The sequence below is a fragment of the Ostrinia furnacalis genome, unplaced genomic scaffold, assembly GCF_004193835.3.
Source record: "Ostrinia furnacalis isolate ACB-3 unplaced genomic scaffold, ASM419383v2 OfSCF3022, whole genome shotgun sequence".
Classification (NCBI taxonomy): Eukaryota; Metazoa; Arthropoda; class Insecta; order Lepidoptera; family Crambidae; genus Ostrinia; species Ostrinia furnacalis.
Window position 1 is genome coordinate 269,115 of NW_021133261.1, and position 72,089 is coordinate 341,203.

The following is a 72,089-nucleotide window of genomic DNA, read 5'->3' on the forward strand; positions in this document are numbered from 1 at the left end:
CAATCACAGAGCTCTATTCAACGCTGTGCGTTCGACTTGCTGCTTCACTTAAGCAAGCATCGTTTATGAATACGGGCGCAATTTTCTTTGTTAAAAAAACGTAGAGCTCGAGTATCATGACGTGTTCTATTATAATTTTGCTTTTTGTATTTTATCTGATTAAGATCTAAACACAGTCAGGAAGTGACTCTTTCACTTCCTGACAGCTAGACGAAGCTCGAAACTGCTGCAATAATGAATTAAGAAACGACATACTTAAGCCCCGAGCACAATCTAAAAATAGATTTGCGTAAGTTGGCTATACTATGTCTGGCACCTACTAATCTATGCTTATATTTAATCTGAAAGTAGCTCTATCTTTTTGTTACGTTTTCGTATTGGACAAAATATCTTGTGAAGAATTCTCAAAGATAATTAAATAACTAATAGTGACATATTGGTATCGCTCTAGTACTGGTATTTTCACGGTTTTGTATGATAGTATGTTGTATTAAATAAATAAAATATCCGACACCTTAGCATTAGCTATTGAACCTAGACCAACGAGATTGGCTCTCGTTAGCTTCAAAATAATATGAGAAAGAGGCGTACAGAGACCAAATTCCTGGACGGCAAGTCTCTAAACACTGATAGCCCTTTTTTAATCGTAATCCAAATCTCATAATAACCCCTGTAACTACATCGTGCTATGTAAGTTCATACCAATCATTTGTACACAAATAGCAATCAAAAGGCAAACGATGACGCATTTACTAATTTTTTTATGAGAAAAGATACTGTTCTGGTTAAACCATGCTTTTATTGACACTTATCAGTAAGCACTACCCTACAGACACTACCTACGCGTAAAATATGGAATCAAGTCAATCAATATCCAGTGAACTTGTTTTTTTCTTAAATTTACTCTACAAGACTCACCTGTACTCACAAACGATGCGTGCTTAAGTGAAGCAGCAAATCGAACGCACAGCGTTGAATATAGCTCTGTGGTTGGTTCATATGTGCGCACTGAGACCTCATAGTAATGTTTGTGAATACGGGCGTGATAAACCTACAAAAGTTGCAAAAAAGCTACAACTCATTCAGAGCTATGAAAAATATCTTAGAGAATAGTTACATCAAAATAAATTTTTAGTATTGCTGTCGTAAACATAACATACGATAGGTAAGTAAGTGCGAAATCCGTGCTGGCGGGCGGGTCACACGTAAACCGTTCTTGGAAACCGCGTGCTGAGTGCGCGAGCGCTCCCAGCAAAACACTGTCACGCCGTGCTACACTGCCACCCACAAAATGGAAACATTGCACGTACAACACCAATTGTGCTGGGTGTGATTAATGAAGAAAATCGTATGCAAAGCACTTTATTGCTTAGGTCTTAAGAGTGTTGGAAAAGATTATGTGGAGTTTGAGAAAACGATGTCACAAATAACTGAAAGGCTACACTACATTTATGTGTTCTGTTTTTGTGTCCTTGTTTACGTGTCTTACGGCATTTATGATTGTCTTCATTCATGATCATGCAAAATTTTTCTTAAAGTTTTTCCATAGCAAAGATAACTTTTTATGTGAAGATTAAAAAGAAGGCTACGAGCTTTCTAAACTGATCATAAGATATCTACAAAAGGTTAATTCGTGATATTAACTATATTTTATTCTATATTATTCGCCTTCCAAAAACACGACGTCAAAGTACCTACTTACTGAGGCGTAAACATGCGTTTAAATTTTTTTTACCAACGTATTGTATCACAAATCTACGAATTATGCACACGACACTGCTGTTGTTTAAAATGTAACATTCTATTTGTACAACATTTTTCCAGCAAGCAAATTTTGGATTCGTAGAAAATTACAACAGTCCCCCGGTGTTCAATTTCTCGATTCACTAGGTAAGTAAAATCGTTAACCATGTTATTTAACTTGTACTTACTCCGTCAACTTAGACATTATTTAATGTAAAACTATCTTTTGTAACTTGCTTTCCCTGCGTCGATTTCGGGAGGTTACACAAAATGTGCTCATTAACCCTACAATGAAAAGAATCTTTTGCTAGCCAAAAACTCAGCTATGCATTTTAGTCATACATTTCAAGTTATACACGTGGGTTCATAATTCAAACCCTTGTTTCACACACCAAACTTTGATTTCCCTTTCACCCCTTAATTTTTTTTTGTAATAATAGCTACCTAAATTGTGATCAGCAGTAGGTCAACCAGGATAGGTAGATATAAAATGTAGGTTGCCAGACACGGTCTTATTGAATCCTATTAAGTATTCCGTGTCGCAAGTCAAAAATCGGTTGCCTCAGACACTCAGACAGGTACATTATTCTCAGATCATTTGAACATTAATTTTGCAGAGATATATTTTTTATATTTATTTCACAAAGAAAGCCCATTTCCGATTGTCTGATGCCTGACGTAGAGGTTTGTGTACGTACCGAGCTGCCAGCTGTTTTGGGGTAGCATATCCTAGGGGACAAATTATGAGGGTGATAAGCACGGGTTTCATACACGGAGATTTCGTTTCAAATGAAGGCAGAAATTCCTGAAAACATGGGAAGGCGTAAGGTGAAGCTTAGCTGATCCAAGATCACGAGGTCTTAGTGGGTATTCCACTCGGTTACGAGGTTCTGCAAAAGCCATAAAAGCATACGCGTAGATAATTTGCGTGAAAGCACCACAACAAGAATGCCTTTTAAGTACATTCCGCAACGCATCGTGTGGTATGTCTCTTAGGAAGCCCTAGCCTCGTGGGCATATCGAAGACTCCTGTGTACACTTAAAACTACTAAAAAGCAGGTGTGAAATAAGTAAAACGAATTTCCACAACGACCTTAAAAAATATACCTCTACTTCAAAGTAAAGCTACGAGAAACTTCTCATTCCATGTTTTTTTGCTTAAGGTAGGTAGGTATATATATTTTTGAAAAATATTTGCGTCACATGAAAACTCAGGTATCCGCCACAACAACCATTACATTGAAATACTCGTAATGAGCGTAAAAAATACAATACTGTAAAACTGTGCTGAAATACAGTGACCTTCGAATAGATTTCAGCGCATTGTCTAACGTGAGCGTAACATGGTAACGCATATCACGTAATGTATCATTTAATGAGGAAATATAGCCATTCATAGAAGCCACCACAAATGCTCTCTGAAAGAATTTAAATATTAGATGTTAAAAGTATGAGAATTTTACAAAAGTGCATTTTTCCATGAAAGATGGAAATTCACGTGGGTGAAGCAGAGAGCAAGAGACGTATTTCAATAATGCTGATCTTGTTATTAGCCTATACCTTAGTTTTTTCCTGCCCTGTTTGTTTTTAAGTGCCATTCTCTTGTTAAATCAATTGCCACCGAATCCAGTCCCGTAATAGTCATGGATGGCTTTGCGTGAAAAATTCGTTTTACACAATCGTTTTTCTTCGTTGTTGTTAGTGTATTGACACTTTATTTCCGGATAAAAAGTAATCTAAATCACCAGTATAAGCGAATTTGACCCATAGGATATGGGTCAAAAATTCAAAAAAATTCAGGACAAATAAATCTCTTGAGTAGTCATAATTTCCAGTTTGGTTGGATTTCACTATCTAAAAAGAAATACACGCTTTTCGAGAATAATATAAGAATAATTTGCATGAAAATGCATTTTGTATACTTAACACTCCTTACAATATATTATTCTTACAATATTAGTCTAAGAGTTAAAATTTCGGAAAATTCAATAAGACAAACGTATTTTCTACCGGAGTAGGTACCCTGGCGTTAGAGTTCAAGGTTCCTATTTACACACAACGCTCAAAATTATAAGTTACTAGCTTTCCGCCCGCATGGAATTTTTCGGTTTTTTATATAACCTATGACACAGCAATAATGTGGTTTTTTATTGGTGACAGAATTTTTAAAATCGGTTCAGTAGATCCCGAGATCAAACCTTACAATTTAACAAATATACAAACACAAACTTTACCTCTTTATAATATTAGTATAGATATCGTGTGGTTGGACTAAATAGTGAAATTAAATCAATGAGGCTCAATCATGATTATTAATGTTTTTTTTTTCTGTTTTTTTTGTAACATAGATCTTAGAACAACCATAATTATGTCTAACTTAACTCGTTCAGATCGACATCTTCTGAAGCCCAACATCATGGTGTCTTTAAGATAACTCAGTAAAATATGTACCTATATCGTTGGATGTCGTAGTGTAGGAATGAACCACTAAAACATTTTTAACATTTCCTATGTCAAAATGTTAAAACTATCTAGAAGAAACAGAATATCAAATTGTATGTATTACTTACAATTCTAACGGAGGTGTAAAAAAAGATAAACCATAATGATACTTGTATTATGCGTCAAATTGTTTCCGGACTATCTGAATAAGTGATTCTTTTACTAGATCAAACTACTTTCGATACTGAGAAGCTATTTTGGGATTAGTCCGCTTTTAGACTGGTTTCCAACTGGTTTAAGTAACGTATGCTTCCTGTATTATGTATGTAATCTTATCCAAATTAACGATTGACTGGCATAGACGTTAACTATGATAAAACCCAAAAGATACGGTCATTTTATGTCATTAAGGATGAGTTACACCATCTTACCTTAACAAACATCGAAAATCTGTCAATCTCCATACAAAAACACCGGTTATCGTTATAGTTACGGTTAAAGTTAGGTGGTACAACTCAGCCTAAGTGTCAGTTTTTAGTGGAAATTAAATAAATATGATATTGTGCCTCTACATTCGTCAAAATAATATGAACTTAACTAAGGGCACTTTCAAATCAGGCGTTTTGAAACAGACGTTTGTCGTGCGTTTGAAAGTCTTCATAGGTTAAAAGAAAACAGAAGAAACGTAACTTCTATACTAACAGCCACTAATAAATTTTAATAAAAACGAAATACATCGAAACAAATGAATGAGTTTGTTTGAGGTGTTGATAGTTGATTGCATAAAGATCATTAGACTGAAAAACGGGAATTAACACGATCATGCTTTACTTTGCCTGACCATTTCGATGGGTGCCTGGAATAAAGCCGCAATAGCCATAGCAGCAGTTTTCCGATTAAGCGATTTTCGTAATCTGGGGGTCCCTATACACCTTGTGATTTTTTTTCAGAATTTTATCTTTGAAACTGGCTGAATTACCAAAAGCACTATGGATATTGAATCGTTATTCCCGGAAATTTGTTTACCAGAATAATCGTGGCATGTTCAATGTTAAAAGTTTTATTTCAAACTTCTACAAGTAACGGCCATTGCGGCTTTGTTCCCCGAAACAAACTATGTGTACCAAGTCACAATAAACATTACCTACTTGTAAAATTTCTTTAAACTTTCTCAAGTAATAATACTTCATGGTGTTCTTTTATGCAATAAAAATATGTTGATTGGATTTACATTAAGCAATGCTGTGTACCTACCTGACAACTGCTGGACTGGAACACAGTAATGCTGTCAACATTATTGTTATGGCGACAGACTTAGGAAGATAAAGGGGACTTAGGAAGAGAAGAAGGAGGGATATTTGGTTTATGTTCATTAAAGCTTATTTATAATAACAATATGTTTCGGCATTGGAGGTAGGAAGCCATAGTTTCTCTGTAGTTGAAGTTTCCTTCTACCTTGAGCCTGATCACAGTTTCCACCAGGTGTGATAAAGGGCAAAAGCTTCCTTGCTGAGAATAAAAACATGTTCTGTTCAGTTATTGTCTCTAAATCTGTTCTACGTAATGTAAACTTAGAAGATTGCCCATATTAATTCACTTTAAGAAAGTCAAAAACATTTAGCGACTTACCACTTTAGTGGAGCGATTACAAAAATAGTGGCCTATTAAGTACATGTTTTTTTTGTATTATTATGAATGTCCAGAAAACTGCGCAGTTTTTAAAATTATTTTAGACCTATGAAAGTTCTCATTTTTTATTATTTAAACATTTAAGTTGAAATTTTGAGAATGTTCTGCTAAAAGCATTTTTTTTATGTTTCTAGCAAAAATTTTGAATCTTGCATCAAAGATAGGAAGGTGAATATTTTTTTCAAACATTTGCAATTAATAGCGATATTGTCAAAATAAAGAAATCTGAGATAAGTCAACCCGAAATAAAGATAAGTTTTTTTAAAGCCTACTAGGTCATGAAATTGAAAAAAAGTTACAAAATTATTGATAACTTCTAAACTACGAAAAAGCCGCGGGCAAAAGCGTGTAATATTATAATATTATCATTATGTACTAATGAATTCCACTACTTTATATAAAGATATTAACGAAACACTCTAGATATTCAACTTTGTACTCATTTCGATACGGACCATATGAACATATAATGTACACAGCATTCACCAGTACATTTTCCAAGTCGATCATTAAATTCAAGCAAACCGCTATTACTGTATTCGCCATACATCCTTCAGATCAGCGCACAACGCTGCAATGCACTATTGCTGTATGATTACTTTTGCACTTTTTACCGGAATAAAACCACAATGGACTCTTACGGAACCGACTTTCAAAGTATGAAGCGGCAATATGTATTTCTACCATTTTTAAGGTATATTCTAAGTACGATAACCTTATGCACATTATATATTACTCCAGAAAAAATAACGCATCGTTTGATATACAAACCATTTGGATACGCCTCGTAGTTTAGTTATTATTCAAAAATTTCACTAAATCTCTTCTCCTGTAAAATTGTGTTTTGTCGATTGCGGCTTTATTCCAGGCACCCATCGATTTACATTTAATAATCATCACGTCACGCAACGCGAAAGTTAAAAATAAATTACACAAATTATTTAGTTAAATATTTTACTAAGGGTTCGTGAAATGTTAGCAGGAATTCGATTCTTGAATTACTAGTTTCAGATACATTGGAATTGCGAAAACACAAAAAATAGTTTTAAAATAAAAACTTTCTAAAAATGAAAAATCACAACAACGCAAGCGTTAAATCTTGACTCAATCGAGCTGGCCCACGCAACTAGGTAGCCTTAGTCCAGACGGTGAATGACTTAATGCACTGGCAAAAACCTGGCGATAGATCTAGTTTGACTAGAAATAGTTTATATAATTGTATTATAATAGAAGCTACTGTAAATCCTTGCCTTAATTTATCATGATGACAGATTTATTTTGTATAGTTTATATCGACATGATCCTTTTTGTCGCGTCCAATTATTCTATGATCCCCTCTTAAGTTACTCACCATTTTCATTAAGTTATTGCAAAGTTACAATTCAAACATTGGCACGAAAATAATTCTAGGCTCAGTTTAATGAATAATCCTGCCAACCACTGTATTTTTTGTAGAGTATCAAATTAGCTTCATTAAGAAAAAGGTCTAAGAATTAATTGGAAGTATTACTTAGTCAAGTCATCGATAACTCTTCTAGTGCCGACAGTATGCGGTATTGCGGTGGTGATAGCTTTCCAGGTCATATTCCCGTTCCAAAATCATGTAAAAAAAGTTACACGTGCAGGTACTTTTTCAGAGGCTGCGTTTATATGAAAAAGTTACACGCGTCAATATTATTTCATTGCTATAGCACAGTTCCACAGTTTCGTTGTAAAATAACATCTATCACAACTACATTAAATGCTAAATTGATGGCTTGATGTAGCTGTGGAGGTAGCGCGTGAAATATTTGGACGCATCTAATGCTGTGCAACACATTTTTAGTATTTGTAAGTCGCCTAATTGCCGACTGAAAAGTTCCAATGCTTTGTTTGATCAGTTTTGCATAATACCACTTCAACTACATTTATTATTTTGAAGATTGTCAAGACTAATGTTTCTGAAGTTTATTATGTAAGTTACGCGTACTTATTTTTTTACAGAAATCAATACGTCATATTGACAAGGTGAAGTAAGTTTTTTAACCTAATCTACACATAATATCTACCTACAGCTATACGCTACGGTTAATATACATTACTACGAATTATTTAATATAATATTTTTCTCTCCTTGTCTCGTATTTTTAAATAAGGGGGCGTCCATAAATTACGTGAGACAATTTTGGCCATTTTTCAACCCCCCCGCCCCCCTTGGTAAGATTTGGTGAGATTTTGCCTGACCCCCTCCCCCACCCCCCTAATCTCACGTGATATTTAATAAATGCCTATTTTGCAACGTCTATGCTTCGATTCTATTAGATTTATATGAAAAAATCAGTAACCCAGTGTCGTGCCACGCGCAGTGCAGGGTTCCGTAGCTTCCCGTCNTGCCTGACCCCCTCCCCCACCCCCCTAATCTCACGTGATATTTAATAAATGCCTATTTTGCAACGTCTATGCTTCGATTCTATTAGATTTATATGAAAAAATCAGTAACCCAGTGTCGTGCCACGCGCAGTGCAGGGTTCCGTAGCTTCCCGTCGTTTAGTAAGACAAGCAATTGTTTCAACCTAGGACCAGTTTTTTGATTCATAGTTAAAATAACTTTTGCTACTAATGGTTAAATATTAATAAAATGTAAACTAATAAGTAGTTAAAAAATGTACTAATTAAAAGTCAAGTTATCAATGTTTAACTAAAAAAAAAAAAACATTTTTTTCTGTTATTTAACCACTTGTCATTTGACATCTGTCAAATTTGTCTATTGGTTACTATAACTACGAATACATAATATTTTCATACGTATGTAATGTCATTTTTTAGGGTTCCGTAGTCCTGACAAGGAACACTTATAGTTTCGATATGTCTGTCTGTCTGTCCGAGGTTTCGCTTGGAAACTATTGGCACTGGGGAGCTGTAATTTTGTGAAGGTATGTTTATTAATCACGCCGACAAAACGGTAAAATAAAATTTTGAAAAAAAAAAATTTTTTTCTGGGGTAGCTCCCCTGCATGTAAAGTGGGGATGAATTTTTTCAAGGAAAACTACAATGGTTAAGATACATTACTTAGTTTAAGAGTAATTAATAGTCATTTGACTCATGTATTATACAATTTCTTAACCAGTAAAAATTCCTTAGAAGAAAATATGAAAAGTGACTTTAGATGAAGTAATTGCTTGCTTCTGAAATATATTGTGGTAACGACAGACAACTACGGAACCCCACACTGTGCGTGCCACGACACGCACTTGGCCAATTTTTTACGCAATAGCGATGCCGATGACGTTTTTTTTTAATTTCGTATTTTCTTAATTTCGACATTTATTCTGCATCTTTAGTGTTCACAAATGCGGATTAGACGGTTTGGAATAAATTGTCATTATCATCATTCAATAACCCAGTTTTCTGGCAATTTTACTCTATTTCTTGCGGGTAAAATTACGTGATATTTTCCGAGACCCCCCCTCTCCCCCACGTGAGATTTAGTGAGGTTTTCGTTGACCCCCTCCCCCCCCTAAAAGTCTCACGTAATTTATGGACGCCCCCTAATTGATAGAAAAATATGACAGCCTATAAGTTTGAGGTAGTTACCTTTTTCTTTAAAAACTTTTTGTTTCACCAAAATTGTCTGGCCGAAATGCTTTTTCCAAACTAAATACAATCAGCACGTAGTTACGCTTTCGAAAGTACTAAAAATTTATCTATTGTAAGTATTTAGCATGGTCGGATTTTCCCGGTTCTTTGTGCCAACTTTCGCTAAGCGATTTATTAAGAATAAGACTTGCTAGGGCCTCTGATTTTCGTAGTCGTTTGGTGGCGCTCGCGCATCCAAGACACTTAATATCAGGAAGTATCAATTTTATTGTTTTTTATTTAGAAAAGCAGTCATTGGAGAGATTGGTTTTTGAACGCGGTGTCAGGCCGAGACTGATTGGTGACAAATGATTAGTCACTGTGCAAGACGTGGTTAATTAGTCCAAGAGTTTGGTCTCGGATTTCTCATCAGCTATATTACTTAATTTGCATTGGCTTCCAGTAGATCATGCCATTTTTTTTAAAATAAATATACATTGAATCATTCCAATCATAGGAATAATGATTTAAGATAATTATAGTTGATGCCTTCAAATTTGGCATTATAAAAACCGGTAACCAGACGCCTATCTATGTAATTCTAGGTCATAGACGTCTAGACATGAGTGCACGCAACTAAATTAGTGGTGTTTGTGCAACAAAGTACGAGCAAAATTCGGTGTTAAGCGGACGAACGACGAGGAGTGAAAGGCGTGCGCTTGACCGTCTCGGCGCGAGCGGGCAGCGCGAGGACGCAAGGGCGCCGTGCGTCTTGCCGAAATTATTCGGGGCCCGCTGCACAATCGATTTTTCCCGCCCGATGCGGAAAATTCTTCGGGGCGGGGCGGGTGCGCGGCGTGAGGAGGGGGTCGCGAGGGGGCACGCGGCGGGGGGCAGGCGGAGTGCAGCGGGGCGGTGCAACGCGCGCCGCCGTCCCGGCCGCGGGCAGACAGTAGGACGGCGACGGCACTGAGAGTCGGTGAACACGGCGCGAAGAGCGCGCTCGCCGCACCGTGACATGTAGCGCGGCCGACGCGCCGCAGCCCTGCGAGACCACCGCCGGTGGCGGCGCGCCGATGCGCCTGCCGTCCGGCCCGACGCCCGCGCCGCGATATCTCGACCGATACGCACCACAACCTCACGATCACCAGTGTCGCTTTCACTGTTTCACCTGAAGCGAGCCCTTCAGCCCGTCTGTATTGACGACCGTCGGATGGAACCCGGAGTGCGCCGATTCGCATCAAGGTTAGACGAATATTTGAATGTGAGTGTTTGTGCGCCGCCCGCCGCCGCCAGCGCGCCATAGCGCACCCCTGCACTTCAGCTGTACGCGCACGCTACACGTCGTAACACCACAGGTAGGTCCGAAACACGTGAAAGGGTACGTCAGCGTTAACCAGTGACTCACGCAAATTTCCATATCAGACTTACGCATGACCGAAAGTTTTCTTTGCTAACAACACAAAGTTCGTTGTTTTGCAATTTTAAGGATACAAAAGAAAAGTTTGAAAAGTTTTGTAACGAAAACTGATCTGAACGTATTGTTGATAGAGTCGGTTTTCATTGTCTTGTTTGTTTTCTAATAATTTTGTTATGTTCTATGCAAAACACTTTTAACTGATACTAGTTGCATATCCATAGGCATAATAACTATTGCATAGCGACGCGACGCTCTAATCGGCTAATCCGATATTGCACTGAAACTTCACATTTCGGTCACGACGCTAATCAATGCAATTTATCAGAGAGATAAGCGCGTACCCTTTTACCGGCAAAATTGCATTGCTTTTGTATAATTTGTTTTGTATTCTACAGCCCCTAGTATTATTTTGCATTTGTAGTGTTTGAACGTGTGCAACATAAGTTAGTGAGATTATTTTTAGTTTTTCAACTTTCATCTTATCTAGTAAATAATAAAAAAAGAATTCTAATTACACTTACATAGTCTGTCTGGTAGAACATTGTTGTCAAACTGCATCCGTCGCTTTTCTTTTTCCATATAAAGGCATGTTACATAAATTGTTAGATGCACCTTCCAAATCTCCTTCCTTATCTGTTACTCTGTTATCTTGATACGTTGAATATGAATTTAAATACAAAGTAGACGAGTATACCTACGTCATAGTTTCCAAACTGTTATATTTGTGAAGTTTTATTCTTAGATTGCATAATTTGTTCTTAGTTTATTACGTTATATTTTAGTGAAAATTCTTAAGGGTAGTTTGTTACTAGTAGTAGTTTCTTTGTAATGAACTGTATTCTACTGTAGTACTAGTAATAATTTTAGGCTTTAATAAAATATTAAAATGCATGTAGGTATTCGACACTTTTACAGAAGTCTACTTTGTCAAAAAACAAATTAGTATTAATTTATTTTGTTCGTCTTCTTTTACTTATAATTTAGGAAGCTTAAAAAATTACTGCTCAAATACATAATAATTCTACTTATTTATGTAAAGAAACGTAGCAGTATAGACATATTGTACTCTTAATACTTTAACGTTTTTCTCACTAGAGAAGTTATAGTTATATGTCGAAAAATTACTGTAACTACGGTATTACACGGGTTATTCCATAATGATCGCATCGTGGTCATTATTTCATTACCTGTAAGTATTCTGTATGAAAATCTAATAGTTTGGCGATGTAGAACATTATTTTTAATAATTTTATTTTATTTGAAAGATTTAAATGTTTTTAAAACAAATACATTTAAAGCTTACATATTTTTACAAACATGTGAATAGCTTTTGGCGAGCTTTTACTACAATAAATAATGAATTAACATTAAATGATATATGTATGTTAACAACACAATTTATGGACATGTTGCCTTATTAGAGTTATCTAGTTGAGATATAGGCATGCTGTTTTTAATAATTTGAGTAGCTATTTTTTATCATCCCTTATCGATAGTGCACTCTCTTCACCTGTCTCTAGCACTCTTATTTTATTCTTGCATTCAACTAGCTACTCCTTAAACTGCAACAATTACTTTCTTATTCCATAACTTAGGCTGGGTTGCACCATCTTACTTTAACTGTGACAAACGTCAAAAATCTGTCAAACTCCATACAAAAAGCACCGGTTATCGTTATAGCTACGGTTAAAGTTAGGTGATGCAACTCAGCCTTAATAAAGGGACCTTTTATAGCTAAACTAGAGGATTAGAAGCAAAGTATTTTGTGCATTAAACAGCAAGTCAGTCAAAAGCTTACAGTACAGTTTCAAGAGGCTTAAAGCTCGCAATATTTTGTAACTTTTAAATTGTAATAGACCTGAAGAGATCTCGTTTAAAAGATACTTAGTAACCGTGTTTATTTCAGACAATTTCAATATTTATCTATAACATAGACTATTTTGAGTCTATAAAGTCTCTATATTATTAGTCTCTACATTTTGTAATATTTGATTAAAATTTGCAGTTTTCTGAAGGTAAGAGTAAACTTTTTGGTCAGTTATTGGTATACGAGACATTGTTTTGTATTCAATTATTATAAATTGAATTATTTTAACTTACAAAGCATAAGACGATAGTTAGTTCCGATGGTTCACTAGCCGAAATACAAAACCAACCGCGGTGATGGGTTCAGTTCCGCTAAGGAAAAATAATAGTGTTATGTGTTAGTCTTGGTTACACCATCTTACTTTAACTTTGATAAACGTCAAAGGTCTGTCAAACCCCATACAAAAAACACCGGTTATAGTTATAGTTATAGTTACTGTTTAAGTTAGGTTGTGCAGCTCAGCCTTAGAGCTCTATATCCTAGAGATGTAGAGTTAATGTAAGTAACTAACTAGCTGAACCTTATTGGAGATCTGCTTAGTTTAGATTTAGGTAATTGGTGATAGTAATAGTAACATGTAACTAGCGGCCCGCCCCAGCTTCGCACGGTTTGATATAGGTATAAAATGTGCCTATATTATGTTACTCAGAAAAAAAAAAGATTCTAACAGTAAAATATTTTTTCAAATCAGTTCAGTAGTTTCGAAGCCTATTCAATACAAACATACATAGATATAGAAGATTTTTTTTTTAAATGAAAACAAGGCAAAGCTGTATATTCGATTCAATTGATACTCAAATTCAGAAAAACTGAACGTCCTTTTTCAAGGATTTGAGCCGTTTATTAAATATGATGAAAGATTACTCAGATTATAGTCTAAAATCTCTATTTACTACTTATCTCACTACGGTTTTGCTTCAATTCCAGATGAAATTGAAGTACTTATGTATGAACATATCATACTCGTACATCACTCCATCACTCACTTGTATGTTTGTCACAGGCAATTTTCTCAGAAACCACTTGATGAATAGACTTGCAATTTAGTATAGAGATGATGCTAGGTCACTGAAAGAGCTATAGCAATAAATGCCTCAACATTGTCACTATCTTTTGTCGATGTGCTACGATGTGGTTTTTCAAACTCAAAGCATGTGTTTTTAACTTTATTTCTCGTTGACTGCAATTTATTTTTCAAAATAGGACTTGTGGCAGAAAAGATTAGAATTAAACATAAAATAGGTATATTTTTTATATAAAAAAATGAACGAAAGTTGCATGTTGCATTACAGCCAAGGAAAGGAAAAAAATGCACAATTGCAAAATTAAGGTAAAAATGTAAACAATATTGGCAAAAAAACATGCTTACTAACATTTTACACGTGCCTCTTTTTGAAATTCAGTCAGTTGTCGTGATAGTCAATAACACAATCAAACAAACCAATGTTTTAACGATAATTGCTACGGATTAAAATTTAGTGAGATACTAAGCAGATTACATCAAATTCGAATAGAGCGTAGTATTTTAAAATGATTTAATGTTTTTATTAAATAGTGCACTTCAATATCTCTAAAATGGGTAAGGATTATGGGAATGTCCTATGTCTCTATAACAGTTTTAGCACTTACTGTCTTATTCCGAAAAACTAAATTATTCTGCTTTTATAAGATCTTGTAAGTCAAACTTTAGAATTTGAAAGACATTCTTTCAGAGCATTTTCATGGAAAATTATCAACGATCAAAACATCAATCCATATTTTTTAAAGTCATCCATTAACATTATCAATCACAAGTAATTTTTAATGAAATTTCATGGCCATCGTTTCGTAAGAAAAAGAAAATTATTGTAGCGGATTTAAATAATAATTTCATGCACTTTCCTTTGTTATGTTACGCAATAAAACATATCGTGTCCTTCAGAGAAGATATAATGGCCTATCTGATAACAACATTGTTCGGTTAAGGTTATCAGCCATTGCAGTCTTACTAGCTTTCGAGTATGGAGCCATACGTAATCAGTGTTACCATGCATTTCCTCATATTAATTATCAAACATAACTATTTTTTACTTTCAGAATGACCATAAGGTTAACTGGAGGAAAATGCCGAATGGCATTAAGTTCCCTTATGTACCGCGTTTTATGTGCATATAAATTTTAAATTTTATTTATTTATTTTATTTTATTTATTTATTTTTGGGAAACATACAGTGTGTGAAATGTTAAACTTATGATATAATAATTATAATTCGCGCACAAAACTTTCAAAAATATGAATAGGGCTCGTATTATACCCATTTCAATGGAGATCAACAACTTAACTCTTGCAACTTGCGTGAATTATTTGCAATATTCCTTTATGGCATAAATTAACAAAGCAAAGTAGGTAAGTAATAAAAAAATATGAAACTTTAAGGCTGGGTCAAAAGTCTGTCAAACTCCATACAAAAAAACGCCGGTTATCGTTATAGTTACGGTCAAAGTAAGGTGGTGCAACTCATAAATTCATGAAAAGCAGATTTGTATTAAAAAGCGTATAATATTAACGACTAAGTAGGTACTTTTGCAGTTGTTTAAGAATTAAGAAGTAAAATATTTCCAATATTCGTAATATGTATGCAATAGTATTAATCGTGGGACAGGAAAGGTGCGAACGAAAACAAACGACGCACTACGTCCGCTAATAGAAATCCCATAGTTTGTATAGTTTACAGTCGACAGCATACCAGACTATACAGTTCCTTTACAAAATAGCATCTACTCCAGTTTTATAAGATACTGCACTGTTTAATGGGGTCCGTGGCCGAGTCCCCCAGTTTTCGACGCACCCGTGGTCGACGCCCCCGGTCAGTTAAATTCGATTTGAAGCAATTTTTAATCAAATGTACAGTCAGGCACAAAATTGTTTATAAACTAATAAATATTTATTAGGCCAGTAGAATTAAACGCAAAAATGAATCTAATGAAATGAAAATAATTCCTACAAAAGTTTTTTGTTTCTTACTACTGCTGGTTTTGGGTTAAAATTTTGCTCCCAGATTGCATAAATACCGTCAAACATGCATAGTTTAGTATAATAATTAGCTTGTGAAACTTTTTTCGTTGACTGTACTTAGTGCAAAAGCCGAAAAAAATGTGATATGAAATTTATTGAAATCGGGGGCGCCCACCACGGGTGCGTCAAATACTGGGGGACTCGGCCACGGACCCGTTTAATGTACCTACACTGTACATAGAGCATAGGGTTGTAGCGGCTATTGTTTTATAGGCATATCCATGATGGTATAAACTTCAGTAGTTGTTACACAAGTATCAAGTAATACTAATCCACTGAACCCATTACATTTAAAAAAAATCGCTTTTTAAAAGAACCCAAGTTTTAACTATTTTAATTTTGGAAGCCAGGAACACATCTTATTTGTTGTATACTATGTAGTGAAGTGGTGGTTAAAGGATTAAATGGTAGTATCTACCAAACTTATTTCATTTGTTACATTTATTAAAAATAGATAAAAAAATAATAATTACCTTTTTAAAAAAATAAAACCGACTTCAAATGCGTAAACACAAAAAAAAACTAAAAATTAAAAATATTGCGTATAAAAAACTTCATCCCCAATTTTCCACCCTTAGGGGTGAAATATTTTCTTCAAATTCGCATGAAACCACCCTTTTGATAATACCTATTCAACAAAAAAATAATCGTTCAAATTGATTTATAATCGGCGGAGATATTGCGTATAAAAAAGTTCATCCCCAATTTTCCACCCTTGGGGGTTGTTTTTTCTATTATTAAATTTAAATGGGACCACCCTTGAGGTATTACCTATACGCCGAAAAAAAATTTGTTCAAATCGGTTCATAATTGGCGGAGTTATCGCGTAACAAACATAGAAAAAAAAAACATACGGGTCGAATTGAGAACCTCCTCCTTTTTTGAAGTCGGTTGAAAATACACCAAACTCTCACTCAGAGAACGTACATTTATAACAACAGCCCGAAACAACAAGTGTAAGCCCGCATCTTTTGCGTTTTGAGATAGCACCATCACCAGTGGCCTAGCATTGTAGAAGGCTCTGTAGTATCCATCATTGGTATGCAGATCTTTGTCATGAAAAAATCACATCACTATCACTACATAGCATAAAACAAAGTCGCTTTTGCTATCTGTCCTTATATACTTAAATCTTTAAAACTACGCAACGGATTTGAAAGAAAGAAAGTAAGAAAATATTTTATTTGGCCCAACATATTAAATTATTACAGTAAACAGTTTACAATACTTGCACATTTGTGAACCAAAATTGCATTGATGCGGTTTTCTTTAATCAATAGAGTGACTCAAGAGGAAAACATGCATTACAGAAGAGAAAAGCCGAGAAAATCCATTGCACCCGTGCGAAGCCGGGGCGGGCCGCTGGTATATTATAAACATGCAAAATGTACGTAGTCCTAAAGGAACGTTTGCTTGTAAGCTCGACCAATTTATACGCACTTTGAGATAACGTTCTTTGAGATTTGAGAGAGATTGCAAAAAATCTTGGATGAGGTGAAATAATCGAAGATANTACACCAAACTCTCACTCAGAGAACGTACATTTATAACAACAGCCCGAAACAACAAGTGTAAGCCCGCATCTTTTGCGTTTTGAGATAGCACCATCACCAGTGGCCTAGCATTGTAGAAGGCTCTGTAGTATCCATCATTGGTATGCAGATCTTTGTCATGAAAAAATCACATCACTATCACTACATAGCATAAAACAAAGTCGCTTTTGCTATCTGTCCTTATATACTTAAATCTTTAAAACTACGCAACGGATTTGAAAGAAAGAAAGTAAGAAAATATTTTATTTGGCCCAACATATTAAATTATTACAGTAAACAGTTTACAATACTTGCACATTTGTGAACCAAAATTGCATTGATGCGGTTTTCTTTAATCAATAGAGTGACTCAAGAGGAAAACATGCATTACAGAAGAGAAAAGCCGAGAAAATCCATTGCACCCGTGCGAAGCCGGGGCGGGCCGCTGGTATATTATAAACATGCAAAATGTACGTAGTCCTAAAGGAACGTTTGCTTGTAAGCTCGACCAATTTATACGCACTTTGAGATAACGTTCTTTGAGATTTGAGAGAGATTGCAAAAAATCTTGGATGAGGTGAAATAATCGAAGATAAAAATGTATCAGGAGTCCAATGTCTCTAGCTAGCTGAATTAATATTAAAAGTAATGAACACGTAAAAAGAGTTTCAAGACATTAGACTACGTCCATGTTTATGATCGTAAGATAAGGGCTTTCTGTGACATACAAATATCAGTAAATTCGAAGTCTATTTAAATCTGCCATTTGTACCATTCTTCTAAACTAATGTAACCATTCTGAACAAGAATTGCCTAATTGAATGGCCATCGTCATATTTGTGTAAAAAGTGAGCCGTCTAGACGCCGCCGTCCCAGACGAATGTCATAATGCGTACCAATTAGCATCGGCGATATCCATCCGCGTAATATTTCGGGCGTAACAACCAATTTGCAGTACAGTTAAAAGCGAAACATCAATGCAACTCTAACACTTATGTCGTCGGCATAAACGTAAAAATCGGTTCATATTTTCAATCCTGACTGTATAAAAAGTCAGATGCCCGCCGCTGCTGCACACACGCACAAATGCCTAAGTGTGCGTTAGGCCTAGACCGCGAACCGAAATTTGCTCTCGGATGTATTTTAGATTTCAAGACCGCCATGCTATGATAAACTTGATAAGCTGCTATAAGGATAATGTATGATTTAATAATCATAAATTCAGGTTTTAGTATCGACTTTCGCTATAAACGACACAAGTAATAATTTGGTAATTTAAAAAAATAATCTGGTTACAGCCATTTAGGTCAAACATATTAAGATGTTATTACAGAATTATGTCTTTATCAAAAAGCTATTTAGTTATTTGTTGTTTTCCTCTTCTTCACTTGGGAAACATTTTGGGAAAACATTAAAATAAGTTGAGTAGGTATACAATTATCTCAAAGAATTAATGACAAAGTATAAAATGGTTAACTCTACCTAAAAAATGTATGACGTACAATGTCAAATGGTTGACGCTATTGAAGCAGCGTAAGTCTGTTTTGTATTTGTGTTCTAACTTCCCCTAATTAAAATGACTGGTCCCAAATAAAAAAAAAGATTTTATGTTCGCCAGCTCTGGGTCAAATACACTATTACAGTACTCATCCACACATAGACACAGTGTCTCTGTGTGCCCGGACGTAGACTTTGCCCTTGAGCGCCTGCGCAGCGCTAGATAAAACCGAGCGAATTGGTGCATTGATAAAAATATGATAACCTAATTAATCTGGCAGGCTTTTGGTAGGAATAAAAATGGTAGGTAGGTACGAGTAGTATCGTTAACATTCTTCTCATTAATTGAATTATTTTTTCTTTGTTTGTTGTACCTGACTGTTATATGATTTAGGCATTTACCTAATAGTGCCTTTAATGTGATGTTAACCACTGCTGTCATTAATAATAATATATATATTTTTTATAAATGAAACAAAATACCTACATTACATTTTCAAATGTGCTTTGACATCAAAGTTTAAAACTTTGCATATATTTTGGAATACCTGCACAAATAGGTACACATCCTGAAAATTGTTCCAAATAAAAATATCAGGAAATTAATGTCTGTATTTAACAAATACTCATATCATTTTTGTAGCTATAGCTATGAACAGGTAGATGCTTTATACAAATTACGATATGGGTGGTAACTGAAAAATTCTTAGGTAGCTACACCATTTCCGCGTTTTACATAACCCATCTTACTTTTAAATCATTGTCGTCAATTCTTACAAGCATTGTCTAAAATGATGAAACGATCTGTCAGCTCATTATACGTTAAATTATTTACATTTAGCATACGAATAAAAAACGAAAAAAAAAAAATAAACAAGCAATAATATTGAACACCAGCTGTGCCCCGCGACTTCATACGCGTGAAAATAGCTAAAATATTTTTTCCCGTTTTTGCAACATTTTATTGATGCTCCACTCCTGTTGGTCGTATCGCCTAGCCTTCTTCGGATAATGGTGCATCTGTCGCTCGGTTTTCCATTTAAATTTTACTCCTATCCTAGTGACGTCATCTGACCATCTTGATTTCAGCTTTTTAAGGCAGCCCTACTACGCCGCCCTGTCCTTTACAGTAATTTTGACTCTATCAGTAAACTCTCTCTAACATTCTTTATCTATCTTTTAGTGACGTTACCTGTCAAACTTTTTAATTTATCACGAATACGCTTTTGACAGCATTGATTTACTAAAGATATAAGTTATTTAGACAGATGTATCTGGACTTCTCAATATTTGCAAAAAGGTTGTAAAGTGTACATTATGTACACTGTGAATAAACATTCTAATTACTTTACAAAAGATACACGAGTATAGTGATTATTAATTTTAAAAAATCGAAAAATTGTTTTTCTGTTAGCCCTGAATACGAGTAATTTATTAGATAAGTAAAGAAAAAGATCAGCTTTTTACTGTAGCAATATAAATAAAATTGCAGCCTCAATCAATCAATTAATGTCTATTGCAGGTTTCTTATGTTGCCACCTACTTGGCTATAAATAAAATAGCTTCTCTAAGCCCCACTATGGGGGTGAAAATAGGCCTGAACTACCTACCATCTAAAGCTTTTTTCCCAGTGTGGATTACTGCAGGAGTACAGAGGTTAACGACCTTACTGTCAGATGTTATCAAACCACCTTAAGGTTCTAACATAAATAAATAATACTAATATAAGTTTCTAACACCAATAAATAAAATATTAGCCGGAACCACGATTTAACCATATTCAGAACCGTCTACAATAAAGTCACAAAACTCACAAACCATAATTATGGTTAATTCATGATTTTTCTTTTTTGCAGGAAAATTATTACTTTATAGTCTCTACCAAAGTTTAAAAAAAGAAGTTTTTCTTTAGCATGTGCTAGAGTTTGTATGTCCACAAACCTACTGAAGTAGGTTTTTTTTTTATGTTCAAGGCAGGTATTTGATCGCAATCGCACCTGGCGTTAAGTGAATGATTTCCAGAAAATAGTATCTCCTATAAGAGAGAGCTTAACTCCTATTCCCCCTCATCATCATCATTTCAGCCATAGGACACAATGGCCGGTTGGTGGAGGCCTGCATCCAGCGCCTTCCCGGCTTCCCGCTACCTTTATGAGGTCATCGGTCCACCTTGTGGGTGTCCACCCACGTCGACCCCGGACGTCCGTCCTGCGCTGTGCTTTCCTATTGACATTCATATTGACCTTAAATAATGTTTTATACTATGTCAATAATTTATTTTTCAGTAATATTTTACTTTTCCATTTACATTTTCCCATTGTCCTTTTTATACTGAAACTGAATTATCTAAATTAATATTTATTTTAAGTTTTAATATAATTATTATTATTCTTTATTTATTTATTCTGTAATGCAGCATTTTTTATGAAATTTAGACAAAAAAATGAAATGAACTTAAGTCCTACGTCTGACGTGATTGTTTCAACATTTTGACATGTTTTTTCACCGACTTCAAAAAAGGAGGTTCTATGTTCGAGTGAAAAATATAGTCTCAATATAGGTACTGTCCACCTCCAGTGGCAACAACAAGGACTAATCCACTATTTTATATTAAAAAATAATTTTAATAGGAAAATTAAAACCGACTCCAAAAAAGTGCACTAAACAGCAGAACAATATCATTTATTAGGATACATTATGACAAGGAATCCTTGTCTGTGTGTCTTGATGTCTGTCTGTCCGTCCGAGGTTTTGCTTGGAAACTATTGGCACTAGAAAGTTGTAATTTTGTGGATGTATGTAATATGTATATTAATCACAATCATAAAATACCTAATAAATACCTAATCTGAAATTATAGTGCTTTTTATGAACTTTCCAAGAAAACTATAACGGTTAAGATAGATCAGTAAATTTAAGAGTAATAGTCGCTTAACTCATCTATGACTTTGTTTGTTATATCGTATTGTACTAAGTAATATTATAAAGAGGAAAACTTTGTTTGTTTGTTTGTTTGGTTGTAATGAATAGGCTCAAAAACTACTGGACCGTTTTTAAATAATCTTTCAAAAAAGCTATCTAATATAAAATTTCGTACCTAATCAAAATTCCTCAAAAGAAAATTTTAAAGTGACTTTAGAAAGTAATTGCTTGCAGCTTCTGAAATATATTGTAGTAACGACGGACAACTACGGAACCCTATACTGCGCGTGGTACGACACGCACTTGGCTATTTTTTTAAACGTTAGGACAGGCTTATGGGCTGGCTTTTTACTTTTGAGTGCATTTTTTTGGAGTTGGGTTTTTATTAATAATTACAGAAAATAAAGTTAAAATTGCCGAAATTAACTCCTTAATAGAAGGGGTAAAATTACGATTCCAGGGAAAAAAGCATCAATTTGACATTTACACAAGCAAAGCCGCGGGGGTGGGCTAGTGCATATTTTTTACACGTGCCGTTATTATTGTTTTTTCATAGAGTACTCGTCTCAAGGATGTCTGTATCGGACAGTCATTGCGAAACCTTACTCTAAGTTTATCCATGCCGTCTTGTGTTTATTCATACTAATTAACATTTTGGGAGTGTAAAAGAACTGGTTATGCACGATTTTTTGAGGTCATAATTTACTTACACGTGGAGAATTTGGCATTGCCCTCTTCGTACGATCCGCAAGACCTTCGGCGAGTTTCATGAAATTTGCAGCATGTGTATCTAAACGAAGGTTATGCCATGCAAAAACAAAATGGGACACAGCGTACTTAGTTGGACTGTAAAGTTAGTGCACAAAAGACACCTGAGTCAATGCGTGTTGTGACTTCGAAAATATTCGTTTGAAAAAAATTTAGCATAACATTAAAACCCTAGTGAAGTTTTAAGTCGTGAATTTGGCATCTTTTTTTTTTGGAAAAAATTATAATGATCAATTACAAAATGTTTTGTCTACGAGTTATGGTAAGTGATCTATAATTTCATTAATAAAATGTATTGTTGAGAATTTTAGCCAAATAATAAATCAGTAAAAAGTAAAAACAAATAATAATGCGCAGTAAAATCGCATTTATTTTTTTTAGTCCATGAATTTAATTATTTCGATTAATTTATTTCGCATATGCAAATTCAAAAAACAAATTCAGTTCAATTACAAAGGTAAGTAGTTGATGTCAGCTGTAATCTTTTAGAACAAATTTTAAATCATAAATTAATTATAATAATACACGAAATAGTACATGATATTATTTTAATAAAAAAGAATCCGTTATTAAAATGCATACCTACCTACTACAAACAGTCCAAACCCTCCATAATGGATTAGCCCACACAAAAAATATTTCATCAATTAAAATTTACATTACTTATTTACGAGTATAATAACGCCCGTATTCACAAACATTACTATGAAGTCTCACAGTGCGCGTGGACGCACAGGGTGACACACGAACCAATCACAGAGCTCTATTCAACGCTGTGCATTCGATTTGCTGCTTCACTTATGCAAGCATCGTTTGTGAATACGGGCGTAAATAGCTTGTTGTACGGGCTTGTTCTCACCAACCATGTCATTACCATCACACTTTGTATGTAAGTGCATCTTTGGATGCAACAAATGTTCTTAGTTACATAGACCACTGAATAGTAACCGGGTACTTCCCCTCTTACTTCGATTGTTATGCTCTACACAAGAAAAAAAGATATGGACGTTTTGTCTCCGCCCACTTACTATAAAAACTAGTTTGAGACTTATGAGAGTCGTTGACATAGAAAAAATGATTTTATTACAAGCAGGCATTCATTTTGGCCTAAAAGTCAAAATGCCAGCAAAAAAATACAATGTTGTTAAGAGAGGCCAGTTTCAAAAAACAATTAAAAAACATTTATTTTTTAAATGTTTGCTCTTAATCCAAAAAAGTCCTAGTGTGGCGATGATTAATATTTTTGGTGTAATTTTTATAAAATTTAATATAATGACCTACCACTTACTGCGTTAAAGTGCGTTACTGCGTTACAACCAAGATATTAAGCGCGTCGACCTTTCATTTCGTGATCACCATTTTTTGTGAAGATTAGTATGGAAAACCCCACTGTGGTTATGACTTATAGCAGGAGCCAACGATTCGAATCTACTAGAACACTTTTTTCGAAACTACCATAGTAATGTTCATCCAGTTAAAGGTTCTGCAGTTAGATTAGATCGAATCGCTTATTTTTACTGATAAATGGTTCCGACTATCACATGAAATAGTCCGATCGCAAAATATCAACGGTGACTAGATAATGGATAAACATACATAATCACATAGGTATAGTAGTACAATATTTATGAAACTGCGACTAATGCGGTTTTATAATTATATCCCTTCCCTTCAGACAGTAACATTTGCCCTAATTAATTGTACCGTTGTAGGTTCTCTTACGTCTCATTATTGAATCATTCCAACCTCCAAATCGCACGACATTTTTTCCTATCAGTGCAATTTCTTATACTAATTTAAATAAGAATGCTTCTATACGTCAGCAGGTCAGGTGACTATGTTCTTGCTAATGTTTTTCCCGCAAAATATTCGCATAAATTCTAGTTTTGTGCGTTTGTATCACGTATTGTACAGTTCGTCTCGAATTGTATAAATTTTTTCTAACGAAGCTCTTATTAAAATCCAATCTACTGTTGCAAAAATTAAACAAGACTTAATAGAAATAAATATTGAAAAAATATCTATTAAATAATTGTATTATCAATTTTACCACTAAAATATAAAAATAATACTGGTAAGTAAGTACAATATTTTCAATGCATCATGCAAAATGTTCTTAAAAACCATTTAATGATCAAAATTGATCAATTTCAAAAGATTTATAACCCACATTAATTTGCAAGGTTTCAAATAATTCGGAAGTGTCAATTAATTTTACCAGTTAATAAAAAGATACAAATTATTAATAATGAAGATTTATTAGTAGACATTTTTAGTTCGTCCGTGTTTGAACAGATAAATAAGCACGTTGAAATAAATTTTAATTTTAATTGAAAACGCTCGATTAAATTCGACTAAAAACTGTTTACATCCAATATCAGACTATCAGAGACAATCAGAGTATATTCTCATACAAAAAGCGGGCGTCTAATATTTTTTGGATCTCATGATTTTTTAAATTAAATTCTTATAGATCCTACTACCTACTGATCATAAGGCACCTTTTGCTACTTTAGCTACACGATTACATTATAATAACTGAAACTCTTTTTATAAATTAGAAAAGCACGTTACTTCAAAAATACACTCGACAGCAAATAAATCGCACCACCCGCGACGCGAACTTTAAAGATTTTCTTTTGACACAATAATGGTGCCCCAACAATATTGGTGTTATTTGAAAGCCCAATAAATATCCTTAAAGAAAATCACATTTAATTTCTTAATAAATGATTAACATATACCATAAATGTGACTTGAAAAAAGACCTCACTTTGGGCTCACCTCTGGGATCAATTAGACCAAATTTTATGGTTATAAAACCAAATAATGATCACACGTGTCCTCTTTAACAGATGGATAGCGATTAATCCCAACTTAACAGTTCTACAGCCATAAAAGTTGGCTCAAGCGTAACTATCTATTTTTTGAAGAAGTGACTCTGGGTCCTTCTAAAGAAACATTTTTGGGGTAAAAACCTTTCCTATAATGAAATGAAGTTTAGAACTAGGCTTTTGAATGGTACCAATATTGGTGTGAAGTGGGGATGCATACGTTTGAAAGTGCTTGTCGCGGGTGGTGCGATTTATTTGCTGTCGAGTGTAATTTGGCTAGAAAAATCTAACAGGTTTTACAATTCCTAATAAGAATGAAAACGGCTACATTTTTCATGAAAAAATTAGCGTACCTACATACTTAAGTTGTTTCATGGGAATTTCATAAGAAGATGGTATTTTTTTATGAATAAGCTGTTCAAAAACGTTTTTAACCTACATAAAGTAATTATTCTTTTTAAGTATATTTCTACATATTTTATAGTCTCTATCGGTTGCTCTAAACGTCTAACTATAATAAAAACATTAATTAAAAACTTGACTCTATAACACACGATCTAGATACGTAATCAACGCAACATCTACTAAAATTCGAAGCCTTCACCTTAATTGCTGTTTCTTTTATTCGTTATCTTGCATTATTCTAATTTAAAATAACGGGCTGAGCTATCGTTAGACTAACGCACCCGGGTTGTCTAGACTGGTTTGACGTGCCAGACTAAAAACAAAAAAAAACTCTACTAAAATGTCTGTGGGTTGTGGGTATATATTTAGAGGCGTTTTTGCTAGATGTGCATCGCGATACGCTTATTTCTATTGCGAGGTTACGAGAGGCCATCTAGTTTTTATACACGTCGTCTACATAATGATTCAAAAATATTATTTCTCTAGTCTATTTTTAGAACTCACTTGCAATGGACATACTTTTGACACGAATGTTGCGTTATGATGATTGCTTTCTGTTATTTTGGCCATGTGAGCCACTTGTGGAGTAGAACACACAAACAATGGCGTGAGTGGATGAATCAGTGGCAAAATGGTAATCAATTATGTTGTTGTTAAAATTTTCTCTAATAAAGACTTATTAGGAGAATGATATCATTAACCATGTGTTATTAATTTGAATAATTAACATTAGTTTTCTCATAACAAATTGTTTGATCAATTTATAAATATGAATGTAAGTAAATACAGATGACATTTTTTTCCGTTTTCCTTTTTCTGGAAAACTTCATCTACCGGTGTCCTTTTTACTTTCACTTTCCAATAATAATACCAATCATTAGATTTCAAAGTACAGCCTACATTGCCATCATCGTAGTAAGTATTTAATTTGCATTTGTCTGCTGAACGTAGGCCTCCAAATAATGTTCATGAAAAATTAAAATAATTATCGTCACATTATAAAACTCAGAGCGCGCATTAATTTAGTGAGCGGCCAATCCTCGACGAGGCGATGCGAAAATCTAAAATTTTTATTACTTGTTAATCTGTCTGCAACAGAAACCTCCTAGTGAATGCAGACATTCGGTGAACTTTCTAAGTCTAGGTTTTGATACTCGTTTAGAAAATAATTTGTTAAAGAGTCAATGCTAAACAAAGTTCTGAATTAGAATTTACTATCTTAACATAATATCATATTGAATGTCGCAATCAATACCATATCACACATTTATTTTTAGGCTATAGGTAAACAGGTACAGGGTTATTTTCAGAGGTCGTTATTAAATATTGAGAAAGGTGGTAGAGACAGCCGACTAGCCTGTTTGGCAGTTAGAATACGAGTTATTACGATTCGATTGGTTTTATGATAAAGTTTGTCATTCCCAAAACTATAAAAAATCGAATGACAAGACATTACAAACTCTTGAAAAACATAACTTTCTCTCAGTCACCGCGCATACCGCTTTGATAACTAGGAAAAATCCTGATTACTACGATAGTGGCTATAGAGTTATTATAGGTTTATAATAAAAATAATGATTCTTCATACACTAAATTTTTAATGAATTCAACATTAGTCGAAAATATACGAGTTACAAAGAAAGTTTTAACTGAACTCATTTCATTAAGAGAAACTGTAATAAATTATTACGAATTAAATGTTCGGGTTAGACTTGTTTAGATATATTGACCAAATTAGTAATAATTAGGATACATAATATTTATTAAATTGATAGGAGATTACCTACACAGTGTGCACAATGGGTTAATACATTGCTAATAATATTATCAACTGGTCAATTCGCTTTGCCTTTAGGAAATCTGGGGGCACGGCAGTGCCCCCGCCAAGTCGAGGGCGAAGCAAACACTGCCGTACCATCCTTTACTGGAACCATTTCGCCGCATTTTCAGGCCCCTATTTGAGAACCTCTGGATAAGACCAGAACGCAGAAATTTTCGTCATCTAGTAAGCTATTATCACATACTTTAAATCCAAAATTTCAAGTCTGTAGGTCATTTAGTTCCGAAGTTAAGCGAAAGCAAAGTTTCGCATTTAGGACACTCACTCACTGATGATCATCAAAATAGAACTAGTACTTCCCATTAACTCAGAGGGCTGAAATTTGGTACAGAGTTAGGGTTTAATGGCCACATAAAGGGAAAACTATAAAAACTAGGAAAATCGAAGATCTGGAGTAACCACATTCATAATCAATACTACTCCGGCCCCGTGGTGTTCGCCTGTATCGCTCACCGCTAGATGGCGCTAGCACTAGCAAGCGGTGTCCAGATTTTTTTCCTTTCTAGAGAAAGTCGTCGATTAAGTTGAATGTTGTGTAATTTGCATTTCGTTGATTTCGTTTATTATACTGTAAGGTTCGCTTAGGTTATGTTATAATTAAAAACAATCTGATTCGTTGTCCATTTTAAAGGTCGTTGAGTTTATTTGTGTTTAATATCGTAAAAAAATGTTGATAAACGACGACGTTAAATAATTTTGCCACGTTCCACAAAAAGAAGTGAAATCCCACCAAAAACATTCTGTAAAAAACTAGCCAAGTCTCGATGGAGCTGCTTGTTTATCTCTAAAAAGTAATGAAATCTAGACAAAGTCGTGCCAAGTCTATGGTTCCTTACTGCGATTTCTTTATTATTATAGTTAATGTTGTGTGACTTGGCCGTTGAACAATCTTTATTAAGATAATCATACATTATAAATACGCAGCTTTACTGAACCTACAATTGACTGGTTATTGTTGAATCAACGTTTTCCAAGTGGCAATTTTCCATCGTCAGTGGGTAGCGGTTCAGGCGACTGATTGGTGCAATGGTGTCATGGAGCACCTGGTTTTGTCACCCTTCAACGGCCAAGTCACACAACATTAACTATAATAATAAAGAAATCGCAGTAAGGAACCATAGACTTGGCACGACTTTGGCTAGATTTCATTACTTTTTAGAGATAAACAAGCAGCTCCATCGAGACTTGGCTAGTTTTTTACAGAATGTTTTTGGTGGGATTAGCTTTTATTTTATCAACAAAATTAAATTACGATTATTGTTATTCTTAAACACGCAAAGGACAATGACCGAAAGTGGTCCAAATGTCCACCACCGATGAGATCTATATTGGCTTATAGTCCAATAAATAGATATCAACTTTCAGTATGGGACGAAAAAAAAATAAACTGTCAGTAAAAAGTTATGACTGTATGGAAAATTGTAGTAGTTTACGTGCTAATCTTAGGAACTACTGGTCCGATTTGAAAAAATCTTTTTGTTATGGATAGCCCATTTATCAAGGATGGTTTTAGGTTTTATAACATCACCCTACAACCAATATGGGCCGAGCAGTAAAGACAAATGTTGTAAAAATGGGAAATATTATTGAAACTATTTTCATGTGTACAAAAGTCGTAGGCACAGCTAGTATAATATACAATAATATAATTCATCTATAACCCCGCACCAGTTGTAAATAAGACTATTTTAACCCCTTTCGCATTATTTCAAGTATTTTAATATTGTTTGTCTTTCTTCTGAGCTTATTTTTTTTCTTTTAGCGAGAACCTATCACGGCACACTAAGCGACATGACTAACATGCATAGATTAGTCCAAAATGTGCGATGGATAAAATGATATCAAGAACATTTTCCGGATGAAAAGGTGAAAAACATGACTTTTCATTCAGTCATAACTTTTTACTGACAGCATATTTTTGATTGCGGTTTGATTATAATGAATCAGTATTTAGTAGACTATTTTACTACATAGGTCTCGTTAGTGGTGGACATTTGGACCACACTCCATACATTTTTGGTCATTGTCCTTTTACCAGAAAACTGTCAAGTATAATCTGTATTATTTATTAAATGTATAATAATAGTATATTATCCACAGCTTAGTGTATAAATTAAGTACGTTGTCACGCCAGCCAGGCATCATTATGGGTTTCCTATCAACAAAAAAGAATTTATGCGGCGGTGTCATGCGATGGGTGGTTCCCGCAAAAATTGTGCGTAGGCGCTACATGTGTGTGCCCGCCGCCCGCGCGTGTCTCTACGCTGATATCCATTAAACTGTGTAGTCTAAATCATAACCAGACGTGAAGCGAACTCAAACATGTCATTCATAAATATTCGTTCAAATCAAAAGTAAATGCGTCACATTTTTAAATGTACATATTTTTTCTATATGAAACTAAAAATGTCACGGAAAGTTTCATTAATCGTAATAGGCAGTCAAAATGCCGATAGTAAATACTAAAAGCATAACGATTATCGCGAATCGACTACACGTGGACACGGAGTGCATTGCAGCCGTGCTACGAATGGAGCTTTGTTGTTGCGGAATGCGAATCATCGTTGGATTTAGGTTTAGGTATAGACTTAGGTGCGACCGGACATCCAGCCGCCGGTACGCATTACGTATGTTACCAGTACGTATCGGTAGGCAACTGTACAAAGATATCGCGAGTGCGGCCAGTAGGCACGCGTTTATTTCGAACGACCTTGATCCCCACGCAGCGAGGCGAGCGCACACTCGTTGCGCGTGTATTGTTAGGCCAACTCCACATGATTGCACTCATCTCTTCCTGGATGCAGTATCTAGGAACTGCTGTCTTCGACGCTGCCAATTTTAGCCACGTAAGGGTGTTTACACATTATTCGATATTTTATGTTACCTCAATATTGCTTCATCTTTCCAATCCGCTTTACAACTCGCTACATTTGACAAATTGTCGTCTGCAACAGACTTATTCTCAAAATATTTGCCTAAATAACGAATAAGTGGGTTAAACTGTCAAGGATAATGCATGTGTAACTGTTGTGTTGTATGTATGTAATATTTTTGCCTATCCGCAGCATTTGAAATTAAACACATGTTTTTTCAAATTCTCGTAGACAATAGTGAAGTCATTGTAATGGTGACTAATCAATTCTACTTAATTACAAAACCTCATTGCATATTTTAGGCATATTTCGTGATCTGTTCCGTTGCCAACATAACAATACCTCTTACAAACTTTCAGAAGTAATATTTGTATGTAACACACGATGCAATTGTTTGTGTTTTCCGTAGCAAGTAGTACGCGCGTCGTAGCTACAAAATACATTACGAGTGTAATATAGAAAATAGATTGGGTTTAGGATTAAAATTATTTCGTATCTATCTTGAAAAAATAATACTTTGTTATTCAGAAAAAAGCTCACCATGGTAATTAGACAACTTCTTCTGTCTCTTTTCATCACAGCGAAATCTTTTGACAGTAACTGATAAAACACCTACATAATTATGCATTTTAGAAATAATCTTTTGAAAATATTTAATGCGAGTAATAAAAAATCCAGTAACATCATCAAAGATTTTTAATTGATCCTGAGTTTAAATGGCGCGAAGTAGTAATTAACTAAGATCATTGAAAATTAATGAAGAATCTAAACATGCGTACTGAGATATATAGTCATGATTATTAATTGGTGTCGATAAAATGTAGTTCCGTAAGTCATTGGTTTTGCGAATAACTTACAAGAAAATCAGTTATGATTTTGTGACATTAATAAGTCGTTGCGTTTTATAAAAAGTGCGTTGCGTGTTATTTTGGAATGACCCTAATAAATGTAGGCTAAATACGTGCATTTTTGATAAAATGACCTTATTTTATGTAAATATAAATAAATAATAAATAAAATGCATTTTTTTCCTTAAATGTCATACGAGTATCAATATCCTTTTATTAAACGATTGAGATTTAAGCCCGCAACCGTAACATTCTTTTAAGATTTGAATGGAGATAAAAAAATTACAAGTATTTGTTCAGTAGGTGTAAGTATTTGTTACATTTCGAGGCCAATACTATAAATTAGATTAAAATAAGTTTACGAGTTCCACATCAGCTTCATTGGAAATGCAGTATGTAACGTGGGTTAACGTATGCATGAATCTCCTCTAGGTAAAGTAGGTAGGTACTGCACTTGGAACAAATTTCAATGCCGACATTTTACGGTAATCATTTCCTCGTGGCTTATTTTTGGATAATTAATGCATTAAAATAGCAGTCGATCTCTTTATAGCTTCGAATTTCTCAACGATGATCAATTACTTATTTATTAGAAGTACTTATTACTCTTTATTAATTTTAGTACAATTTGAACTACGATAGGTACCTATGTATATTTGGTTAAACTTTTAAACATTTTACCATATTTTGATCAATATTGACTAATGTTAATTCCTGAAAAACTGATAAACTTTTCACAATAGATTTTTTAATAAATATTGAGAAACATCATTCAGGGAAAAGGGGATTAGAGAAGGGCAGATGGAAGGAGACAGTGGTATACCTAGTGAAAAGTGAATAATACTTCAGGGTACCTATGTATTTCAAAACCAGTACTATCCTTTAGGAACAAATAGACATTATTAAAATGCAATATAACAACTATTTTGTGAATAGTATTTATTAAATGCATTTAAATATTAACCATTCCATTACACGAGAACGATAATATTATTATCGGCAGGTTAGCACGTTTATTGATACCTACTGTATTGGCATCATTCAACTGATAATAATAATGCAACTTACTTTTGCTTTCGAATTTTACCAAGTATGATAACAACATAAACTAAATATGTGTTTATCAACACTATTTTAATTTAATATTCAAAATTAACTGGGTTAATGTAACCAAATTTTTCTGTGCTCTAATAAAGAACTGCAGCAGGATAGTGTAGAGACACTAATTTAACATTTATTATATTCTTAACTAATACAACAAAAGTCTGTTTCAAATATGTGTCCAAAGAGTTTTATCGTAGAAGTACGTAGTAGTTCTAAGAAGATAAAAATAGACATCGCTTCGTTGCAAATTCGCAACAGGCGCTGTGTCAATTCAAATTTTTTTGGAGTAAGCTACTGGAGCTTTGTCGTGAATTGTAATGTGGACTTTTGACAACACTGCAAAGCGATAAACATAGGCAAAATTCTTGTGACTCTCATGATAATTTTGATCCAATAATGAACCACATAAAATGAGCGCCAATAATTTAATGCTAGCCCCGCTATTGTCACAAGCCCTATCTTTATGATACTTGAAATATGTATGGCACTTTATGACTCTAGTGCCATTTTTAGGGTTCCGTACCTCAAAAGGAAAAAACGGAACCCTTATAGGATCACTTTGTTGTCCGTCTGTCCGTCCGTCTGTCAAGACCCTTTATCTCAAGAACGCGTGAACGTATCAAGCTGAAATTCACATGAAATACTCAGGTCTATTGTCCCTTTAAGCTGTGAAAATATCAAACTTCTAAGCCAAGCCAATCAAAAGATACAGCCGATTATGTCGATATTTTCAACAAATTTTCGACACTCGCAAAGGAATCAAAACCTACAGGATACTTCCCGTAAACTCAGAATCTTGAAATTTGGCATAAAGCATTGTCATATAATGCAAATATAGGAAAAATTGCGAAAATTACATTTTTTTAGTTATATAATATAATAAAAATATTTTAATAAAATGAAACTTACTACCTTATTTCTCACGAACGAATAAAGGTATCAAATTGAAATTTATACCAAATACCTAGATCTATTGTCCCTTTAAGAAGTAAAAAAATCAAACTTCTAAGTTAACGCGATCAAAAGATACAGCAGTTTATACCGACACCTTAGACGAATTTCCGTCACACGCTAGGGAATCAAAACCTACAAGGTAGGTACTTCCTGTGAACTCAGAATCTTGAAATTCGGCACGAAGCAACGTTATACAGGGTGTTTGGCGCATCGTGTGCCAAAATGATTTGGCGAATAGAATGGGTCATTTCCTATATTTTCAGCCCCCATAACACGTTCCATGCCAGGCGGCTACTTTTATATTAATTTTTTTAGTAATTTCACCAAAATACCCAAATCGCATCATTTAATTTCGATTTTACAAAAAACTACTAGGCGTAGCCTCAATTGAATTTAAATTACTGCTGAATTTAAAAAAAACTAGATGATATTTGTCAGTAAATTAAGATTTGATAAAACCCTACATCAATGCACGTCAAAACAAAATATTTACTTTGAGGCTACGCCTAGTAGTTTTTTTTTTAAATCGAAATTAAATGATGCGATTTGGGTATTTTGGTGAAATTACTAAAAAAATTAATATGAAAGTAGCCGCCTGGCATGGAACGTGTTATGGGGGCTGAAAATATAGGAAATGACTAGAGATGGGCCGACTAGTCGCCGACTAGTCGGGAAAGCCGACTATTCGGCATCATTTGTAGTCGGCCGACTAGTGACGACTATTCGGCAAAATATGCCGATTATAATCGGCGCATTACAAAAATAAATATGTGAATAAAATAAAACTCATAATCACCAAGATGAATATGAGGTAGACCTAGGGCGTTTAGCGAAACCACTTTTTACTGTAAAAATCAGTTAAAAGTGGTTTCATCTGATTTAAAATTTTGGCAATCAGTCTAAATTCTTACAAAGTTAAGATTAATTAAAAATACCAGGAAATCATCATAAATGTGTAAAGTGTATGCAATTTGTCCATATAAAAATGATGACACTTGTTTTGGGGAAAAAATGCATGGAATTGCATACCTACCCTGCGGGGAAGTGGTTGATTATGTCAGGCTACTCTCATGGGAAGAATGAGGAATACCTACACAAATAGCCCCTGAGCTCCGTCGATCGCCTTAGTTTGAAGTACTATGGGAATCCGGACAAAGCCACCAACTATCACAGTCCGTCCCGGCAATTGCCCACCTGTATGGCGGGCCCTGCCTATCCGACGGTGGTGGTAGCAGGCAGACCCTACCCCCACGCCCTCAGCTCGCTGACCATCACCGTGGAGAGTGGAAAGGAATCAGTGCGCGCCGCGATAAGCCTTTTTATCAATTTTTCCCACACATTTTGACGTCTATAAGAATTTCACGCGCATCCTAGCCCAGCAGGAGGCGATCATTATTATTACCTCCTATTTGACATCTACGTTAGGTAACTGTTAGGTTAGATTGTAATGTTGCTTTTTATTTTTTGTCATATTAAAAGTTTTATTTCTCAAGAAGTAATACTCGTATTATCTCTTAAGAAATCTAGATATTCTTATTTCTTTGAGAAATCTAGATATTATTCTTCGGACAAGTAGGTATTAGAATGATCGGCATTGCCGACTAGTCGGCCGACTAATCGGCAATTTGAAAACCGATTAGTCGGCTAGTCGGTTAGTCGGCAAAGACCATAGTCGGCCCATCACTAGAAATGACCCATTCTATCCGCCAAATCATTTTGGCACACGATGCGCCAAACACCCTGTATAGTACAAATAAAGGAAAAATTGCGAAAATCATAAATTTGAAGTTATATAAAATTTAAAATATTATTTTTGCTTACATGACATAAAATATTTTTTTAATAATTATAAACTTACTACCTACCCTTTTTCACATGAACGCGTAGAGATATTAAAGTTGAAATTCATATCAAACACTTCTTAAATCTAATTGCCTCTAAACTGTGAGAAATTCTAAATCAACGCAAAAATTCAAAACGCTGAGGTAGGTACCTACCTATAATGCAAATATAGGAAAAATAAATAAATAAAAAATAATCATACCGCATATTTTGAAATTCGCCACTACTCGCAACGGAATCAAGTAAGTAATTTGATTTAATACGTCATAAATTGTAAACCGCTACGTTTGTACGGCGGAACCCTCGGTGTGCGAGCCCGACTCGCACTTGGCCGGTTTTTTTTTGTATATCAGGTTTCCCAGTAACGAAGTAAAAAAATAATTATTTCAAATGCCGACGGCGACACAGCAAAGCGCAGTTTATCCAAAAACAGGAAGACCTTTTATACAGGGTGGAAACGTTAAGTGATCTCACTCGATTATTTCTAAACTACACAAGATATCGAAAAACGGGTTAATAATCCTGAAAGTGCTTCACGAGCTCTTTCTAACGGTATCAATAAAAGGTTACATAATTAACTGGATCTATCCGAAAATTCAATGTTTTCAGCCACCATACTAAATGTATGCCAGCCACACAATATTAAAAGTGTATTATTTTTTATTAAATAATAAACACTTAAAATGAACTCGTAAAATGCATTATTGTTTAAAATTATTCATGGAAATCATTTATTCTAGGCTTTACTTGCTATAATGTTATCAAGACATGAGTGCCATGACTGTGGCAGAACTAAATGTATGGAAATTGGAAACATTGAATTTTCGAATAGATCCAGTTTATTTTGTGACTTATAATTGGTACCGTTGGATAGAGCTCGTGAAGCACTTTTAGGGTCAGTAACCAGTTTTTGGATATCTGGTATAGTTTTTAATATTAAGTGGTTTTACTAAATGTATGGAAGCTGGAAATATTGAATTTTCGGATAGATCCAGTTTATTTTGTAACCTGTTATTGATACCGTTGAATAGAGCTCGTAGAGCACTTTCAGGATCAGTAAACAGTTTTTCGATATCTTGTATAGTTTAGAAATAATCGAGTGAGATCACTTATCGTTTCCACCCTGTATACGAATTCTATCGACCGAATCAAAAATCGACTCACTGTTCTTATTCCGATTTGCGATAGCCAAGTAAATACCATAATAAATTGACTTTGTGTTGCGTAAGATGATTCGTGCACATGTACCTACCTACTTCCATGTAATTGTATTCATTCGATCATCTGTGTACTTCCTTAGTCAACGTTGTGCAACGAAGGTCACATATGGCCATAGCATAGGCTAGTATAGTCAACTAACACACCTCATGATTTATCGTTCTAAGGCTGAGTTGTGTGTGTGTATGTGGTGCACATAACTTTGACCGTAACTTTGACGATAACCGGAGTTTTTAATATGGAGTTTGACAGATTTTTGACGTTTGTTAAAGTAAGATGGTGCAACCTAAGTTTTACTGCCAACGGAGATACGCATCAGTATAATAACATTGTTTGTTAGTGAGGAAAGTCTAATAATTGCGATTTTGAGGTATAAATACATAATACTAACGATAGATGCAGGGCTCTTTTGTCAATGCTGTCAATATATGCGTATGATTAATTTACTCTAAAGCAAATAAAGTAAAAACATGATAAAGTGTAGGCGTTGATTGTAAAAATACCTACTAAAATTGTATGTGACTAATAACATTATGAGTTTACAATGTAAGGATTCACAATCTTTGAAAATGTAGAGCCAAAAGAAAAAAAATCTACAGATACCTTAGTATGTACCTTTAAAATATACAGGCTAAATCATTAGTATGATACAAGTACGGCGCATTAAGGTAAAAACAATGGCACCAGTGATTTAGTACAACAAAAAAGTAAAACCAAATGCTGTTGACTGCACAAAAAATTATGCGAAAATGTGCCCGTACAAAATGTTCTTCGCTACTTTGTCAATTTGTGATTCTAAAATATAAAATATTCAGTCTTATTTTTTAGTAGATATACCAAAAAACATTTTTGGGTAAAAAAAAAACGAAAAATGCAAAATAAATAAATTATTCCACAATTTGATAGAATACTTTATTATTATTAAATAGAACCCGCAACCGCAGCTGGTAGTCCGCAAAGCCACCAGCCGTCAAAAACATTATTTAATGGTAGAGTAGGTTATTCCCCCGGCGGAGTAAGTTGCGTTAAAATAAACATCTTAAACAAATTAATAGGTTTACCTTTTTTTAGGATAAACATAATAAATATAAGTAAAGTCCCCCTAGTAAAGTAATATTTGTGTTTTTTATTTGAATAGTAAGCTGCGAAGGTTAGGCTTAGCACGTGATGTTTGTCACATTTCATTATATTCAAACTATTTACTCATCTGTATTTTAAGAGTGCGTGCAAACGCCGAAAACGTATTTGCTGAAAAGTGCGATTCGAGTATGTCTAATAATTACACCAAATTGTAGTAGCACAATTAGAAATAATATCTGTTTTTTAAACTATTTCCCGACTGCGTTTATTTGAAAGCAGATTATTAATTTAGCTTTAACTAAACTAATTGCGGTCTATAGTTACTTTCCAAACGTTTGTACCTGCCCTTAAATTGCAAAATCGCGCGATCGTTCACCCCCCAGCTACGGCCTACGGTCACTGTGTTTGTAGGGCGCCAGGTCCAACTAAGCGCCCGCCCTACACTGCATGCAAATGATTTGTTGGGCGGATTGCGGTTCACCTTTGCTTCGATAACAGTCTGATCGTTTAAACACTTCAATATTGTTTGCAATTTATTATAAAATATGCTAGAAATAGTTGTTTATTCCTTGACTCTACATAAAAAGATAATGATTACAGATGTCACAAAAATTTCTCCTTTTAAAATTATTTTTCCGTAAACATTACTATAATAACCTATTAGAGGTTATATCTGATTGTGTCTGGTGATTCATAATGACATTAAGAAAAGACGCTGAACCGCAAACAATACATTTACAAATTGATCCGTGCGAGTGCAATGTTCACCTACTTTTGATTCAGTGCGTATTTCAGTAAAATTTTTGTGTTATCAACTACGCACCAAATTCCGCGAGAGATTAGAGTAGGATATACTCATAAGTATGTATACCTAGGTATGTATTGCATGACCAAATAAATTCAGGTACTTTTTTGGCATATAAAAATCATCCATTCATTACGTTTTAAATTATGGTTATCTCGACTTATCTGCCTGTCTGTATCTGTCACTACAATGTCAATTTAATAGATGGCCAAAATGTGCTGTGGCTTATTCCAATTGTGAGTTATGCATATTATACGTAGGCGTTTACCGTTACTGGTAGAGTCTTTTCAAAAATGTTAATTAGCATTTTTTTACGCTACGCTCCTCAACTCTACGCAAAAGCTTATCTGATATTTGAACATATTCGTCCGGTTACATAAGTTAAGGAACAGGTAGGCTGTATCCTGCACGCCAATAGGTAAGGTCAAAAATTAAAAATAGAACGGTCCGCGCCCGCGGCCTTTATGAAGCGGGTGTGATGCGTGGCGCGGGGCGGCGGGCGGGGGGCTCGCAGACGCCCGATGACATCACACGTTGCAGCGCTACGACCGCCAACTCTTGCGCAATCGCGCGCCCTTGATCTTGACTGCGTCGCGGCCGCACGCGTGTGCGCACCACACACATTTAAAGAACCATGTTCGTACAATACCCGCGACTATATTTATCACCGCGCGTGGAGCCGCGGAACGGTAATCAGACAATATAAAATAATACCGTACCGCCACTTTGTAGTCATTAGCGAATCTGACAGTTCCGGCTGTTGAACGCGATGTAAAAGCCGCAATTAACGCTTCGAGTGCGTAACATTATGAATTTTTGACATGTGTAACTATAAAACAGTTGGCTGCGTAAAATGAGTGCCTTATGACAACAGTTTAATTTTAACGATTTAAGTTATTATTAACGGAAAAACACTTTTTCGATTTCAACACACAATAACAATGGGTGGTTTGAAAATTTTATCCTGTAGTTACTTAGTCAACTTATGTAAAACATGTGCGATAATATTCAACCACAATAGGATAAATACTGGATGAATCAGATAAATACCTTCTCGTGAACGAATTTTGATCATGTCGCTGAAATTATGACGTGACACAATTTGTAAACAACAAAACATCATTAATATGCCTTTTATAACATCTCTTGAATACCGGTTCTCAAACAACGTAATTAGCTATTTAAATTAAAAACTCTTCTTCTACGTCAAAAGTGGCTGTAATTAGTGCAAATAGTGGACCTTAATTTTGATTTATATACGGCTGGTGATTTCCTTGCGTTGAACTAATATTTCTGCTCCGACAAGCTGAGAAATGTCTAGACATATTTAAAAGTAAGTACCAAATGTAAACATTATTATGACGTGTAAAGCCTAACTGAAAAAGTGTCGCTTAAAAGTTCAGTAGGAACGTTTTTGTTGTTTACAATAATGATGCGACAGGCCGACTGTGTTTTCGTTTAAAAATGCCATTTAACTTTTTCATGATCTTACAAAACAATACGAACGGTAATTTAGTGCCTTGTTACCAAAAGTGTAAAAAAAAACTTAGACATGCGACCTGAAAAATTGCGAATTTTTACATATAGCTAATAAATACTTTTTAAGACAAAATTAAGGTCTAGGATACATTTTGTTTAATGTTTATGTAATTAACCATGTTAGCGTCTATTTTGTCTTTTTTTTTTAAGTTAGTTACGTGGCAGGTAAGGTTATTATGCTACACGTGTACCTATTTTATTAGCACACTATCACAAGTTTCGTTCTGCTACTACAATGCTCATCTTAAAATAAGCCTCAGCTTATGGTTTTGCCACCTTTTTGTGGTCTTACTCATTAGTCGACGGAATACCTACTTCGTGATTTTTTAATTGTTTTAGAAAACCAGTGTCGACTTCATAGCAGTTTTTTGAACAAAATAATATAGAATTCTGGCGATTGGGAAATTGAGAGGAATTTTTGTTATAGGTAATTACGGCCTAAACTTCCAAATATTCGTTGATTTATAAAGTACATGTATAGAATTGGAAAATACGGCGTGCCTGAAATACAGTGAAAAAAAATTATTTAGGTACCCGTTAAGCAGTCAATGCAAAGCAATAGAGCATAAGCATGTAACCTATTTTAGAAGAGTTAAGAATTTGTTAAATACAATTACTTATTATAATAGTTCATCATCATCATCATCATCATTTCAGCCACAGGACGTCCACTGCTGAACATAGGCCTCCCCCAATGCTTTCCATGTTGATCGATTGGTAGCGGTTATTATAATAGTTGTTATGCCTATTTCAATTTAAAAAACAGTGTACACAAAACAACTTTTTCAGCTTTCCACGCCAAATGATATTGAATAGGTACTACTCGTATAAAAATAATGAACGTAACTTAAGTTAAAAAGTTTAGTTTTGTTAACAAAACGAATACACGTTGGAAAATAGGTAGGTAGCTAGAGCTTTATATTTTCATACATTTAATAAATGTAAGTAAAGTAGAATAATTCTATTAAAGCAAATAAAGTTTTAAAGATTAATTTAATGTGTTTTTAAGATTAATTTAATGCGTTTTTAAGATTAATTTAATGTGAAGTACAAAGTCGCAGACGAAGTTAAGAGTGACTTATATCGTAAAGTTATTACTTATCATTTTATGTTATTACTGTTTTAATTGGAAAATAAAGTGCGTGCGTCATAATTATAAAAAATCAGACAGTAAATGGTACGACTTAGTAGGAACAGGTGGACTCGTGCGTGTTTCTCTTCTTAAATGGCGTGCTATTTATGTACCAATTAAATATTAAGCTTATCATGTAGAGGTGCAGGTGGAGTGGATGAGTCTAAAATATTTAGCTACTAAGTGTTATTAAACAAACGAGTTTACACTTCTATTCAATGTAGGTATGTAAGTTGATTTTGACTTCCACAGTTCCACTATTATTCTATGTAAGTAGTTATGAAGCTAATAATAGTACGCTTGATGTGCCGATATCTTTTATAATAATGGTTTTGCTGATTCTAATTATCAATGACTTAATGTTCTCAAAAACATACATTTATAATCTGTTATAAACCAACCCCAAATCGTTTCATTTCCTATTCGATATTTCTTAAAACTTAATTCCTACACTTAGCTTACTAAAAACTTACCTATTTAGGTATGACTGTGATAATAATAGCGATTTCCATAAAAATGAGTACTTAACTAGCAAACAACAAAAAAGTACATACACGAGTCCGATTTCGTAAGCCAAAATATTACTTATGACGTCAAGACACTGCACATATTCTGAAAGATTTAATATTTTTTAACATAAGGCCTTTTTTTTTTCACAGCGGCGGGAGCTAGCTCAGACATGGGAAGTGAGCACTATTGCCTAAGGTGGAACAATCATCAGAGCAACCTGCTGGGTGTTTTCAGCCAGTTGCTGCACGACGAAAGTTTGGTGGACGTCACTCTCGCTTGCTCGGAAGGCGCCTCCATTAGGGCTCACAAGGTCAGTCCCAATTAACTTTACTATTTTTATTTTATTGATAATAACATAAGGGCTACCTTTTTCTTTTTTTATTATTTTCTATTGACGTTCATAAGTGCCACTTGTGGTCTAAACTGAATAAATATTTTTGATTTTGATTTTTGATTTTGAGTCAAAAAGAACTCTTATATTCATGTACAAAAATAACAAAACAAATGAACTTAATTTCCTTAGCTCTACACAAGATTCATTCGATTTAATTATGTAACCAATCAATCAATTCCAATCACCTTCAATACTTTTGCAGAAAATCTTTCCTAATTAGAAACCTTACAATTTTGTCGAAGAAAATAGTCATTGCTACGCTTGCAACGAAATTAATTGGAAGTCTTTGCGTAATTTATTTGAAACGTATAAAAGTAAATAAGATCGTAGTTAAGTTTGCTTCAGCTTTAACGATTTACATCAATAACCGGCACGTGTAGTGAAAATCCGACACACACCATTTGCTACAATGTTTCTGTGTGTACTTTGCACAAACTATAATATTCAGCGACCACGCTATTGTAATTTATTGCGTACAATGTGCAATGAATACCTTAGTCTGCCAAATTAACACTGCTTGAAAAGATGTTTTTATCTTAAATACTTACTACTGGATTTTTTTTCATCACTTTTGATTGAAGCGACACGAAACGTTCACTTTCACGATAAAAACATTTAATAAAATATCTCAAGTTTGTATTAATGAGCCTAAAAATTTAAACGTAATACTTAGTAGTTTTGATTAAAATAATTAGTTTTTTATCATCAAGGCGTTTTTGGTTATAACTAAAAAAAAGATTGAAATATCTTTTACACTTACATCACTAATACTCTCCTCTAAACATTTCCAGGTAGTTTTATCCGCGTGTTCGTCATACTTCCGTTCGCTGTTCGTGGACCACCCCTCACGGCACCCCATAGTGATCCTCAAAGACGTAGGCTTGGAGGAACTTCGCACCCTCGTCGACTTCATGTACAAGGGTGAAGTCAACGTCCAGTACTGCCAACTGCCAGCTCTACTAAAAACCGCTGAGAGCCTCCAGGTAAATTGATTTATAAAAAATATTAAAAAAACAAACTTAAAGAAAAAATTTACCCATTAAACTTCATACGTTACCTAATACGTGTCTGCCAAACCACTTTTCAGTTGATTTGCTATCTGAAATAAATTTAAATATGTATGTATAGTAAATTCCCTAAAGTAATCTTTGACTAGTTTTAAATTGAACTTTACCTTTACCTGTCGGCAAATTAATAATTTAAACATTATACTTAAACACTGATTGTTAACTTAAAAGAAGCATGTCTTACTGCTATGTAGGTAGGTACTTATTAGTTTTGTATTCTTATTTCAGGTCAAAGGATTAGCCGAAATGACAACCCTAAGTGCTGCAGGAATAGACGCCAGAAACGTTCCAGAACCAATGGAAGAGTGCCAATCCCAAGACACCAGAGAGTGTCAAGAGCCGCACGAGAGGTTAGAAAATAGGGAACCCAGAGAAATAAAGGAAGAAAGACGGGAAGTGAAAGAGCCGCGAGAGACTCGTGACAGAGAAAGCAAAGACGTTCGCGAAGCAAGAGAAAGTCATACGCGCGAAAGCCGCGAGACGAGAGACTCGCGAGAACCCAGAGACCGTAGTTCCTTAGACCTACGAGAGTCCACATTGCGAGACATCAGAGAAGCAAGAGAATCCCGAGACATAAGAGATCACAGGGAATCTCGTGAACCTAGAGACCTTCGTGAGCCCCGAGACTTGAGGGATGCGAGGGATTTGCGGGACACCCGAGAGTCACGTGACCCCAGGGAGGTCCCCGAAGCTTCTCCCCCTCGAATATCCCCGTTACTCTCCGTGCGGCGGTTTAGAACAGAAACTTCAAATGAGACACCTACAACTACGCATCCTCCCTTACCTAAGGACGAGCCACCCGACGAGCCGATGCGGTCGTCGTCCCCGGAGGAAGATGCAGTGTCAATAAGATCTAATGGCGCTCAAAGTGATACCATTGGTATGTCTAAAATATTATTATTAAAACACAATATCGCGACATCGCTCTAGATTAAATACCTAAGTATTTGCAGGTGAGGATTAGGAAATACCCTGTAAGTAGGTAGAAATAGGCGCAAAGATAATGGCGGGACGGGAATCCTATGAAAATAATATATTATTATCAACTTAGGTAAACTAATGTTGGGAATCCAACAACGCGCGGGAGGAGACGTGCGGGCGGCGTACAATGACTAACGTCACCTCGGGCCGACAACGTCATCATCGGCTGCGCTCGGCTCAGACACTCGCCTTTGGACACCACCGTCGACGCACGAATACCGCGTACTCTCATCATTCGTTAAGACCCTAATGCCCGTTTTCACCATCAATCCCTAATTTTTAAGTGACCCCCTATGTATACAAAATTCCTGTTATTTGTTATCATAGGGGTCACTTAAAAATTAGGGATAGATGGTGAAAACGGGCATAACACTAACTTAATGTTTATATTATTGTATTACTTATAAAATGTTTACACAAAAGTAAAAAAAACAGTCAGTGCTCTCATTAATTACTTACATTTTATTGACACCTTACAAGTTGGCAAAGTTTTTTAAAAATTGCCGCCAGATAATTCATTGCTGTAATTCGTCAGTATTAGTGATGAGCCATCATAATTTTTCGTAAACAATTCAATTGCCCTAAAATTGACTTGAATAATCTAATAATCGATTGAATGTTCGTTGTAGGGCTTATTATGACTAATTTACAAGTATAGTACTTTTTTAAAAATATTAAGTATACTTTTTAGAACTTAACGTGATACTCAGGTTGCCACTCTTTGCACATAATTATTATTTGAGAGTATTTTATAAGTCCATGTGATTTAAACTCGATATGTTATTTACTCAAAGCCCGTAAATGAAAATAAAAATTAATATTATTTAGACTCCGAGAGGACTGAGTTTTCACCCCACGAGTGGGTTTTTCTCTATCAAATCAATAAATGTAGAAAACGTCCTAAAAGTATGTCGGGCTGTTTCCATAACGACTGGATGAATGATTTTATAAAAAAGTTTTTACTTAAAGAGTAACAAAATTAAAGTATTTTTACTAATCCATCAATCACTTATGATATTTGAATAATACGCGTGAAAAAAGATGAATATTGTAATTCACGCTGAAATAGATGAATTTCTTCAATAATATTTTAATATAGTAATGGTGAAGGGCCCAGCAAGACGTTTTAAAACAATACACAATTTTTTTTAATATTGTTTAGAAAAGTAATTGATATGTTCAATTACTTTTCAATTGGTTATGCAAAAAGTGAAGTGCGTACATCACTATAGTTTTGACATCTGTCAATCAGACGTTCGAAAATATTTTATTTTTTGTTTTGTTTGTATTTTGTTTTGTGATAATTATTTAATTCAATCAAGTGTCTAAGTGATTACGGAAATTAAATACACTGTTGTCAAAATGATTAAAATTAATAAATCAAACACGGACTTACCAAACTTAATTGCCTCTTTTTTGGTTATGTGTCGTTCAAGAAGTTTTCTGTTGGTTTATATCGCTATTTATACTTCGTTGCAAGCTGTAAACTATCTTAAAACTATACAAGGTGTCACTTAATTCGTAGAGGTACGTAACTCTAACTTAACTCACTGAATTCATATTGTGTAGGTACCTAACCTAAGATTCAGATTAGTCTCAAAACTCGAACAAAATGTAATGTTTACAATCAGAGGGTAGTACTGCTATTAATCTAGTATTTCCGGTCAGGAAAGAATATTATTGTACCTACTTGGAAACTTATTTACTCACTATTCAACTGTCACTGAATTCCACTCTTCACCACACGTCAAAGAATACTGCTTAGGCACACAGAAGCGGATTATTGTAATTTCCCATAGTTTGCCACTGGGACCACTGATACTATTTAAAAGACTAGCTGGCACAGCAAACTTGGTACCACCTATGTTCATCAGAAATCATGTAAGATTCTACTGAGAATCATTTTTTCAAATCAGTCCAGTAGTTTCGGAACCTCTTCAATACAAACATTCTAATATTTCCTCTTTATTATTGTAGAAAAATGTATTTAACACTAAACTTTACTGTTCCAGGTATCAATATGACCATAAACAGTCACAGTAGTGGTATTCTTGGCCCGCGGTATTCTCCGGTGGAGCAACGGCTAAGCGTGTTGAACGCTATGCCACACCCGGGTCTTCCCCATCCGCACCCTGCACTGTCGAGCCCCAGGAGTGAGCCCATCGCTGGACCTTCTGGCCTGCCTCCGGTGCAACAAGTACCTCTAGTAAGTATCAATGTAAATAAACATTATACACACTGTCGTGGCAAGTGTATGATATTAGTATGAATGGAACGTAGTTAACTTATTTGCAGAATTTTTGATTTTTGAAGACTCAAGTTAATGAGGGCTGTCGTTTTTATACTTAACAGTGTGCTTACCATGAGTTTACATTAGATGTGCTCGCTAGCGACTGTGTAAAAAAAATGACATTAATTGTATGACATATTGTGCAGCGCCCCTAGCGGCTACTTTCAAGAAACAAAATCTTCATAGAGATTTTTGACGTACTCGCTAGGAGCACACCTAACGTAAACTCATGGTAGGTACACTGTTGGCACCCCTGGTGATTGACAGGACCTTACCGTGGCGCCATCTTGATGAGTGCAAATACGATAGTCCTTCCACTTTCGCGCTCACCAGTTGGTGCCACTGTCTTCGCTACTAGCAAGTGGCAGGACCTTACTCTACAGTGGCGCTAACTGGTGAGCGCTAAAACGATAGCCCTCATTGCCTTAATCTTCTGTTTAAATATGAGTTATTAGAGCCTTGCCAGTTGCCACAGATTGTAAGCCGAGCGTCTCCACCGTGGACACGCAAGGTACCGCGCCGCGCCGTCGCTCCGCCCAGAAAACGCTTGCAATCCGCCAGTGTGGCAAGGCCCTTACTGTAAAAAAAATCATCTACAAGGCTTAAGAAAATATTTTTCAAATATTATTGTGTGGGCTTGATGTTCTCTTAAAACTTGAAAAGCGAATGTAATTTAAAGTTTTTAAATGTGTCTCTCTTCCCACTGGCAGGATATGGGGCAGTGAACTACTTTTTTTTATTTAAGTTATCGAAAATGTGTACTAGAAACTATCTTTTGATTTGTAAAACCTCAAATTTTTATTACAGTCTTTGAAAAAAGAAATAGACTGGGACAGAAGTAATGAAGACAAAGGTGGTGGAGAACCATCATCAGATTACAGGATACAACATGAATCGGTATGTATCAATTGTTATGTTCTCAATGTGTAATAAATGTATGGATGTTGTAGACTTGTGAATATTAATTTTAAGTAATCGCAATAAAATGCTTGCTTGTTGAAAAAACGCATCTATTCAAACCTGGTCACAACCTCTGCATGTAAGGTTCTGAAATTATTATTGTTCAAATTTTATCATTACCTAAACTTTGTAATTTGTAGTATACAAATTGCTAATATTCCCCTCCAGCTAAAGTAAAACTAAGCAACCAAGATGAGTTTTTATGCCAACTGTGAAATAAATTCATTTATTCCGATTGTACCCGATTAGATGACCTTTAATGCGTTGTATTAGTTACCAATAAGATTGAAAACATAAATTTTATGAAACTAAGTTTTATCAAAAGTTTAAAGCTATCTTCTGAGTGTCATATTGCGATTACTTAATTTGTATTGAATGTCATAAATTACTGTTTTGGCATTAATACAGTATCTTGTGCATGCTTGTAATATACTTAGTTTTAAATGTGCAGTTTAAACCCCAGTCTACATAATCAGCTCCATTTACAAAAATATTATGCATGATTGTGTTTTCAAAATACTACAAAAACTAAATAGGAGTTTTATCTAAAATTCTTCAATATATTGGGATTTCTGGTTATGCATATGTGTGTATAATTTGAGCTATTCTTAAAATATCTATTTGAACACACTATGAAAGGATATTATTGGTTTTGGAACGATTTTAATCAATCTTTATTAATAACCTGCCTTGTATATCAGTAATGAATGAAAGATGTTGAGAAAATGGAAAAAAAGAGTTTAAATTATTTACATTAAGTTTTAGTGCAGAATTGTTTTATGGGCTGACTTTTGTTGAGGCCATAATACAACAAAAAATAGTCACATTCTGACATTAATTTGATGGCAGATACATAGATGTTATTGTCCTATGTTCAGTGTGGAAGGCATGTTTCATGAGCAGTATTTATTATTGGTGTTTTATGTGGACGTTGATTTGTTACTATGCATGCTTGTTTGATATGCTGCGCTATTTTGAACATCGAAGTACTATGCCTTGCTGTCAAGAAGTTGACCTTCATTTTGTTGGCCATCATTTTTATATCCATTCATTTTGTTTGATATATATTTTGGGCAGTTATTATTTTATTTTTTAACTTTGGCCATATACATGCATATGTTATTGTACAATTTCCGTACGCGTGACCGTCGTTAAACAACAAGGCATTACGGCTCCCGGGTCACTCCTGCACATTTTTGGGCAAAAATGAGCGTCAACTTCTTAATTAGATAGTGGAAATTTAAATAATAACGAGACTGCATCTCAATTTAGAAAGTAGTGGTAGAGATATTGCACACATTATGGTCCGTGTCAAAATAGAACAGAGAGAAAAGAAGTTGATGTTCTTTTTTGTGGTTGCAGGAGTACGAAGGGACCGGTAGGGGGAGGATTGAGGAAGGGGAGAGGGGTTACCCGTGCATACACTGCGGCGCGGTCTTCCCGCACCAGAGCAAACTAGCGCGCCACATTCTGACCACCCACACGCTGGACACTCTCAAGTATCGCGACGCCATACTGGGGAGGCCCATGGGGCTGCCCATGATAGGCCAGTTCAGTGAACCAACCTACATCATGCCCGCGGAGGAGTCACCCATAGACTTGGACATAGGCCCCGTGGAGCCCGGGAACGTAGTGCTGTGCAAGTTCTGTGGCAAGAGTTTTCCCGATGTTTCTTCGTTAATAGCACACTTACCAGTGCACACCGGAGACAGGCCATTTAAATGTGAATTCTGCGGGAAAGCATTCAAACTGAGGCACCATATGAAGGATCACTGTAGAGTTCATACAGGTGAGTGTAATGGCATTCGTTAATAAATCAGTTACATATCATCCGAGTCATTTATTTATAATTATATTTTATGAAATAAAACAGATTCAATAATTCCGAAATGTATTTTGCAGGTGAACGGCCCTTTCGGTGTGTGCTGTGTGGCAAGACGTTTTCCCGATCGACCATTTTAAAAGCGCACGAAAAGACGCACTATCCAAAGTACGCCCGCAAATTTCTTTCCCCCAGTCCTGTAGACACAGAAGAAGAGAGCCCCCATCAATGAGTATGGGAAGCCTGCACCATACAACTAGCCCAGGATATCTTAGCCAATAGCACAAGCCCCTATTGGTAGTAGTCAATGGTTTGAGCGGGAAGTGATAGTCGAATGAACAAAAGGAGGACAATATGTTGTAATTAGTTAAGAATGTGATTTAAACGCCGCAACTGTGATCTGAATGATATGAATAATATTTGATATTTCACTAATAGATAATTGACACTTAAAAGTTGTTACTCCTTGGTTAACTTCTAAACGAACTATTCGGTTACTTCTATTATTTGCTTATTTGATGAAAGTCTTGAGAATTAGGTGCTTTCTTTACGCTTTAGATAATAAAATAAAACTCATTCGTGAGTCCTTTAGAAGACGGCATAGCCAAAGTTAGCTAGAGAAGTTAAACTTCATTTGTTATTTTTATTTCCAACTTAAGTTATCACCGGTCTGGTGTCGCGTTCCCTTAGTTTGCTTGTTTTATTGTGTACCTATTACTATTAATGTACTTGATAAAGTTTTATGTACTTCTCGTTAGTATGAGCTTTTGTAGGTATTTGGTTGCCATTTCAAAGCTTGTTGACGCTATTCAAAGAAATTGTAAAACGTATTGATTTAAGTCAGAACTTAATCTTTAGAGACTTGCATATTTATTAAAGTAGGTTCATCTCAGAGTTGATTTTTTATAAAACCAAATTAAAGATTGATAATGAGTGCTTTAATTATTATTATTAGAGACCATTACAGAATGCACTCAATATAGTTCTTAATGAATAAAAAGTTAGGGATTTGAGATTTTTACTAATTTTATGTCTTTCGAAGTTACGACGCACGCTCCCCTGAGGTAATCCAAAAGCAATATTATGACATATAAAATGTAAATAACATATAGTTTGGTAATATCGGATTTTTAGGAAATTTATTAGGATGTAAAATGCTTCGGTAGTTCTGTATTCGGGATACATGGGGAGGGTCGTGGATGTGTGATTAAGGGAATCAAAGCTTTAACGCTGTTTCTGTTCTGTCCGACCACCATGCCTCTTGCTCCGCTTTTCTATTCACGGGGAGTCCCCGGAATACACTAAAAGGCAGGGAATTTGGGTAACATACAAAACACGTTTTTAGAGCTTCAATTTCGGGATAAGGTAGCTACACATTTATGTTATTTGTGTGAGATTGTTAAGGTACTTAATAACGTCATGAATTAGATAATCATGCAATTTTTTGAACGTAGAATTCTAAATTGCCGCGATATAAGATTTTTGTGATGAAATACCCAAGTTTTTTGCTACTGAGTGTATCTTCAATACATGCAGCTATCTTCTTGACGCCCTAGGACGCAAGAGGCATGGTCTCACAACATTTATAATAAATATTTATGTATATAAATTTCTCCATATATTTTCATACTACATTACGACATTGTTTTACCATAATTGAGAGTATTTCAAATGCTGTGTTTTTATAAAGTGTAGTTGGAGCACATTGAAACAAATAAAAAGTGAATTAACTGTATATTTCATATTATCCAATTAATTTTATACACAGAGCATTTGAATCTTATCAGAACTACTGTGTTCAATAAATTCAACAGAGTCAAATACAGGGATACTTTATGGATCACAAATAATTTTGTTTTCACAGCCTCTAATAGAATAGTATTTACACTTTCTGTTTTAATTCGATATTGTATTTATTTATCCATACAATGATATCTGCATATTTGTCTCCAAATATATTTTCCAGATATAATATTGTTACTGCATCACACGAGAAATGAATCTAAAGCTTTGATTTGGAACTGATTGGATGTTGGCTCACTTTAGTACGTAAGTTTCTTGGTAAATTGATAAATAGTGTTGATCTGCCGACGGTACCCTCGTTGACATGACCATCGTACACGTATCATTAAGTAAGTGACTCTAGCGCATTATTTTGAATCTAAATTATTAACCTAGTCGATATAATGTCAAAACATTTCATAATCTTTTAGTACATATCATATCTTACGAAAACTTATTGTTATACATTCTTGTTTTAAAGGAGTTTGTTACAAATTGTTAGGATATGAGAAAATTACTTTACATCTATATTAAATTACGGTTTCGATTTGAATTTAGGCGTTTTAACGAATATTAAATACCTATTAGAGATGTAGTTTGATTATTTGGATTTTATCAAATGAGAGTATTATGGTTATAATATAGGTAAAGATCTGTGATAATAAAAGTAAGGCAAGACACCTGGGAGTTAAAAATTTTGATCTCAAAGTGCAGTTAAAATTTTAGTTTATCTGTTTCGTACGACTCCTTTATTGTTGACGCGTCATGAAATAACATGTAGTCATGGATTCGATACACTAACCAGGAACAGAGGATATAATATTTTGATATTAACAGATCTCATTTCTATTTTTTAAGTTTTGGACATCATATAGAATGTAAGATGTAGGTATATCATATCGTGTTTAAATTGAGTTCAATGGAGTTTTAATAATGCCTATTTAATCGTACTTATATTTTTTTAGAATTGCAAACGCCTAACATTCCAAAGTGATTCCAGCGTCATTTGAAATTATAAACGTTCGGGTTCCACCGATTTTGTGTAGGTGCTATATTATAACCTTATCATAGTTTCCAATTTTAACGCATGTCCGCCGGGGTACCGCAGCACTTCAAACATTGAGTCTCTTGATTTCGATGGAATGTTGAGGTATTAGAAATTTAAAATAATGATATGGTAGTGTCTCTAAGAAATTCTTCTAAACAAAATATACGTTTCTTTTCAAATATTTCTGAATTCGTTTATGATTTTGTAGAGAGTGCGCGGTTTATACTGGTCATACAATCTAGCAACACTAAACATTCCATTTGTTATGATGGATATTTAAATTTACACAGCTCGTTTTGTCGGCCGATATTGTGAGTAAATTTGAACATCCATAACGAGATTGATCTGTTGTTTGAATAGAAATTATTTCTTATATTTCTGTGTAAAATATAGTAAATCTTTAACAAAATTATTGCGGGATAGTAAAATTAAAGTTGGTCTATTGTTAAGCCCGCACGTGTAAAAATGCATTTTAGAGTATAGATTGGTAGATGCGCTACTTCCCGGAGCTAGATTTGGATTCTTGAGATTAATAATGAATGTCACAAGAATGTTGCTATTTGAAAAGCTGCACTCTTTTTATTTTTCGGAGTCGAACGTTACCAAACTTTATAGCAATATTGAAACCTTGATTAATGTTCCTCTTCTTATTTTAAGAAAGATTGAATATTTACAATTTACAGAAGTAATTAATAGCAATAAATAAATGGTTAATGATGATACGAATTAACAAATTTGTACGAGTTTTTATCGAGATAGTTTTTTATAATAGTACAGAATGCAGTTTAAAATACTATTTTGTTTCCTAACTTTCAGAGGTACTATTTATTAAACAAATAATAATAATATTAATAGAATTATATTTCTATGTATTGATGTGTGTATATAGGCAATGCGGTGAATGTTGTTAGTGAATTGTACCATACATGAGCAATAGGTTATACGACCCAAGTGCAGTTATTCAAATCTTAACATTTGCCAGTTGTTGCCACGTCCCTGCAAGTTCACACGCCGTTAGCACAAATTATTATAACTTATATTACAAATATTTCAAATTTATGTAGACATTTTTGGTTGAGTAAATACAGAGCATGATAACTTTTAACAACACTAGCACGAAATATTTCATGTTTTGAAATAGTTCAACGTAGAAACATTTTTATATTAATAAATTGTGACCACAGTTTTATATTTAGAGTGCCTCTTGCCTATACAAGACTTATATAAAGGCTGCAAATCACGGAACATACATATTAGTATATGTAGCTAATAGAGAAATTGTGTAATTTTATGGTGAAAATTGTAAGTTGCGTTATGATATGTGACTTGCGCAGTATGTTTTCCCTTCCGATTGTGTTAGCAGCCCTGGACAATACCTCTTACGTGTGTAGGACTCCGTAGCTAGCGCATTCCAATCTTGTGATGATATTTCCAATACAATGAACACCCAGTGCAAAGTTATTTTCGTGACCAATATTTCAATAGATTTATTTTATATAGTGTTAGTTATAGCATCGTTAAGTTTCGTCCAACAAGATCGAGTAAGACGTAGGTCGCGGAAGTGTAAACTGGTTAGTTGTGTATAAACTTACCAATTTTTAAGTGGCATACCTAAATATAGAACTTATATTGCAATTTTTCTAAGTTCCTGTAGGTGTATTAATTATTGTATATTGGTACAATTGTTTTAATAATTATAATGTGTTTATTATAAATTATTTAGGTTATAATCTTTCGTGACTTACTGTTTGTATTAGCGTAATATACATGTTGTAACGTAGAGTATTAATTACTTTAACTCTTTATGTTCGACGGACAAACAACTAAGTATGTATGTTCAGTTTAGTTTTAAAGACCTCTTAAGAGCGTTTACGTCTAGCGTGGCATGTCAAGTTTAGGTAATTTCGATGCTATTTTTATTCACACTAAAATAATTGTGACTGTGTGCGTGTTCTCAAGCTCTATAGTCAAACCAAAATCCTTTGATCCACCATCGTAAAAGTGTGCCAGGCAGTCAAGTGACAGCTCAAGGAAACTATAAAATCTTCAAATCTTCCAACACCGACTCCATAATTATAAATCATGGTAGGTATACATTAGTCCTTATAAATAATAAATACGTAAATTCTTTATCAAACAGTAAATTATCAAAGGTTTTTTACTATTTTGAGAATATTTTATACAGCCTATGTTCAGCAGAAAAAAATTTGAATTTTAATGGTGAGAGATTTTTTCAAATCGGTTCTATTCAAAACAAATTTTTCCTGTTAACTATTCTTTTTTTATCCGGAAAATGCATAACATTACATACCCACCAGCTGCGGGGGCAGCTAGTGGGTTATGTGGGGTTCTTCCTACCAGAAGGTGGGTAGCCCATACATCCACTAAAAACCTGACTGTTTCTGCCATGATCCATATGAGTGATGTGAGGGAACGCGGGACATCGCCATTGGCTGTTGCCTGCATTCGTCCTTAGCCGCCACCAGACACCTCCATGTCTAGCGACCGAGGCCTGTTAGGAAGGGATAGTTGGAGACCATAAGCTGTTCTCTTGCGCCCAGGGTGTCGGCGGCGGATAACCGGAGTGTCGGCTGAGGCCTCTCGCTCCCCCTTTCCACTATACCATAAGATTATTTGTCTCATCCCAACTAATATTATAAATGCGAAAGTAACTCTGTCTGTCTGTCTGTCTGTCTGTCTGTCTGTCTGTCTGTCTGTCTGTCTGTCTGTTACGCTTTCCCGCTTAAACCTCGCAACCGATTTTGATGAAATTTGGCATATAGATAGTTTGAGTCCCGGGAAAGAACATAGGATAGTTTTTATCCCGGTTTTTGAAACAGGGACGCGCGCGATAAAGTTTTTCTGTGACAGACAAAATTCCACGCGGGCGAAGCCGCGGGCGGAAAGCTAGTAAGAATATATTTTATACTAATGTAGATATTGTTTCCGAAAGCGAGCGGGTTCATTCCGTACCTGTACGCTTCATGCGTTCTCTAGCAAAAGCTGAAAATCAGTGTTCTGCCCTTTTGAGGGTAGTGTTTATACTGAGCCCTTTGCTTTTTGCATCGCTGCGGCACACATCACTCTAACGCAGGGAACTATTTGAAACGCTAGTCATCTTTATCTACTGTTGTTTTGTCACTTTTGTTATGTTGCAACTGTTGAAATTATTACTAACCTGTATAACAAAATACCAGTGGTGTCACCTAGTGCGTTTCTTGACTAACTAACTTTATTTCGATATTGAATTGAATTTCAATAGCAACTATACATAATGTGTGTGTTAAAAGCATTAAAAAAAGTGTGTGTTCATTTCCATTTCCAACCGCCGCTCGTTCGCTTAGGCTGGGCACTGTTGGAGCGTGTCAGTCTGCTGCGGTGACTCACGTGCCAAGACCGCAGTGTTAACTGACAACCATCTACAGGCTCTCGGCCTATACGGTGGAAGAATGGCCATATTAAGCTATTTTTGTGTTGAATAAAGGAAGAATATTGGTGAAAAAATCACTTTGATTTTTGGGTATTTCACGTTCTTTTAATTTGTGATTTCTTATTGTAAAATGCTTAAATCTAAAAATTTTCTCAGATAACTATTTGCCCAAGGATCTATGCTATAGGATATAAATGTTTGTTAAATCGTTTTCACAGTATTTTTATAAAAATTTCAGCTTGTAAACTGACGCTAAAGTGGAAATTTACAAAACCTGTGTGGACTTATCTTGATATAATTCTTAAATACTAAACTAATCGCAATATTTTCTCAATTAACTATTTAGATGACGAAATTGCCTAACTATTTATGCCTATAACATATTTGTAATATTACTGGTTAATGATTGTAACGAGTTGAAAAAGTACTGTTTTTGCGCCAAACGGCGTAAACGCTCTTAATGAAAATGTTCGTATGTTGTATATTATGCTACTATAAATTTAGTTCAGCACAAGTTCAAATAACGTAGGTCCACTTTATTTATAAAGCTTGGTAATTGTTGGTTCTTCATCGAGGAAACAATAATTATTTTCCCTTAAGCTGATTATTTAACATTCATTGTTGACATTTTAGATTAGATAATCTGTTTTGCCTTAACATAAATTAATAGTTCATAATGTTGTAACAAAGAGCAGTACATTTTTGTTGAGAAATAGATACAGTACCTTCAAATTATATCAAAATGGTCGAGGATCAAAATGGTGTAATGTTTTGTCAATTGTGCAACAGTCTTAACAGAGACCCATCGCTGTTGATCATTGTAACTTTGAAACAAATATAAGCATATCATAGCTGTAAAAATACAATTTTGACAAATAAAAGCTCTACAATCATTACAACATAATGCATTTATTATTTCTGCTCACCCTGTTTCCCATTAAATCAGGTAATTATGATGTTCTTTTGTTTATCTTTAAAATCTGCTCTAAGTATAAATATTTTATAACGTATTTTTTTATTTCAGATGTGTTTGGATATGACCTGCAGCTCGCCAAGCATTCCAAGCCCCATTCCTCCTCGTAGCCCGACAGCGCTGCCTCTGTGGTCTCCTTTACTGGCGCTACAAGCGTGCCGCCTGCGCCGCTACCTCAGCGACGATTGCATGACGTACCAGAACCGCCATCTGCTCCACTCAGACAGGAGGCGCTGCGGCGTATGTCTCGCGACATTCCCCTCCGCCTGGCTACTTGAGCGCCACGCCGCGCTACAGCACTCGTCGCAAGCTTCCTGCGACGACAAACCGTTCGTCTGTGAACAATGTGGGCAAAGTTACCGATACAGATCCGCTTACGTCAAACATCGTGAACAAAATCATCGCGCCCGACTTCCAGCCGATAAGCTGTTCACGTGCGACGTTTGCGGCATGCAATTCAGATATCTCAAGTCGTTCAAGAAACACAGGCTCAACCATACCCTAGAGAGACTCCACACGAAAAATACCGACACCCCTGAAAGCTTGGAACCAGTGTCCAGCACTAATGAGGCTCTTATCGGCCAATGTGGGGAGATGGATCTGTCCATGAAAAAGAAGACCAGGGCTGAAGAAACTAGAACTCCTCCCATTGAGGTCATCCGAGACGCGGAACAAGATAGTACAGTGGATTCTAACGGTCCCACCGATTCCATAATGACCGTGGATGATTCTGGTGACAATAGGAACTCTGAGAATGACAGTAAAAAAGATGATGACACCACCTCGGAGGAGAGAAGACGTGTGCCCGTGTCGTTCGCCAGCGTCAGCTCGATGGCGGACAGTTCGGAGAGCGAGTCACGTGGCGACAGCAGCAAGCATGAAAGTTCGAGCTCGCATTCGGGTATTCTCGGGTTCATGCCGACCGATGATAGACAGCGGGACCGCGAGCGGCGCTTCGCGTGCCCATTCTGTGGGAAATGCGTGAGGTCGAAAGAGAATTTGAAGTTGCACGTTCGGAAACATACAGGCGAGCGTCCATTCGTGTGCTTATTCTGCGGGAGGGCGTTCGGAGGCAAGAGCGACCTGACGCGCCACCTGCGTATTCACACCGGGGAGCGACCGTACCACTGCGAGGCCTGCGGTAAGTGTTTCGCGCGCGCCGACTACCTCTCCAAGCACTTGACCACCCACGTCCACAACGCCCGCTGATCGACCGCGCCGTCCTCTTTCCAACCTCTATAGTAAATAACCGACTCTGACAGCAAATCGGAATATTTTTTAAAAACGTTTTTAAATTTTACAACTAAAATAAGCAGGTTTGATTAAACGTTTACAGGACTGTTTTCTTTTTGAAGTGCTTTATGTATATTCATAAAATAATTTTCGAAATAAAAACTTTTATGATGGAAGATAATGACGTGGAAATAATATAGCGTGTGACTTTTTCACATACGTACCCTATCTATATTTTATTATGAGAAACACATTATTGTTGCATTACAGGACGTACCATGACTTGCAAAATTAAATTTTCAAGTAGCATGGAATATTTTTGCTTAAACAATTGAATTAGGTTCTTTAAATTGAGAGAAGTGGCCTCTTTATGCATTTCGAATGAATCACAGACACCTTTCTCTTTTCTGACTGGATCACTGTAACAACGATGTTGATCAAAGATCTGGTATTGCTAGAAAATGTGTGGCATTTGGCATGGAGTCATTTGTTTAGTTAACCGCTCAAGTAAGCTTATTTCTTTTACGATGCTGATGTTAATCTTTTGCCATATTTTTATATGCCCACGTAATTTATTGATAAGATTTTTAAAAACTCATTCCAATGAAGGGAAATTAGGAAATTGGTAGTCGAGACGATAGATAAGTAGAAGAATGCAAAAAGCTGTGATTTGTATGATTAAGACCAGTCAAACATGTTTTAGAACATCGAAAATGTTTTATGTAATTTAATATAATTTTAACGTCTAGATATACATAAATTATAATATAGTTTTAAGAAATCTCTCTGTGCCAAAATATGTACCTCATAAAAGTAACACGAAGTAGATAAACTACGAAGGTTAATTGTACACATCTTGTTTTAGATTTCGTTGTTATGTCTAGTTAACGATGATTACAATATTCAGTATGGATATTATCTACGTGTATATATATTTATATTATATTCCAGTTATGTGTCCAATACCTCTGTATGTTTTAATCTAGGCACTTTTTGAAATTTGTTTTGAAGAAGTGAAAAATACTAGCCCTGTTACTTACCCAGTACAATAATATACCAGCCAGTTTATCTTTTAAGACCACTCTACTGCCAATATTGTGATACATTAAAATACACAAACAATTAATAACGTATATTAAACTTAAATTACAGATTTAAAAATTCAATATTAGATTCGCTTAACCAGTACCTCTAGTAGGAAAAACTTTCGAGTTCGTTTCGTTGCGTATTCAAAGTGTCATCGAAAAATTTTGTATGAAAAATTAAACAGCGCCCCCTAGGGCGGCTATAATATAGGGGGCGCTGTTTAATTTTTCATACAAAATTTTTCGATGACACTTTGAATACGCAACGAAACGAACTCGAAAGTTTTTCCTACTAGAGGTACAGAACCTATATTTTCCCATTATTAATTTCGAAACTGCATTAATTTGAAACAATATTTAAAAACTCAATGGGTACATATTTCATATTTTTGATAGAAGTAAATACTTAGGGATTAAGTACCTAATTATAAGGTAATATTTCTTGTTGCAATAATTTAGATTACATTAGCCATAAATGAGTCCGTTTGATATTCAGTCCTCATGAAAATAGATAAACTAATGTTGTATTCGAATGGAGTTTACTTTTGTGGAGAAACATTTTGCAAATTGTAATATTCTACAACTTTAGTCACATGTTGATAATATCAAGCACTGTTCTGTAAAGATATTATGTTACTAAAATTAATTCTGTATTAATTGTTGACGATGTTAAAGACGTTACTCTACGTTACAAAACATTAAAATGACTTTTCGTGGTCTATTATTGCTAACTAATGTTTGAAAATGTAGCTCTACAAAAGAAACTTCTGTTTCGGTATACCTTAACGAAGGATATTGGAATTTACATAAAAAATAAATTGATATAGACGGGGCGTATCGAGGTATATTTAGATGCATAAATAAAGCCGAAGCAATTTCAAAGCTTGATAGAGTTTTAATATTTCTTGATTAAACAAAACAATTGCTAGTCTAGTCTTAGTTCGATGCTCGAAGTAAATAAAATATTACACTCGGCGCTGGCTACTGGCTAGCCAGTTTCTTTGCTTGAACTTGGCTTAACACGCTGCCGCGTATCTAGATACAATTAATTTAATTCTACTTAAAATGTAACTCTGCTTAGAATTTTGATTTGTTTCTGCTGCCGCGTATCTAGATACAATCAATTTAATTCTACTTAAAATGTAACTCTGCTTAGAATTTTGATTTGTTTCTGCTGCCGCGTATCTAGATACAATCAATTTAATTCTACTTAAAATGTAACTCTGCTTAGAATTTTGATTTGTTTCTACTATTGCATACAAGTACAACATTGCGGTCTTGGGGAATCCATACGACTCCTTAAAATCAATTTCCATCTTTTCTGGTAACTATGGAAAGTGGTGATTCTTCATTTACTTACAGGATTAACAGATGTGATCACTTACCGCCCCTTATTCCAAAAAAGAAAAGTTTCACTTGTTAATTTTTAACGAAAACATAAAAGAGATCTTGTCCTACTTCGGAATATCTTTTACGCCTCAGATCTTAAGTCAGTAGTCCCTTGAGATGTCATCTGCCGTCAGTCCTTCCCTGCCGTCCCTCTGAGAGGCCTCCCCAGCAGTGGAGCCGCGGAGACAACACTGATGGATCATGGAGCATTAGTCCCAATCAAACAAATCAAGCGGACTTTGACTCTGTCAATTATGTAATATAGGATAAGCGGATATACTTAATCATTGTTATATAGTTTGACTCGATTCAATTTGTGGGCCAGTATTTTTCACGGTGTTTTTAACATTTTAACTATAAGCTTTTAAATATGTCATAATTTCAGAGACATTTACAATATAGTCAATGCAACGAAATAACCAGCTACAGGAAACGTTAAACGAAGTTTTAAACATAGTCTAATTATTTAGTTAGTACTGTTATCAATATCATAGCCGGTTCTAGATGAGGATTTAAGAGTTTCTTTTATACATATAACTAAGTTTTATTGATTGTTAAATAGTACGCGTCGTTTCAGTGAAATAGCGACAATGCCAGAGGGATATAATAAGTAATAATTGTAGGTAGTCGGAAACTTTTAGTATAAATGAGAAGCAATACTCTGAATATTATTTTTTTTCTACACAAATACTCTAATTAAATATATGCACGAAGTAAACATTAAAACTGGTCTCCATTTTTTTTTCTATGCAAGAAGTGTTTAAAACACTATTTTTCTAATACTTTTATGGTTTGATATTTACTGCAGTTTTTCATAAATAATTTCGTGAATTTAACGCGGTAAGATCAGTTTTAATTTTTACCTCGTATGAATTTATACAAACAGTACCATCGAAGATAACAATGCAAAGATGCATTAAAATGTGTATAATGTAGATATTTTGCCAATATGTCAAATTTATAATATAAATATTATTCATAATTGATGTTGACTGTTTTTATAATTATATCAGCGGTAGTTACTTGATGTTGTGGTGTAATTTAGTGTCTTATAGAGTTAAGGTCATTAACCACTCAAAGTGAGAATGCTGGGTTTGCTCACTCATTTACTTAAGATTGCTAATTTAATGGGAGATTCAGCGATTAACTTGATAAAAATCAGGTTTATTCCGTGATCCATACTCGATATAGGTAAATAAATGGCGAAGGGCCGCAGCAAAGCTTTGAGTGGTTCATTATTTTGGATTCTCGTAGCGTTAAAATTGGTGTGGTATTCTTTATATCTGTTCATGTATTATACATTTAACTCTAATATTACAAATAATTTTAAATCAAATTTTAAATTCTGTGAGCACTGCAAAGATTGTGTAAATACGCGAGTGCTAACCAGGTGAAATGTGATACACTAGGAATAAAGTATTTATTTAATTTTATTTTTGGGAGTAAAAAAAAAACAATTTAAAATCTATTTTGGGTTCGAATTTTTTAAGTATTTTTAATCTTTTAAAACAATGGACAATGGAGTATTTTTGTATAATTTTGATTATGCGACGTAAAGTTTAACCGTCGACTGTGAAATCAAAGGGCATTACCAATTTATTATAACTCGTATTTTACTTTTGTTCAGGAGGACTTCCACAGTATAAGGTTTTTGGACTCGCTACGTGATTGCATCCTTCTAGGGATAGGTTTTGTACAATGACGCACAATTTTAACCACTTTATAAATCGTTTATATATCTCCGTCCATACAAACATTGTGTGTCTTATTTCAAAATGGTTTTACCGGTTGATGCCAGTTACTCAGTAGTCTAACAGGTCTTAAGGTTGTCAGGATATTTATTTGTTACATTATTTTGGTTTTAGTAGAAATGTTTGAACAAGAGAACGACTGTAAGTTCATTTGTTCAAGTATGTGGAACACTATACTCTTTCATACCGTGTGCTGAACAGTGAAAATTCCGTAAATGTTGATTTTATTTTATTTCGTAATTCAATAATGAATACTCACGTAAGTTTAAAAAAATAAATATTTATAGATCTTGGACAGATATTATCTAAACTTCCAGATCTGATGCCGCTTTAGGTGTCTGGTACGCTATGCTGTTTGTGTGACATGGTTACCTTACACTTAATTTTAAATTGTAAATTATTATCGTCATTAAATTATTGGATACTGTTACATAGAAACTTAAAACAGTTACATTACCGTCTAATGTTGAAACAACATATTTTGGTTATTTTCACATATTCTCTACGTATTTTAATAATAGACAATTTTTTAATCAACACGCGTGTTACAACTTACAACGAAAGCCTACGTCTTGTGTCCCAGTTCAATATAAAACTGATGCTGTGGGATGATGATTGTAGTCGTATTTTTTGTGGTGATTGTAATGATTGTGATATTACTTTAAGTGAAGATGGAACGAAGGAACGTAGAAATGAAGTCTCTCCATACCAAGCCAACGATGATCGAACGTAGATAGACTGATTTTCGGGTAGAAGTAAAGTAGGCCAGATGTTTCGCAGTCAATAAGTCTTGTAATATTTACGAATACTAGATATTGATTTAATACTGTTTTTAAAAGCCAAAACACAATTTCAATAGTCTAATGACATAAAACAATAAGAGAGTTTATTTAATTTTTAAACATGACTTATACAGAATGTTTTATATACCAACCTTAAATTATTTTTCAGATGTATTGATTTTTATACATCTCCATATACAAGAATAGCGGTAAGTGTAGTTGTCGTAGATGGGTCTATTAACCGCGTGGTGCTACAATGTGTAATGATATGTGATAGAAACTGTTCTTCAGAGACATTTTATTTATTGAAACTTCCATAGGTAATAAAATATAGTCACATTACATTATGATATAACCAACAACTTCAGCAATAACTTGGGTTAGGTATTTAAATAAGGATTTGTTTTATCCAGTATTTTAAAAGTATGGTCGGGTGTGTCTCGTAGAATCCACTGTAACCAAATATGTATGGAATTATGTTTGAAAAACGTTTGGGCTATAGTACCTACAAGTGATAGTGGCTTTTACGGTATTACCATTTATTTCTATGAGATTTATGTCGACCAAAAACCGTGAGCGGTTGCGTGTTTTTAAGATTGTAGACTTCTACAAAATATATATTACTTATCTATCTACTTCATTATATTCGTCCAAGTCTTTGAATTTTATTAATAAGGCGTGAACATTGTGGATGGTATATAAATGTAACTGTCACCAGAGATTGCTAGCTAGTAAAATTACATTAGTTTTCAACAGTCATAATATCTACAGTGTAATTTATTTAATTAAATGTGTAAAAATTGTTTTTACCTTATTAATATTGTCATGGAAAAAATGTTTATATAAAATTAAGTTTAAGACTTTCTTAATGTTAAAATAATATTAACCAATATTTGGAATGGGAATATTATTGTGTTTTCTATAGTAGCGACTGTATTATGGGCACTAATCTATCTACATGTAATTTAAATTGTGTACAATTTCTTAAGCGGGTTTTGTTTGGTTATAATATTTTTATTATTATTGCTTCAAGATAGTTTTATTCAATAATATTTATGATACACACTGTTACAACTGACGTAATATATTTTTTTTACTTACCTGTATATTTAAGATAAATATTATTGTTGAAAAGATTATTCTGTTTATATTTTAATGATTGACTAATTTTGATATTGTAAGTATCTATTAAAATGATTTTATTTGTCAGTTTTTTCTACAAGACGGTCCATTTAATTTAAAGGTCTTGTCCATGTCCAGATAACTTAGGGATAGTTCCATATTTTGGATGTGTATTATACCACAATCTAAATTTACGCTATTGTGTATATTATTTCTCGATGTGCAAAATTATAGTAAATGTCTTGGATCTCTAAAAATAAGAAAAAAAAAGACAAAAATACTTTACGAAATTTCTAAATGTGCAATAAATATGTGTGTTGTAGTGTTACCATTAGGCGTAAAATTTTAGCTATAAAAGTATAGTTACCGCTGCACTGAAGAACAATAAACCATTATTGTTCAGTTTTAATTAGGTAATGCTTTTAATATTACATTGATCTCATCTTTTTAACGGTGACTGTATTTTTGTAGCGCATTAAATAAATATTTGGCACTTTAAAAAAAGGCACATTTCCCTAATTGTAATTGAAAATGGTTTGAAAAGGTGTTGAAAATGGATTTGTTGGTAATTAATTTCTTGATGAAATATATTTGTTTTAATAATCGAAGCTTTTTTCATTTGTACCCAATATCATTTTCCTTAGCATATAGATATAAAAGAAAATTGTTGTTATTGAGTCTGTTACGTATGCTCTAGAGCAGCGGTTCCCGAAAGGTGGTCCGCGGAACCCTGGGGTTCCGTGGAAAGGCCGCAAGAGTTTCGTGACAGACGTTGTTCGCGCGTACCGACTTGTTTACAAATAATTGCATAAAAACTTTATTTTTTTTTTTCATTTAAATTTCCATTTATCAAAGTAGGGTTCCGCTAGGAAAAATATAATCAATTAGGGTTCCTTGGCAAAAAAAAAATTGGGAAAACCTGCTCTATTAACTTTATTAGGAAAGAGTCACTTTAAGGTGATCCTCAAACCTGAATAACTTATCATCTTAATTCATGTAATATAGCTAAAGATTATGATGTTTTGCTTAAGTACACGACTATGCATGAAAACAATTTAACGTTTACATATGCGGAACTACGTGCTGGTATATTTATTTGAATTCGCCCAAATAGCAAGTGTCATAAAGTCAAGAAATGGCGCATGAAACTTAACGCACAAAACTACACTAAAATCCCACCGTTATTTACATGATTTAGGTACACCCTGTTATCATTACGTCTCCTAACTTTGTGACAGCAACAAACATAAACAAATAAGGAAAAAGAGTTAAAGAGTTTGTTGATAGGGATGGAGCTGACTGTTATTCCCTTGAGGATATTACCTACCTAGAAGGGAAAAGGTAAGTAAAAGAAGTCGAATCCAAACCGATGCGCATGAAAAGATGTGGATGACGTAAAAGTTAGACTTCTAAGAAGGATCTTTACCAGATCGCAGAAAAGCAAAACACCTTAGGAACTTACCACAAAAAGCTTTTACCTACTTAAGACTAATAAAAAAGGGCAACTGAAAATTTGAAAGTTTAAATGTTTTTAAAACAAAGTTATAAACTTAACCTTCAAGATCACCTAAACTCGTTTATTTTTTATCCGTTTATGCCAAGTGGGCTCAAACTTACACAAAAGTTGCATACGATACGTATCAGGCGTTACTAGTTGTGAGCTGATTCGTTTTTAGTTATTAGTTATTTCGCGTAGGGTCGTGCCGGGAGTGTCATACTGGATAGTGAACGTCATGAATACTAAGCGCAGCGAGATACCACTGGAATAAAGAGCGAGGCAGGGATGGCCACAGTTGAGAAAAATCTCCAATTACCTAAAACACAATAGAATATTTTGAATAAAAATACGCGCATCACTGACACTGATTGATATTTTTATAAATACCTACTTAACCGAATTAGTAATAGAGGGCAGAATCTTGAAATTTATGAATTGACAGCCCTTGAGTAGGTAGTTACATTACATTTATGAGATGAAACAATTTTTGCCCTCGACCTGTAAAGGGTCTAAACCACAGTCTAACAATAGTGCAACCATTTTGATCTTGATGTTAAGATTTTTTATCAGGTGACTTGTCATTATGCCTCTTGCCTATGTAAGTACATGACTTAAACTACTATAAGGCTTTTTGGGGCTCTTTGTGCATTTATGTACATACTTACCTAGATTATTTTTTGAAAAAATATTTTAAAACCAATTAAGGTAAGTGCCCCCTACTTCGGTATATTAAGGCTCTTACGACTTTAACATTTTATTTAAAAATAACCAAGCATGATATCAGTATGAAAGCTTTTGTATGCTAAACTTTGGTCTTTTGACAGTAAGTTAATACATAATTTATAGTTATATAGTTTGAACTTTTTTTATATTAATTGTTCTGCGGACCTCTTGTTTGGATCCTGTTTCGTGACAAAATTTTGCTCTGTTTCTAAGTTCGTGAACTCATGTCCCCTATTTCGGGATAAGGTTTTATGCATCCATTTAGGATATTTTAATAATGATTAAGGGTTTAAAAAATTTAAAAACGATAAAAATAATTTAGAATAAAATAATTATGTGAAATTGACGATATTGCTTACCTGAAATATTCATAAGAAATAATGTGAGTCTAGTATAACATTTTGATTTGTTAATTCTAACAATATGTGAAAATATTTATATAACCATTAGAAATGTAGGGGGGGGGGGGCAACTTACCTACTCCCCCTTCGTACCCATAAAATTTTGATTTGTTATTTCTAGCGATATGTGAAAATATTATTATAATATACCGGAAAACGCAGCGTGGGACGTCCACCTACAAGGTGGACCGATGACATCGTAATGGTAGCAGGGAAGCGCTGGACGCAGACGGCTACCAATCGATCAACATGGAAAGCATTGGGGGAGGCCTATGTTCAGCAGTGGACGTGATATGGCTGAAATCATGATGATGATGTGAAAATAGTTATATAAATGTGGGGGTTACTTACCCCTCCCCCCCCCCTCCTTCGTACCCATAAAATTTAGATTTGTTATTTGTAACCCCCCCCCCCTTCTCCCCATAATCCCACCCTTGGAGCTGTTTCAAGTGAGGGTAGACCCACCCCCCTGAAAATAACCCCAGATNTGTAGTAATGAAGGATTTTTATAAATAATATTCCATTTGCTTATTATTTGAGCTAGAAAAAAAACTTACGAACTTACGTACTATCACGAACTAGTAGCCGTTTACCTTACCTAGGCCTATTTAATAAGTACATTGTGAACTTTACTTACAAACCCTTTCTTAAGTTTAGTAAGTATGACCTACTTCGCGTGAAACTTTCCTTCGCTTCTTACTCCACTTGGAGACCAAGCGTATTTTTTATTGTCTCGCAAAAAATGTGTTCCAATTTCCAAGGCACGAAACCTCAGTGCGTAAGTACTTACGTATGAAAGCAAGAGGCGTCATAAGGAGTGGATTACAGACCACCTGCCTCTTCCCAGGGGAGTTAATGGCACCCGAAAAGTTTGTTTAGGTATCTATCGTTAAATATTTAGGCTTGTGTTATGAAACGACGCTCAAGTATGAAAGTAGGTCTACTTACTCAAGAATAGCTTTGAACCTGTGATTGTTCTGACTAATCTATATCTACTATCTATATATACCTATATTATAAATGCGTAAGAAACTCTGCCTGTCTGTCTGTCTTGCTTTCACGCCTAAACCACTGAACCGATTTTGATGAAATTTTGCATAGAGATAGTTTGAGTCCCGGGAAAGGACATAGGATAGTTTTATCCCGGTTTATGAAACAGGGACGCGCAAGATAAAGTTTTTCTGTGACAGACAAAATTCCACGCGGGCGAAGCCGCGGGCGGAAAGCTAGTATTTAGATAAGATGCTGAATATTGTGTCAAAAAATGTGAACTTCCAACAGAATACTCGTAAGATTAACTTGTCACTAACGTCAAAAGCAGTCGGCTACTGAAGCTACGGTGAAAACACCTCACGATTTATTTCAAGTATCTATCTTTATTACTTAGTTCCAAAGTGATCTGCGTAGGTAGAGAGTGGGTGTATATCAAACAAACAATTAGAAAATGTATTACATAAAGCGTTGTTCAAGTAAACTTTATACACTGGGAGTACTGGGACCTTTAAATTATTGTATGATCATCATACATTAGAAATCAATTAGAAAATTTTATTTTTCGCGCTAAATGTGCCATTAAAATGCTGTCAATTTGTCCTCCGAACAAAAACTATTTTAATTATGATGAAAAATCGAGATTCAATCTTCGTGGTGAAAACTGCTTTTAATTACAGGAAAACTTGTTAACGAACATCCTGGAACGAGTACCTAGACTTCTCTTTAGCGTTTTAATTGTTGCTGGAAATGTTGTCGTTTTTAGGTACTTACTAGAGCTAGACTACGCTGCGTAGGTGAGATACGCCCGTATTCACAAACATCATTATGAGGTCTCACAGTGCGCGTGGACGCACAGGGTGACACACGAACCAATCACAGAGCTCTATTCAACGCTGTGCGTTCGATTTGCTGCTTCGCTTATGCACAGATAAATAATACTAGTAACTTAAGCAAGCATTGTTTGTGAATACGGATGTTAGAAAATCATTGTTGTAAAAGAACGTTATACTCGTATGTAGAGTCATAGATGAAATTGAGACTTCATTTCATTATCTTTCATCCGGTTGCTGTTTTTATATTAATTTGGTATCTATAGAAAGACTTTATAGATTAAAAAGTTATTCAAGAAGAAAAGTACATAGTAGTCTTCACTTGTACATTTTTGTACATCCCAGTATTGTAATAAATTGTTTAAGATAATAAAATTAGCAGGTGTAAAAAATAGTTCTCGACTCTACCTACTGATAAAGTAGAGCAATTACCTATTAAAGTTAGAGGATATTAATAAACCTATTAATTATCAGAGCACATCTGGGCTATTTTATATTATTTGTCGGCCGTTTGGTGTAGTGGTTCAGAACGGACTACTATGCCGAGAGGTCCCGGGTTCGATTCCCGGCCGGGCAGAAATTGAAATGATGAATTTTAATTTCTGTGACGGGTCTGGGTGTGATTATGTATAATATGTATGTATTTAAAATAAAAAAAAAAGTATATAAGTAGTAGGTATATCCGTTAAGCTAGCACCCATAACACAAGCATTAAGTTGCTTACTTTGGGGCTAGCTGGCGCTGTGTGAAATTGTCCAAAGATTTATTTATTTATTTATTTATTTATATTTATTTTGAAATGGGTAGGTAAGTACAGGTACCTACTCATAACAATAGGAAAATTAATAATGCCTACGCAGCAAAATAGCAACGTATGAGTAACTCGTGGGAAAATGGTTACGAGCAATAGAGCACTTAGGGTGGGTTGCGCCATCTTACTTTGACTTTGACAAACGTCAAAAATCTGTCAAACTCCATACAAAATGCACCGGTTACCGTCATAGTTACCGTTAAAGTTAGGTGGTGCAACTCAGCCTAAGAGTTTTAAACTTAACGAAGATTTTCATCCTCCATTGGCCATTTTTTGGACGAGCCAAGTAAGTTTCACGATAAAAAAATATGAAACGGCAACGAATAATAAATAATTTATGTTTAATGAAATAAAACTTTGTCTCTATCCTCTTATTGAAGAATTCCACAATTCCCCATTGGTAAATGAGTAGTTAATCCATTTCAAGCATCAGGCATTTTATTTAGTTAGTTAGTCAACGTAAACTTGAAATTAATCGAGTACCGTCCAGATAACGCCTTTCCTATAAATCGATAGCCCTCGGGAAGAAGTTAATGCGTTAATTCGTTAGCTTACAAATAATAAATTATAAAGCAACAACGAAAGCAAACCCTTGCACAAAACGACCCTATTATTTATTCATTAGGTTCAATGTAATCAAGAAAGTTCCCGTTGAATGCCCCAATTTCGTCGAAAATTCACGAAGAGCCGCGCCGCAACCGCGAATCTGCAATTATTTAATCGTTTTCGAGGTGTTGCTCCACGGAAACTGTGGATTCATAACAATATCGAAAAACCTCAATGGTAAATTAAATATAGTAATCATCCATTACTTATCCGGCATTTTTAAGCTGAAATGTAGTGCATGTAAAGCGGTCGATGGTGAGGGGAATAACGTAAATTGTCTTACCGAGCGAGTGGTGTAGTGATGGGTCATCGTATAGGGTGCCCCGGGCGCGATACCGGTCGGGAAGAGTGATCATCCACAGCGAATGATACCAGCTTTAGCAGAAGTCCTGAAAAATTGGGTAAAATGTTAAATATTGAAATGAAAATGAACTCTTATGTTTTAAATTCAAAAGTTGTATAAGTAAGTGTAACTATGCCTTCTCTAATATAGTCAGATAAATTTTTGGTTTCACAGTGTGCTTAATACCATAAAACCTTATGTTGCATAAAAAGAAAATCTCAGCCATTCAAGACTGGTTTATTTTGAAAATGTTTTAGTCCCATCATTGAAGAAAGAAAAAATACCTCATACTAATTAATGCCCATTTTAATCATCTATAGTCAATAATACTCAAATTACTCTAACCGTTCTCAAATTACTTTATCAACAAATTACTTAGACGTTTACTCTTCTAGTGATTTTTCCGGCATTTTCCCCGCGGGTGGAAAACTTTGTACAGAGCTGGCAGCCCCGCGTGCTACCGACCGACATCGGAGCTCAGTTTACTCCGGGACTCAGTCGGGGTAGCGTCGCGTGCGGGCCTCCCCACCAATTTTATTATTGCCTATCATACACAGTGCGAGTGAGTGTGAGTGGACCATACTTCGGCAGTACCCCTCCCTACACTCGAACTGTCCAGCCAAGGTCATCATTACGCAATTTGACACCTGTTGTTTGTATACTATGTGTACGTATTGTAGTATTATAGTTGTAAGCTAAGCTTAAGTGGTCGGTTAAGGGATAGTCTGGATGGGGGTTGGACTAGATAAACAATGATTCTACTGGTTTGTATAGTAATTTTGAAGGCTTATGAAAAATAATAATCGTATTTTACTTTAAGTTATGGGTTTTAAAGAAATAACAAACACCAATATTATTCTAGAAGCTTTTTGTGTTAGCGCCATAATTTATTTTCTTTCAAAACAAAAAGTTGAAGGTAGCGGCGAAGTTTGCTGAAACAAGGTCATGTAAAGCCTATTTAAATAGACAATATTTCACGTTGTTTGAATTAAAGTTACGTTGTCACCTTGTGGCCTCTTATCTTTGGGGGTTTCAAATCTACTTTGACGAGGGAAGCAGGAAAAGCTGGTATATTATTTTTTTACATGTTATCCAGTATTCCCGGGATATATTAGCATACACGTGGGTGGAATCTGGAGACGTGATAAGGAATTAATATTCGAATGCTGTCTTTTATTCAGATCATAGTTATTTGATACACAACCAAATTCTTAGTTCTTCGTTGCTAATCTCGTCAAGCCATACTGGGTCTTATAGCAAGAAGTTAAAACTTTTTGCATAGGCTTTATCTGAAGACGTTTTCAACCCAAATCACTCAACAGTTCTTCCGTGATCCGTATTTGAGATCCTCAAGCACAAAATAAACAATAATTATTATCTAAAGATTTCTGGCCAAAAGAACATCTCTCCATAATTTTATGTCTTCATAGAGTCCTTGCAAAGGAAATAAAGAGTTGGTTAATTATGATTGGAGTCATTAAGAAGATTATGACAAATACGGACTCATTTGATGACAGCATCTCAGAATCTTAAACAAAATAAAATCACGAGCCAGTTGACATCTGATAAATATTATTACAAAAGTCGGCCAAAACTAATTAACTGCGAGGAGCTTTGACTGTTTCCTGGAACCACTTCAAAGGTAAAGGGAGTAATGACTGGAAGCCACGACACAAAACGGTAAATCTCTGCTGGGAGATAGCGAGTCGCAGAATAGATGCCTGTGAGCCTGTGACGTAACAGCCTAGGGACTGGAGACAATTTTGGGCTCTATTTGTGGGGCATATTTTTATGATATTAGCTATATGTTCTTGCAACGTTGAACATTTTATGGACTTTACATAAGTATATTTAAACTTTTCACGGTCGTTAGGGACGCCTCTATCCATAAGGTGCTAGTGGGTAGGAAGATTCCTTGGTCTTTATTGAATCCCGATTCTGCTTTTAGCGGATTGGAATAATTGATTTTAAATATCTTAACAGTCTAAAATGATAAAATCAGAAGTCCATTGGAGTCATTATAGAACTGTTTAATAATCAACTAAATAAACCGAGACCTTTGTCTTAGTTTTGTAGATTTAGTTAAGACACAGTTTGTCTTTTGATTGAATGTCTGTTGTCTTTGGTATTGCTATTTAGTTGTTTTAGAGCCAATTGCTGAATTGTTACCTAAGTCTGGTAATGCCAACAATACTTAAGATAGACCTACAAATCATAAAAGAGATCAGTACTAATTTAAGGGCAGATGCCATTATTATCCATTTTCATTTTCGCTAAAACTACACATGTCATTTAGAGAA

At 34.8% G+C, this 72,089-nt stretch overlaps 1 protein-coding gene across 6 annotated transcripts; it reads left to right on the forward strand.

The window, feature by feature from the left end:
- Positions 1-10,357: 10,357 nt before the first annotated feature.
- Positions 10,358-58,654, forward strand: LOC114357097 (protein tramtrack, beta isoform). Of its 6 annotated transcripts, none has more exons than XM_028310561.1 (8): positions 10,361-10,788; positions 41,625-41,785; positions 42,661-42,852; positions 43,165-43,816; positions 45,930-46,123; positions 47,015-47,104; positions 48,530-48,956; positions 49,070-52,514. In XM_028310561.1, the coding sequence occupies exons 2-8, from the start codon at positions 41,645-41,647 to the stop codon at positions 49,219-49,221; spliced, it is 1,848 nt and encodes a 615-aa protein (XP_028166362.1). In that variant the 5' UTR covers positions 10,361-10,788; positions 41,625-41,644; the 3' UTR covers positions 49,222-52,514. The 6 variants fall into 6 exon arrangements, with proteins under 6 accessions (XP_028166357.1, XP_028166362.1, XP_028166361.1 ...); XM_028310560.1 differs by having other exon boundaries at positions 10,361-10,675; XM_028310556.1 differs by lacking the exons at positions 48,530-48,956; positions 49,070-52,514 and adding an exon at positions 56,274-58,654 and having other exon boundaries at positions 10,358-10,675.
- Positions 58,655-72,089: the final 13,435 nt, after the last annotated feature.

Bases quoted from the DNA above. Each gene is read 5' to 3' on its own strand.
- LOC114357097 (XM_028310556.1), top strand. From the start codon at position 41,645: ATGGGAAGTGAGCACTATTGCCTAAGGTGGAACAATCATCAGAGCAAC. The intron at 43,817-45,929 runs GTATGTCTAAAA...TTACTGTTCCAG, and splicing joins CGCTCAAAGTGATACCATTG to GTATCAATATGACCATAAAC. The intron at 46,124-47,014 runs GTAAGTATCAAT...TTTTTATTACAG, and splicing joins CGGTGCAACAAGTACCTCTA to TCTTTGAAAAAAGAAATAGA.